This window comes from Mesoplodon mirus (genome assembly GCF_964341445.2).
Source record: "Mesoplodon mirus genome assembly, chromosome: 2".
NCBI classification, from domain to species: domain Eukaryota; kingdom Metazoa; phylum Chordata; class Mammalia; order Artiodactyla; family Ziphiidae; genus Mesoplodon; species Mesoplodon mirus.
This window is the reverse complement of record NC_138977.1, coordinates 94,758,494-94,830,582: the sequence shown is the minus strand read 5'-3', so window position 1 is coordinate 94,830,582 and position 72,089 is coordinate 94,758,494.

Below are 72,089 nucleotides of genomic sequence, written 5' to 3'. Positions count from 1 at the left end.
CAAGACACTCAGAAAATACCTGGAAGCTCAGTCCCCACTCTCTCAACCTCGTTCCTTGGTGGGAATGTTATGTTGAAGAGGTACCAACCCCAGGGAAGGAGTTCCCCCAAGGCCTCTTGAGCACATCCAATTAACTAGGGTGCAGAGAAAATGAGGAAATACTTGAAAGTATAAAACCCAATCCCCAAAAGCATTAGGCAGCTCTAAGAATTATTCCCTATCAGCACTAGAGCAAATGACGTAAGTAATTCACAAGTGTTCCCCTTGCTTAGTATTCACTTCCTAATCAAACAAGTGGATGGAGGGAAGACTTATTACAATGGGGTATGACCCTACCTCTTCAGCTTCATCTCTTTTGAGGAATGCAGGCTTATTCCTAAACATTCTAACATACTGGGATAGGAACAACTTGAAAAGTATGGACACAGTACATTGAGCTGAAATATTTGAACCATGTCAAACCACATTCAAATAAAGTTATGGGATAAAAATGGAATTCCATATTCCAAACCAGTCTAATTAGTTTCATCATAACCTCATTCAAACTGTTCCCCACCTAAAATGCCCTCCATAGGGATCTCCACATATGGAAATCCTATTCACTCCCATTAAAGTCCAACTAAAAATGTCATTTTCTCCACCATTTCTTTACCATTTAATGAAGGTATTCAACTATTGAACAAGTAAGTATTGAGTTTCTACTGTGTTTTGGAATGATCAATTATTCCTATAGGCTTCAGTTTGTTATTGGTTAGTCAGCAAACATTTAATTCACAACTATCATGTACAGCCACTGCAGTAAACATAGGAGGTACAAATATGTTATATGCCAAGAACTCAAGGTTTTAAATTTTAAGAGGATCAAGTAGATTCTTAACTCTTTATACCATATGAGCTGAATGAATTTACAGAGAGATACATGCACTTCTAGAGCACATTATATAACTCATTGGTGGGGCACTAGTTTGGCCTCAAGATGTAAGGTCTAGAGAATCTTATTTAATTGACGGGCTGCCTCACTTTGCATTTACATGGTAATTTAAACTGCTAGTTCTGTTTTCATACATGGTTTCCTATTTCTCAACAAGCTGAAAGTTTAATGTGGGCCAAAACATGCCATTGATTTCTACAGGTTCTCCTAAGTATCCTGAATAATATTTCACACACACACACACACACACACACACACAAACAAATTACTCCAAAATTATTGTTGGTGCATTGATTAGTTTGTATATCTAGTAACTAAAAGTAAGTATCTGGAATTTTTGAAGCCAGAAGTTGCAAACTACCAGGACTTCAGGCAGTCTGCAGGAGTGTTTTGCCTGTTTGCATATTTGCTGCACAAAGTTTTCCATTTTTAAAGCTATGACCATTGTGAAGATTTGACATGTTTCACATAAAAATCCAGATTTCTGCACTGCCTTGGAGAATCAGACAACCTGGTAGAATCCATAAAATTCTCTCATGGCAACAAATGGCTGGAGTTGAGAAAGAGCTGTCGTGTCAGCTCTTATTCACTGTCTAAGTCACTAGACTCTACCAAGCCGACATTATTCATTTGTATTACCTGCAAGGCCTCTGTACGTATGAAGTTTGCAACTGGTTTTAAGCATCAAGATATTAGTAAAGGATTTGTCATCTCCAAATTCCCACCTGCCCCTGATTGGACAGATAATTTGTATTCTGCATGGCCTCCAACCTTCAACCCAAATTTAAAGGCACGAGATAGGCTTTACCATTATTTATGGGAGAAAAGGAAAGAGAAGGGATGGCCTGTAAAGACAGGGGTGTGTACTGAAGGCACCCATGACTTAGGAAGAAGAAATAATTTCTTATTTTATTCTCCAGCTGAGAACTGGTCAGTTGAACCTATGCTCTGTTCTCAGGAAAAACAAACAAATAAAAACATACTTAATTTAGTTAGCAGCTGCTATTACATTGAATGCATGACCTAATCTTGAGGCTCAAACATTTTATAGAACTTTCTGGTCTTTCTCACGGCCCTGGCCTTCTGTTATTAAAGAAAGGGGGTATTAATAAACACACTCATCCTTTAATCCTCAAAGAATCATGTCACCCATTAAACAATAATAATAGGAGGATGTTCATCTAACAAAGCCATAGTTATCTAATTGATCATCATTGACCACAAAAATACTCATCTTGTTGGATAATTGAAAGAATAATAAACTGGCAGTGAGAGATCTAGGAAGGCACCCATTTCTCTGGGCCTCAAGTTCTTCATCCATCAAATGAAAAGGTTTGGATGGTCCCTGAGGTTCCTTCCAGCTCTAAGAGTATAATTTTTTCAAGGCACTGTCTTAGATGCTATAGATTTAAAGAAATATGGATATTTCCCTATCCTTCAAGAGTTCTGTAGGGGAAAGGAGACTCACAGAGAAAAGAAATAAATATACAAGCTGGATGTATTCTACACCCAACGAGAGAACAAACAAGAAGTATAGAATTTTAAAGGAAGACAAAATTTCTGGGAATGATGAGGAGAGGGTCCACAAAGGAGGTGGGATTTGGGCTGGGCATTAAAATATGGTTTTATATCAATAGGCACATGGGAGGAGGCTCATGGGCAGGCCTTCCACCAAGGAGAATCAGGTATGGGTCTCTTCCTTGCTATCACTGCCACCACAGAAGAGATAATGCATCTAATGAAAGTCCTGCTCTCTTTTCCATTCCCTGATACCCATTTCCCACATTGCTGATCCTTCTAAAAGATAAGAGCACTTGATTTACCAGTTTAAATCCTCAATGACTTTTACCTACAGGACATAGGCCAAACTCCCAAAAACGGCACGAGAGCCTCTGGGATCAGAACCCTGCTAAGTCCTCCAGCCCATGTCTTGCACCTCCCTGACTTGTTCTCACACTCCAGTGACATATAAAACACCAAATTCCCCAAAGGGATCACACATATGTTTGCTAAATAAATTCGGCATAAATTCACTTGCTAAAGATGCCTCCACCCCTTCAAATGCTTCCTCCACCCTCTTTGCCTGGCTAATTTCCCCTTCACCTGGCTAATTTCCACTCATTCATTAAGGCTCAACTCACCCGCTCTTGCTTCCCAAACTCTTCATTTACTGTACTGTACTTGTCATTACTTGCTCAGTGTCTGTTACCTCCACTAGATGGTAAAGATAGGGAATAAATCTATCCTATTTGCCCCTATATCTCCAGCACCTATTAAAATGCCTACACATGGGGCTTCCCTGGTGGCGCAGTGGTTGAGAGTCCGCCTGCCGATGCAGAGGACACGGGTTCGTGCCCCGGTCTGGGAAGATCCCACATGCCGTGGAGCGGCTGGGCCCGTGAGCCATGGCCGCTGAGCCTGCGCGGCTGGAGCCTGTGCTCCGCAAAGGGAGAGGCCACAACAGTGAGAGGCCAGCGTACCGCAAAAAAAAATAAAATAAAAAAATAAAAATAAAATGCCTACACATGTCTGTATCTCAAGAAATATTTGTCTAGTGAATGAATGAATGAGCTAGGAAATAGCAAAAGAAATAAAGTAAAAAAAAAAAAAACAGTACAAAGAGCACAAATGGCACTCAGCCTCAGAGGTCAGGATAAACATAAGCATCTTAAATTGTTATTACTTAACTTTAAAGAGTACACTGGCATAAGGCAACTATGCATACCTCCTTTGATAGTCCAAGGCATAGAAGTCAGGCAGGATCAAATGCTGCATAATTTCACACAGCATGCTCACTCTTCCACGGTATTAGAGTTACAGTGGTTGGGCATTTGAACATGAATGCCTTTAGGTTCAGATTTCACTGTAAAGCCCAAGCATGTTGCTATGGAAAAACAAGATCCACTTTTGCTCCCACCATGTAAAACCTGAATCTCTCATTATGATGGTTTTAGCTATAATGTAAAAATCAGGCTTAGACAGACAACTCTTAATTATGGCAGGGGCACTGACAATGAACTAAGAATTCAGTATTTTAAATGCCAATGTATCTTTTATCCTATCATAAATCATTGTCAGTTCTCTTTTTAAAGGAAAGTGAAAGCACATTCCAGGTGATGGCTACACATAGAGAGAATGCAGATGGCCTTAAATATTTTAGACTGGTTGGCTTAAAATGTTTTTGACTTCTGTTTGCTCCTTCCCTTGGTGGAACTGGAATATAGGCTTAAAATTCCCTTTAATGCCAAACAGCTGCTACTTTGCTTTGTTTCAATTAAAACTGAATGTAGCTGCCCCAGATGCCCTGCCCATGTGGAGTTGTATAAGATGTCACTGAACATCACCACCAAGCCCTGGAAAAGGGTGTTATGCATGTATATTAATGAGCCATGGGGTATTTGGGGAGGAGGAGGGAGAAGAGAGGGGATTCTGACATTTATTATACTGCAACACCAATGCAAAGCTATCAGCACATTAAATTCTTTCCAGTATGTCTTGGAATCAAATATTTAAAGTTAAGATATTCAATACCTTAGAAAACATCTAGTCAGACATCCTTTTATGATTAGAAAACTGGGACCCAGAGAATCTTAGTGACTTGCCAAAGTCACACATCTGATCTGTGTCAAGGCCTCACTCTTCTCCCTTGACAATGCAGACTGTCCGCAGTATCATGAAAGCCCCTTTTTAACACTTTAACTTTTATTCAGTTGTCACTACCTTAGCATGTAGTCAATATCCAGTGAACTCCCACTTGCTCTTTCTCGCTCCCTTTCTCTGCATTGCTTTTAACCCTCAGCCAGAGATTCTGCTTTGATCTTGGTAACTGTCCTTTATGTCCTAAAAAACAGGCAGAAGCAACCACAGTGATAATTTTCACTCATGTGAATAATTTGGTTAGTTTCATGCCAGGCACAAAGGGAACAATCTCCATGAACTTGAAAAGAAATTTTAACACTAACATTAACATTCAGCGGAGGAAACATGGTTATGAAATACCTTAAATATACTTTTACTGCCTCTTTTTGCCTTTCCTCCATTTTGATTTATTCATGAAACCCAGTGGGTATTGTTACTGACAAAGGCATAATATTTGGATAGATAAAACTTAGAGACATTCCCATGAAAATTCCAGTCCATGGTAATAGAATATGTGTAATAATTAGAGTAGGCTAGCTGTTGTAAAAAATATGCCCCAGGGCTTCCCTGGTGGCACAGTGGTTGAGAGTCCGCCTGCCGATGCAGAGGACACGGGTTCGTGCCCCGGTCTGGGAAGATCCCACATGCCGCGGAGTGGCTGGGCCCGTGAGCCATGGCCGCTGAGCCTGCGCGTCCAAAGCCTGTGCTCCGCAATGAGAGAGGCCACAACAGTGAGAGGCCCGCATACCGAAAAAAAAAAAAATATATGCCCCAAAATATATAATGGCTCTACAACAACAGAAGTTTATTTCTTACTTAATAGTACTGAGCAATTAAATAAATGAGTAAGCTGGACTTCTAAATAGTTATTCAGAGAGCAGGCTAATGGAGGCAACAGAGAGGCCTTGCCATCTTCCACATGAGCTGCATGTAGATTCAGCCTGAATATTGAGAGATTCTGAAAATGAGCTCAAAAGTGTTTGCCCAGACTTAAAGTAAATAGCACTGTTATGACCTGACAGGATGCATGACCTCCCTCTATGCCCACCCACAACTCAGCAACAAGAGGAACGACTAAGGCACAGCGGGAAATCTTACTTAATGTGTTACTCCTAGCAGTCCACTTTTTCACCCAGTTTTAGGCCTCTCCAGCCTCTGCTTTTGGGGAAATGCAGACCAGGAAGGCAGGATCAATCCTACTCAGAAATACAAGTTGAGGTATTATCCTAGAAACTCCCTAAAGCAACGGTAAACACTGTTTGCCTGAGCCTTAAGTGCTGCTGCCTGGCAGTGAACAATGCAAGTTCAAAGGCTTGCTCCTTACCATAATGGGATATAAGACTTTGCTGTTGGCTGTGGAATAAGGAAGATAGTTCTTGTGGATTGTTCCTTCAATCTGTGTTTATTTAGGTTAAAGAAGTTTGTTGTGTAGCTGTTTTCTTTTTCTTTCTTTTTTAATTTCTCTGGAAAACCTGTCCTTTTCATAATCAGTTCTAAGACAATATTCAACAAGATCCTTCATAAAGGGCAGAAGATTATAAATTGAGTTTTGTCCCCCACAAAACACCTTATCCTTTAACTTTTCATGGTCAATAAATAACACATTACTTTAGTATTTCTGTATTTGCCAATAATGAGAGACTTAGCCTGACAAAGGCAGATTTAATGAAAACACACACACACACACACACACACACAAATAAATGTGTTCACAATATTGCAAAAAATCTGGCAGGAAACAAATGAGAACAAATTGAAAAAATAGAACATCTCTTTCTCCTACATGATAACTTTAGCTACAACCATGATATCAAACACACAAAGCAAAATAAAATAAGGATTTTTCCATCAGCACATTTTTAAGGTTAACTTTTGAACATAAATTAGCTTCCTCTGCTCGACATGCTCCTATACACTCAGACTCAAAGCCAGACTCAAAACTTATAAAGCATTTAATATTTTTAATTATTTGTGCCACACACTCATTCCAGAGACTCACATTCCAAAAGGGGCAAGGTCTCTGCTTTGGGAACACTTACCTAAAGAGAAATTGGGGAATTTAATTACATTATCCCTTGTGCTTTTGAATATCTGGGGCCACTGCCAGGTAATAGCCCTCTTATGCTAACAGCAAGGACTTGGTCCAGAAACTGTTTTGAGTCTACAATGAAATAAGAAACTTGAGCTATTATCTAATAGAACTTCTCCTAGGAATTCCCAGATTTGGGGGCTGGGGGCTGGGGGGCGTGGAATAAGAGCAGGGCAAGAGAGTGTGGATGCAGTCTGTCCTTCAGCCCTGCTCCTCCTGACCTCCAACAAAATGACTGGCAAGCATTACCGTGGTGACACCTTGCTGAGCCCCTCACACCCCACCTAACTCACATTCACCTGACTCTGATACTGATACTGTGGAGATACACAGTATCCATATCTAATGGTCAAGGAACTCTCCAAAATGCAAGATGATCTGAGAGGACCATCTTTCCTTTGTCTTAGCTTTCCTTTGTGCCTCGAGAAACAGGGCTTTCAGTCTCTGACTCCTGAAAAAAGACTATAGTACATGGATGTTCACCATCTCTCAACCTCCTCTTCCTTCCTCCAAATAATGCCTCCCTTCATCAAACCAACATGTTGATCTTGCTCCTTCCCTTGGGAGACTCCACTACCTCTCTGGAAAAAGGAGAAATCTTGGTAGTTCCCTGTGTGGCTTAAACACTAGGGTCCTCTGGCTTTAGCTAGGTATTTAATGAGGTGCTCAGTTGCAAACTCCAGAAGGGAGGAGAAAGGGAAAAGGTGAGATCAAGCACCATGAGTAAAAGCCAAGATTGTTTCTCCAATTGTTTCCTTCATTGTGTCAGGGAGGGCTACATCACTGCTTTTCTCACTGTTTAAGACACAAGCATATGACAAGGGAAGCACTAAGTTTTCCCTGAGGACAATCAAGTCAATTATTTGTGAAGAAAAGATATCCTTCCTATCAACATGACTTGGGATGCTGCCCTTCGTGAAGCAAGAATCCTGCTGTTTCAGGACTAGATGTTTTTGGCTCTTTCTTGAGCCAAGCTTCCCTTACAGGAGCCACCACAGTAAATGGTACAAGCTCTTTCTTTGCAATCCAGGAGGAGTGGTACTAATTCCAGTAAGACCTTTTTTATTCCAAATCCTCCTCACTCATACCACAGACCCGAGAGAGGGCATATCTTCCTGCCCTGATACAAAACATCTTGCTTGATGATGCAGATGAAAGACAAAGAAGAAAGAGACTTGGTCCCAAGCAATTTACAGTCTAGTAGGACCACACTGGTTACAATGATGTTTAATAAATTTCTCCAAAACATATTTATTGTATCACCATTTCTTTGGGTCAGGATCAGGATACAGCTACCTGGCTACCTCTGCCTCAAGATCTTTAGTAAGGTTGCAGTCAAGCTGTCAGCTGGGGCTGCAGTCTCCTCTGAAAGCTCAGCTGAAGGGAATTCACTTCCACACTCACTCACATGGACCTTGATCCCTTGCCACATGGACCTCTCTACATGGCAGCTTGTTTTCTCCAGAGCAAGAGATCCAGGAGGGAGTAAAAGACAGTGTTTAGGGGCCTCCCTGGTGGCGCAGTGGTTGAGAGTCCGCCTGCCGATGCAGGGGATACGGGTTCGTGCCCCGGTCTGGGAGGATCCCATATGCCGCGGAGCGGCTGGGCCCGTGAGCCATGGCCGCTGAGCCTGCGCATCCGGAGCCTGTGCTCCGCAACGGGAGAGACCACAACAGCTGAGCCTGCGCATCCGGAGCCTGTGCTCCGCAACGGGAGAGACCACAACAGTGAGAGGCCCGCGTACGGGAAAAAAAAAAAAAAAAAAAAAAGACAGTGTTTAGGACAGAAGCCAAAATCTTTTTTATCAGCTAGTATCAGCGTGACATCCCAGCACTTCTGCCATATTCTATTCGTTAGAAGAGAATCAATAAATCCAGAGATTACACAAGGGTATGAATACTAGGAGGTGGAGGTAACTGGGGACTGTCTTAGAGGCTGCCTATCACAAAGACACTAAGACAAGCACAGAAACAACTAGACAGTTTACCTTAAGTGAGGAGTACAGTTTCTAAGAGGGAGAAATCACTCGTTAGAAAAATGAGTTAAGGTTTCATCCTCACAAAAGAGATGGCATTTAAGCTGGCCCTTAAAAATGGGTAGTGCTGTAATAAATGGAGATAATTGGAGGGTGTTTTAAGCTAAAATAAAGGCATGAGCAGAGGTAGAGAAGCAAGAGAGTGTGGAATGCTCAGGGTGACAGCCTGGTTTTACTAACATGTACATCTAAGGAGATGAGTAATGGACTTGGTTTGTTAATTTTATTTTTATAGGTATAAGATTAGCTCCTTGAAACCAAAAGTCAGAATGATGTAGAAGATGGACTTTGACCCCATGAAATCTGAGTTCAAATCCCAGCTCCTCCATTTAACTTCAGCACATTATACAAATTCTCTGAGCTTCCTTACCTGAGAAATTATGAGAATCTTGCCTTGCAAGGTGTGTGTGGGAATTAAGTGCATAGGACACATCTAGCATGGCCCTTGGCACATGGTGGGCATTCAATTGTCAGGTACTTCGTAAAGGAAAGAGTTGTCTTTTATTCTCTGTATCTCTTCTAGCACCTCTCACACAATAAGGCCTCAATAAACATTTAATAAAATAATTAATTAATGCAAGCATGCCTTAATGAATAAATCCACCTCTCAGCCAAATGGTGAGTTTCATCATTATAGTGTTATTCCTTGGACATCCATCCCCTACTGGAATAACAATGCATATTTTATCTACCTGACCAAAAAAGAGTGGGGATTAATTAGATAAATGATGATCTTCAAATAGTAATCTGTACATATCAGTATTATTATTTGCTAAAAATATCTAATACTGAAAAATGGCAAGTAGTAATTAACTAGATTCCTAGGGCAAGTCTATTTTATTTAAATATCAATACTCTCACTTCAGACTTCAGAGGGATTACAAAATAAAAATAATACTTCAAGACTGCTCAAAGGATAAATAAATCAGGACTAAGCACAAACAGGTGTCAACGAAGGCAAGGTGAAAGAGTGTACAGAACCACAGGTCACAGGATCCTGTGTTATTAGGATGGTGTTCCATGACATTAAAATGTCTTGCATTGTACATCATCTTTATCCTTTCTCCCTTCTCCTCTCTCATCACCTTTTCCGTCCATTCATTTTCTGACTTTTCTCCTTCTTCTCACTTACCATTAATTTCTTCTTTCTCAAAGCCCCTCCCCTTCCACACAAAAATCTATTGCTTCTATTCTGTATCTTCTCATCCTAATCATACCCTTGCCATCAGCAAGAGGGACAAAAAGCCATAATCTTCTCAGATCAATGAAAGACAGTAAGGACAGTGGTTAACCTGGATTGAAAGGTTACTGCTTGGCCAGTCTGAATCAGACCTGCTATGCTTACTGTCTCCCAATAAGAGAACTAGATGTGCCAGAGCCAATACGTCTGGGATACTCTCCTAAAATATCCTCCATTCTCCTGACTCCTGGGACCAGTTTGGATGAGGAAATGTGTGAAACCTTGTCTTATCCCTAGAAAAAGTCCACTTTGTCAAAGTAGACAGGAACCCTGTAAAAATAATGGGAGACACTGAGAGTTTGAAGCAGGAGACACCACTATCCATGATTAGCAAGGTTTTAAGAATTGTCTCGAGTCCCAGGAAAGAGAGAGAGTTCATCAATCATTAGAATTTTGCACTGGCACTACCACTTGAAGCGTATTACTGCAAATGTGCTTGGTTATAAACAGAAGAGATGTGGTAGGGATTCTAGCTGCTCACCAAAATCCTTCGTCTCTCCTACCTGAGTACAACTGGACGACACTTCCCAGCTTCTGCTGTAAACATCACCTTTAAGTGAATGAGCTCAATTGAATGTCAGAGGAAATAGTATGTACCATTTTCTGGTCCAGTCCTTAAAAGCCTCCTTCATGCACTGGCACTCTTCCCTTCCTGGCTGACTGTGATGTTCACCCCTAAGGGTGACACTGAAAGCCTTACATTGAGGATGGCAGAGACACAGAAGTCCTGGTCCCTCAAAGACTGCCACTAACTAGGGACTGCCTTGGATATTTATTTGAGCAAGAGATAAACTTCTATTATATATGACATTTACTGGACCTGACATACCTTTTAAAGGTCCACTTGTTACAGTAACTGGTGCTATCCTAACACAGGAAATAGTTGTCTGGTGAGGGACCTGGAAATTTCATGGAGTTTTGATCATAGCAGTTGAAAAGCTTTAGCCAAACAGTGGCTCAGTGGTTTAGGGGCCACTTGGCTCTTTGAAAAATCTGACAAAAGCAAAAATCCCTCTTCCCTAAAAAATTCACATGAGCCCCAAACCCTCCCATCCCCCTGCCACACACACGCACACACACACACGCACACACACACACACCACACACACAACTGAAAATTCTTCCATGGATGGTAAGATCCTCGACTGAAAGTGATTGAAATATCTGTCAATCACTTACCATATATGTCTGACTAGTTACTATGTGGCAGGGTCACAACAGTGACCTAGGCCAGCAGTACTTGCCCTCATGGAGCTCAGAGCCTACCGGATCTAGACAATGAGATCTCTTTGTTTACACTCTGTCCAAGGCACTTTATTGAAGAACTACAAGGAACTTAACCGCAAGTCCCCATCAAGCCCCACCATCCTCCAAAAGCACTATGGAGATCCCCCTTCTCCCACAGATCTCGTCTTTCCACCTTCAACCCTGGCACACTCCTCCCACTATGACCACTGCCCTCCCTTTCCCCACCCCAATTCCAGGCTTCTTTTCTGAATTACTGCCCCAGGACCCTGAGGAGGAAGACACTGAGGCTGGTCCTCTCCTGCCATCTGGTGGTCACACTTGGTATCGGCCTGAAAAGCACACCATCCTGGAGGCCCTACAACCTCCATACCTGCATCACATTAATCCTTCGGAGTCCCGTACTGCTCCGAAAGAAGACGGGAGGGGAATATGAGCAATGTTGCAGAGTATGGACAGACCAGGAAACACTGTGACATGTTCCTGCTCTGCATAGTTCTGCATCCTTTGCTCATACCCGTTCCTACATATTTTCCTCCTTCCTACTCCTTCTTTAATCATTTCCGTTTCCGCATACCCCTGTCTACTACGTCTTGGGCCTACCCCTGAGGTTTCTATCAGCATTGTTTAAAGACACATATTCAGTTTTATCTGTAAGTAGAGTGACCCACTGCCTAAGGTGTGTGATTTCAGGGGTTCTGGGGAACAACACGCCACTGTTCTGCATTCCTGCATTCCGCCACCCCCAAAATTTCTCCCAAACTGTCTTTGATGACTGACATTGCTTTAATCTATTCAGTAAACATACTGATTATCTACTATGTAACAGGCACAGTTCTAGGCACTGGGGATAGAGCAATGAACAAAACATAAAAATATGAGACAAATATTTTTATTTCACAATTAGGTCTCCCTTTTAATGCAAATATTGCTGAGAAGTAATGCACAGATTTACATAAACACTGAATTATTCATGCATGTTACCAAAATTCTCTGTGAAAGTTATGTATCACTAGGTAGAGGTTGGTAACTATTTTAAAGGGGCAATGGCCCCTTTTTGGTTTTCCTATGATCAAATCACAAAAGTTATCATGACCACATAATTTTGTAGAAAGAATACATACTTTAAGTTTGTATAGACATGGATTTAAATCTTGGCTCCATTACTTGGAAGCTGTGTGTTCTTTAGCCAGATAATTAACCTCTCTGAATCTCTGTGCTTTCATCTACATAAATAGAGAAATTGATGTCAATTTATCACGGTTGTGGTGTAAGATGATATGTGTAATCCCCAGAGCAAGATCTGGCACAGAATGGACATCATAAACATTAGCTTCCTTGCCATTCCCAAAATAGCTTGGTTTATAGTCAGAGACCAGAGAGCTAGGGTGACTCTAATGACAAAGACACATAATGACTGAAATTGCTTTAATAAGGGATCAAGATTTTGATTTCACAGTTAGAGCTGTTTCCATAATTAGCAAAATTGCTACTCCTAGTTTGCAGCCTGACAGAACCTACTCCTTTTTTTGGGCATAGCCTGCCCTGGCAACTCATGATGCCAAACCCAGAACCTGAATCTCTCCAGAAGCCCTGCAACCAAGGTATTGGTCCTTTCTTTTTTTCTTTTTTTTTTTTTAATAGATCTTCATTGGAGTATAATTGCTTCACAATACTGTGTTAGTTTCTGTTGCACAACAAAGTGAATCAGCCATATGCATACACATGTCCCCATATCCCCTCCCTCTTGAGCCTCCCTCCCACCCTCCCTATCCCACCCCTCTAGGTCATCCCAAAGCACTGAGCCGATCTCCTTGTGCTATTCTGCTGCTTCCCACCGCCAACTATTTTACATTCGGTAGTGTATATATGTTGATGCTACTCTCACTTTGCCCCAGCTTCCCCCTCCCAACAAATGTCCTCAAGTCCATTTTCTGTCTACCTCTTTATTCCTGCCCTGCAAGTAGGTTCAGCAGTACCTTTTTTTTTTTTTGATTCCATATTTGTGTGTTAACATACAGTTTTTTCTCCTTCTGACTTACTTCACTCTGTATGACAGACTCTAGGTCCATCCACCTCACTATAAATAACTCAGTTTCATTTCTTTTTATGGCTGAGTAATATTCCATTGCATATATGTGCCATATCTTCTTTATCCATTCATCTGTCAATGGACATTTAGGTTGGTTCCATGTCCTGGCTATTGTAAACAGTGCTGCAATGAACATTGGGGTACATGTCTCTTTTTGAATTATGGTTTTCTCAGAGTATATGCCCAATAGTGGGATTGCTGGGTCATATGGTAGTTCTATGTTTTGTTTTTTAAGGAACCTCCATACTGTTTTCCATAGTGGTTGTATCAATTTACATTCCCACCAACAGTGCAGGATGGTTCCTTTACCACACCCTTTCCAGCATTTATTGTTTCTAGATTTTTTGATAATGGCCATTCTGACTGGCATGAGGTGACACCTCATTGTAGTTTAGATTTGCATTTCTCTAATAATTAGTGATGTTGAAAACCTTTTCATGTGCCTCTTGGCCATCTGTATGTCTTCTTGGTGAAATGTCTATTTAGGTCTTCAACCATTTTTTAATTGGATTGTTTGTTTTTTTTGATATTGAGCTCTATGAGCTGTTTGTATATTTTGGAGATTAATCCTTTGTCTGTTGTTTGATTTGAAAATATTTTCTCCCATTGTGAGGGTTGTCATTTTGTCTTGTTTATGATTTCCTTTGCTGTGCAAAAGCTTTTAAGTTTAATTACATTTGTTTATTTTTGTTTTTATTTCCATTACTCTAGGAGATGGGTCAAAAAAGATCTTGCTGTGGTTTATGTCAAAGAGTGTTTTTCCTATGTTTCCCTCTAAGACTTGTATAGTGTCTGGTCTTACACTTATGTCTTTAATCCATTTGGAGTTTACTTCTGCGTATGGTGTTAGGGAGTGTTCTAATTTCCTTCTTTTACATGTAGCTGTCCAGTTTTCCCAGCATCACTCATTGAAGAGGTTGTCTTTTCTCCATTGTATGTTCTTGCCTCCTTTGTCGTAAATTAGGTGCCCATATGTGTGTGGGTTTATCTCTGGTCATTCTAACCTGTACCATTGATCTATATTTCTGTTTTTGTGCCAGTACCATACTGTCTTGATTACTGTAGCTTTGTGGTTTAGTTTGAAGTCAGGGAGCCTGAGTCCTCCAACTCTGTTTTTCTTTCTTAAGATTGCTTTGGCTATTCGGGGTCTTTTGTGTTTCCATATGAATTGTAAAATTTTTTGTTCTAATTCTGTGAAGAATGCCCTTGGTAGTTTGATAGGGATTGCACTGAATCTGTAGATTGCTTTGTGTAGTATAGTCATTTTCACAACATTGATTCTTCCAATCCAAGAACATGGTATATTTCTCCATCTGTTTATGTCATCTTTGATTTCTTTCATCAGTGTTTTATAGTTTTCTGAGTACAAGTCTTTTGCCGCCTTAGGCAGGTTTATTCCTAGGTATTTTATTCTTTTTGTTGCAGTGGTAAATGGGAGTGTTTCCTTAATTTCTCTTTCTGATTTTTCATTGTTGGTGTATAGGAATGCCAGAGATTTCAGTGCATTAATTTTGTATCCTAAAACCTTACCAAATTCATTGATTAGCTCTAGTAGTTTTCTGGTAGCATCTTTAGGATTCTCTATGTATAGTATCATGTCATCAGCAACAGTGACAGTTTTACTTCTTCTTTTCCAATTTGTATTCCTTTTATTTCTTTTTCTTCTCTGATTGCTGTGGCTAGGACTTCCAAAACTATGTTGAATAAGAGTGGCGAGGGTGGACATCCTTGTCTTGTTCCTGATCCTAGTGGAAGTGCCTTCAGTTTTTCACCACCGAGTATGATGCTTGCTGTGGGTTTGTCATATATGGCCTTTATTATGTTGAAGTAGTTTCCCTCTATGCCCATTTTCTGGCAAGTTTTTATCATAAATGGTGTTGAATTTTGTCAAAAGCTTTCTCTGCATCTATTGAGATGATCACATGGTTTTTATTCCTTAATTTGTTAATATGGTGCATCACATTGATTGATTTGTGTATACTGAAGAATCCTTGCATCCCAGGGATAAATCTCACTTGATCATGGTGTATGATCCTTTTCATGTGCTGTTCAATTCTGTTTGCTAGCATTTTGTTCAGGATTTTTACATCTATGTTCATCAGTGATATTCATGTATAATTTTCTTTTTTTGTGATATCTTTTTTGGGTTTTGGTATCAGGGTAATGGTGGCTTCATAGAATGAATTTGGGAGTGTTTCTCCCTCTGCAATTTTTTGGAAGAGTTTGAGAAGGACTGGTGTTAACTCTTCTCTAAATGTTTGATAGAATTCTCCTGTGAAGCCATCTGGTCCTGGGCTTTTGTTTGCTGAAGATTTTTAATTATGGTTTCAATTTCATTACTTGTAATAGGTCTGTTTATATTTTCTAATTCTTCCTGGTTCAGTCTTGGAAATTGTACCTTTTGAAGAATTTGTCCATTTCTTCATGGCTGTCCATTTTATCAGCATAGAGTTGTTTGTACTAGTCTCTTATAATGCTTTGTATTTCTGCAGTGTCAGTTGTGATTTCTCCTTTTTCATTTCTAATTTATTGATTTGCATCCACTACCTTTTTTTCCTGATGAGTCTGGCTAAAGGTTTATCAATTTTGTTTATCTTCTCAGAAAACCAGCTTTTAGCTTTATTGATCTTTGCTATTGTTTTCTTTGTTTCCATTTCATTTATTTCTGCTCTGACCTTTATGAATTCTTTCCTTCTACTGACTTTGGATTTTCTTTGTTCTTCTTTCTCTAGTTGCTTTAAGTGTAGGGTTAGATTGTTTGAGATTTTTCTTGTTTCTTGTGGTGAGATTCTATTGCTATAAACTTCCCTCTTAGAACTGCTTTTGCTGCATCCCATAGGTTTTGGGTCGTCATGTTTTGTCATTTCTTTCTATGTATTTTTTTATTTCTTTGGTTTCTTCAGTGATCTCTTGGTTATTTAGTAGTGCACTGTTTAGCCTTCATGTATTTGTGTTTTTTACAGTTTTTTTTTTCCTGTAACTGATTTCCAATCTTATAGCGCTGTGGTCAGAAAAGATGCTTGATACAATTTCAATTTTCATACATTTTCCGAAGCTTGATTTGTGACCCAAGATGTGATCTATACTGGAGAATGTTCCATGTGCACTTGAGAAGAAAGTGTATTCTGCCACTTTTGGGTGGAATGTTCTATAAATATCAATTAAATCTGTCTGGTCTATTGTGTCATTTAAAGCTTGTGTTTCCTTATTTATTTTCTGTTTGGATGATCTGTCCATTAGTGTAAGTGGGGTGTTAAAGACCCCTACCATTATTGTGTTAATGTCGATTTCCCCTTTTATGGGTGTTAGTATCTGCCTTATGTACTGAGGTGCTCCTATGTTGGGTGCATAAATATTTACAATTGTTATATCTTCTTCTTGGATTGAACCCTTGATCATTATGTAGTGTCCTTCTTTGTCTCTTGTAATTGTCTTTATTTTAAAGTCTATTTTGTCTGATATGAGAATTGATACTCCAGCTTTCTTTTAATTTCCATTTGCATGGAATAACTTTTTCCATCCCTTCACTTTCAGTCTCTATGTGTCCCTAGGTCTGAAGTGGGTCTCTTGTAGAGAGCATATATATGGGTCTTGATTTTGTATCCATTCAGCCAGTCTGTGTCTTTTGGTTGGGGCATTTAATCCATTTACATTCAAGGTAATTATCAATACATATGTTCCTATTACCATTTTCTTAATTGTTTTGGGTTTGTTTGTTTGTTTGTTTTGAAGCACCCACAGCGCCTTTAATAAGTCAGCACAATAAAGAGTGAACAGAGGGGCTTCCCTGGTGGTGCAGTGGTTGAGAGTCTGCCTGCCGATGCAGGGGACACGGGTTCGTGCCCCGGTCCAGGAAGATCCCACATGCCACGGAGCAGCTAGGCCCGTGCACCATGGCCGCTGAGCCTGCGTGTCCAGAGCCTGTGCTCCACAACAGGAGAGGCCACAACAGTGAGAGGCCCGTGTACAGCAAAAAAAAAAAAAAAAAAGAATGAACAGAAAAACAACAAAAAAGAAAATTGCATAAAATTGTCTCATTCTCACTTCAAAAGAATTCTGCATCTTGACAATTCTTATTGTCAAGGCACTGACTTTCTAGGGCATTCAACCTGAAAACCATGTGCCCTTCTGCATAATGACTCCACCCAACCTCTGCCTAGTGTTGCTGGGGTTACAGTCATGGAAGACTTTAATTCTCTTCCTTCCTCTGTCCTGGGCCTTTTTTTTTTTTTTTTAACATCTTTATTGGAGTATAATTGCTTTACAATGGTGTGTTAGTTTCTGCTTTATAACGAAGTGACTCAGTTATACATATACATATATCCCCATATCTCTTCCCTCTGCATCTCCCTCCCTCCCACCCTCCCTATCTCACCCCTCTAGGTGGTCACAAAGCACCAAGCTGATCTCCTTGTGCTATCCGGCTGCTTCCCACTAGCTGTCTATTTTACATATGGTATTTGGGTTTGTTTTTGTGAGTCTTTTTCTTCTCTTGTGTTTCCCTCTTAGAGAAGTTTCTTTAGCACTTGTTGTAAAGCTGGTTTGGTGATGCTGAATTCTCTTAGCTTTTGCTCGTCTGAAAAGCTTTTGACTTCTCCATCAAATCTGAATGAGATCCTTGCTGGGTAGAGTAATCTTGGTTGTAGGTTTTCCTCTTTCATCACTTTAAATATATCCTGCCACTCCCTTCTGGCCTGCAGAGTTTCCACTGAAAAAACAGCTGATAACCTTAGAGGGATTCCTTTGTATGTTATTTTTTGGTTTTCCCTTGCTGCTTTTAATATTTTTTCATTGAATTTAATTTTTGGTAGTTTGATTAATATGTGTCCTTGTGTGTTTTTCCTAGGGTTTATCCTTTATGGGACTCTCTGTGCTTCCTGGACTTGGGTGACTATTTCCTTTTCCATGTTAGGGAAGTTTTCCACTATAATCTCTTCAAATATTTTCTCAGACCCTTTCTTTTTCTGTTCTTCTTCTGGGACCCCTATAATTCGAGTATTGGTGCATTTAGTGTTGTCCCAGAGGTCTGTGAGATTGTCTTCTTTTCATTCTTTTTTCTTTATTCTGCTCCTCGGCAGTTATTTCCACCACTTTGTCTTCCAGCTCACTTATTCATTCTTCTGCCTCCATTATTCTGTTATTGATTCCTTCTAGTGTATTTTTCATTTCAGTTATTGTGTTGTTCATCTCTGTTTGTTTGTTCTTTACTTCTTCTAGATCTTTGGTAAACATTTCTTGTATTTTCTCAATTCGTGCCTCCATTCTATTTCCGAGATTCTGGATCATCTTTTCTATCTTTACTCTGAATTCTTTTTCAGGTAGATTGCCTATTTCATCTTAATTTATTTGGTCTTGTAGGTTTTTACCATGCTCCGTCATCTGTGATATATTTTTTTGCCATCTCATTTTTTCTTTTTCTTTTATGAGTGGGATTGTGTTCCTGTCTTACTGGTTGTTTGGCCTGAAGTTCCCACGACTGGAGTTTGTAGGCCGGGTAGAGCTGGGTCTTGGTGCTGAGGTGAGGAACTCTGTGAGACCTCACTCTGATGAATATTCCCTGAGGTCTGAGGTTCTCTGTTAGTCCAGTGGTTCAGACTTGGAGCTCCAACTGCAGGAGCTTCGGCCAGACCCCAGGCTCATGAACCAAGATCCCGCAAGCCACTTGGGGTGGCAAAAAAAAAAAAAGAATAACAAAGTAAAAAATAAAATTAGACTAGGAAACTAACAGATATGTTAGGAAGAATATAAAAAATATATACATAGATGAATCAACAACCAGAAGGTACATGAGTACCACAATAGTAAAAAAGACAGGAGGAGGGAAAAGAAGAAAAAAAAAAAAGTGGGGGGGAAGGCCTTGGCTGTGGAGGGCAGGGCCTAAGCAAAGATGAGGTTTGGGCAGTGGGGGGGCCAATGCTCAGACCCACAGGGCTGGAAAAGGCCCTGGGGCTCTGGGGGGTGGGGCTTAGGCTCAAGGAACACAGGGGCCCAGGTGTGCCCCCCACCCCTGGTCTCAGAGGGCAGGGGACCTCACCTGGGAGCCCAGCAGGCTTCCTGGGCTCAAGTGGGCAGGGCAAACGCCCTCCTCTCCTGCTCCTCTGGTCTGGGAGGACCCCTCCCACCTGCCTCTCCTGTTCTCCCCAGCCTCCCTCCTATGCCCCCAAGGACCCACACAACCTGGATGGGGCTTTGGGGCGGGGGGTACTGGCTTGGGAGCTCAGCAGTCTCCCCGGCCCGAGTGGGCCAGGTGATCGCCCTGCGTTTCTCTCCCACTCTTCCCAGAGAGTCCCTCCCGCCTGCCTGTCCTGATCTCCCCAGCCTCAGGGGTGCCGATCCTGTCTGGCCTCCAGTGCTCCTCTCCCCTCAGTCCCCCTACATCCTACCAGTTCACTCTGGGGTTCCTCCCAATTCCTTGGGCATCAGAGTCCCCCACCAGCAGCTGGCAGGTGCCCTAGTTGTGGGGAGATGCTAACTCGGTGTCTTCCCACACTGCCATCTTGACTCTGCCTCTGTATTGGTCTTTTCTTGAATGGGTTGGAACAAATGGCCTGTCACAGGGGAGAGTGTTGTCAGACTTCAGGGGATGCAGGGATGGGAAGAAGAAAAACACCTACCAACTGTCATTTCTCCCTTTTAATGTCACTTCATGTCATTTTATTTACTGCCTCTAGGGAATCAATTAAAACAGCACTAATTTATGGGTATTATGCAAACTGTTTGTAAGCATGGCAGGATTCTTGAATGGAGAACACTCAAAAGCACGATTACCTGACAAGACATTTCCTTACAGCCAACCTTTCCAGATTCCAAAATGGCACAGGAATAAACATAAGTGTGTGTGTGTGTGTGTGTGTGTGTGTGTGTGTTTGTAGGATGCATATCGCATATAGTCTACGCCTCCTCCTGCCCCACTTCTCTCCTCTCTAAGAACAGCAGGACAGAATATTTACCCCAAAATATGAGATTATCTTTGTAATCCACATGGTTGTATGCTTTACTTAACCACTTCTTGGACTAACCAGCGAACCTATTCCTTAATCGTTAATTCACGTAATAAACATTTTGAAGTCCCTAATGCTAGACAGACACCATCCCAGGCTCTGGAAATGTTAAGGTGAATAAAATACAGTTACCTGCTTTAGAATTCACAGGTTAGCTGAGGAGACAGACACCTAGACAAAAACTGCATGGCACTTGGTCGAATTTGAAGTTGAACATTGAAACAACAGACTAAATTATTATTTGCTGCCTACAGAGAACAAAAGAAACAGGCCCTACTGAGTAGAATATTTCATGTCACTGTACAGAGTAATTTTTTCCCTTGGGTGGTGTGTGATTAGGACCCCAGACTCTGCAGCAGCACTTTGGGTTCAAGTCCTAGATCTGCTACTTGCTTATCATGTGTCTCAGGAAAAATTACTTAGCTGCTCTGTGCCTCAGTTTGCTCATCTATGAAGTGAGGATAATAAGAGTCCCTCCCTTCCATGCTTGCTGTGAATGGTAGAACATGAGGCCATCAGAGCAGTGTCAGGACCAGAGTCAGAACCACGTGAGTGTTTCCCATCATGGCTCCAACTGGCCTTGCCCGCCCTTCCTTCTGGCATTTTTCCTTTGGTGGCTCCTCCTTCTCTTCCCTCTTCCTCATTTCCAACTCCAGGTTCAAATCCAGCAGTATTGTCTTCTCTTCTTCTCTTCCTTCTTGGTGGCACACGTGAGCTATGATAGGTCAATGAGGTGCACATGCCTCAAAATGTCAAGATTCCAAACCATGCAACCGACTGCTATTTACAAGATTGACCTAATGAAGCCTTAGTGTAGCAGAAATGTTCTGTGGAGATATATACTTTCCAGGTGGTGTGGATAAATGAGCAGTAGATTATGCTTTAAATTAAAGCTTCACCTGTCCACCCCATATGTGGGTCATAAGTCACTCTCCCTGCTCTGTCAGGAGTTTACAGAAGGGTGTAGTTTGCTATGTCCCAGGACAGCTTCCTTAACAGAGATGGTAGTTCCTCCAGTCCAGGACTTACAGTCCTGTTTACTAATATTCTGGGTCACACCCATTTACAAGAACCCTGCAGAGGGGCTTTGCATCCACCTCCAGGAGTGCAGCCGTGGAGTGCAGAGGCAGGCTTTCTGGCACTGCTGACTTATCTGTCCCCTCATCCAGACCACAAGGTGCTAGATGGCAAGATTGTGTCTTATGAATCTCCATATCCCCGGAACTGAGCTTAGTGCTGACAGTCTCTGTTTACTTAATTAACTTAAAGGTAAGGACTTTGCTCTTTGAAGCACTTTAGCAGCCTCTAGGGATAGCTGAGGATGGGATTTTTTGTTTCTGATGATGAACCAATGATACAATGTGCACTGTGATCCACAGCACACGCTGAGACTGTCCTGGCAAGTCAAGTCGGGATGACCCTGCTGGAAGAAGCAGCCTATAACTCTGGTGCTTATGGCCATCAGTAACAATCAATCCATTTTGCCTCCCATGACAGATCACCTTGGAGAAACTGAGGCAGCACAACATTCTCATACTTTCTTAAAGGTAAACTTTCCTCTCTGCTCAGAGAAAGTGAGCTCACTGCTGTCTCTGGAAGTAACAGAGCATGGTGCTGAGAGGCAGGGAGGGGAGCCCCTCTGCCTGGGATGGAAGCTTAGCCTGGCTCTACCCATCACAAGGTATATACCTTTGAGCAAGGTATTTAACCTCTCTTGTGTTACCATTTCCTGATCTGAAAAGCAGGTTTGTAATAGTATCTCCCTCAAAGGAGTGTTGGGAGATGAGGAGTAGATGAAGCAATACATGTACAGCACGGAGGAAACACACGGCGCTTAGGACGTGTTAGCTGAGGGCTTGATAACAGTATTATCCGGGTGTGATGCTCGATGGGAAGAAAAACCAGCTGTGAACACCACTCCTGCTTATGAAGAAAGTTCCTCGTGCCTCTGGCCACTGTGGGTGAGGCCTGGCCAGGAGCAACAATGACTGTAACTAAAAGGAGAGACACAGGTAGAGTGGAACCACTTGTCAGTTCACGCCTTGAGAGAAAGCAGTGCTGCAACAGGCCATAAAATTGCTCTTCCTAGACTTTCACATGTCACCGGATGCCTTCCTGGCACCTGCCACTGCTGGTCACTTGGGAGCACTTTCACCAGCACCTCTTCGCGGCTGCATCTGTGCCAAGAACACCTTGAGGGGCTGATAAAGAGACCTAAGTTCCAGAGCACACAACCAGGGCAGAAAAGAGGGCAAGGGACAGGGATGGGGAAGTGGTGGGCCAGGGGCAAAGTTGAGTGAGAGGGAAGAAAAGAAAGCCAATCTGGCCGGGAGAGTGCCAATCTTGTCTGAATATCCCTCTAACCCAGGGAAGAGAAGTAACAGCGGAGAGCTTGTTAATAGCAACAGGACACAAAGCCAATCCTTTCTTTTCTCTACTTTCCACAAGACCCAGGTGACACAGAAACCTGATTTGTGTTCTCTGTGCTCCCTGGTATTTGGCTTACAGGTCTCAGCATTTTCTTTTCAACCTTTTAAAGCATAATAACTGCCCGTGCCTTCCTGCAGCATGTGTTGGAGACAAAGAACACAGGAATATGTCATTTCCTATAAAGGCCAGAAAGAGTGTTGTGACCAGCGAAGTGCTAAAATGACATTTGCACTTAGGTGACAAACAAGCCCATTCCATTCCAGGTAAAGGCCAGGAATTTTTCCAGTGACAGTAAAGCACGGGAAAGTAAAGGCTGCCCTCTGCAGGCCACTCTTGGCACGACAATTGGTGCTTCAGAAGGCAGCAAATGCACACGCAGGTTGGTGAAGGTTAAGAGCTAGAAAATCACATCTGCTTTCAGGTAGACACCACCTGAGAGCTTGTCCTTGACCAATATTCTCCCAGGCACCAGCACACTAGGAAAGAAGCAGCTAACTAGGAGAGAACATCCTTGTTTATGCTGGTCAACTCAGCTGCCTTCTCATGTAAACAGGCTTTTTAAAAATACGATTTCAAACAAATTGAGCTTGAGAGACAAACTTTTTAACACTAAAATAATTTTTAAATAGATGCAGTAGGTTGATGCACAAACTGTGGCTGCTTCCAATGCATTACAGCACTAGAGAGACAAACGGCTGTTCTTCATATTGCTAGAGAAGAAAAATATGAGACAGCCAAGAGGCATGAACACTCCTAACTCCATCACAAAATTACTGCCTGAAATTGGGCAGGACACTTCCCCACTATTGGACTCAGTTTCTCCATCAGTAAAATGAGCTGTCTGGGCTAAAGGATGCTTGAGATTCCTTCCAACTGAGACATGTTATGATCCATGACCTTTATTTCGTACACTCAGACAGCAGTGTAAGTGCTCCAAAAGAAATAAATGGAGCAAAAGAAAAAATAAAATATAATAAGAATGACACGCCAGCCCATCTATTTCCTACAGCCCATGGGCTCACTGCACCTGAGGGCCCTGGGAGTAAGGGCAAAAGAGTCTGCAGTCCTGTCTTATGCATCTCCACACCACTGTTTTTAATTGCTGGTATTATTATCTTTAATCCTTTACCAACATACTGAAGTAATGATACCATTTTGTATTTTCTTAATCAACAGATACCAGAAATGTGACAGTTACCAGGTAAAGGTTGAAGGAAAGTTTTGGTTTTAAAAAAATCCTCAACTAAACAAATTTGGAATCTCTGTTCTATAGTTCAAGGACTAATCCCAAAATTCCCTACCAATAAAGGTCTCAGATGAAAGCATTTCTCTCACACACACACACAACAACAACTCTCTCTGGAATTCAGTACAGAAGGCAATTAGCAAATAAATGTAGAGCAAAGAACCTCTACAATGGACTGCAGTGACAAGGCAGCTGAATCTTTGCAACATTTCTAATTGCTGAGGAGGGAAATCTATAACCATGATAAGCCAGTATCAGTGGATAAGCTCCTGAGACAGTGAAGTATGACTTAGAAGCTGTTGTTGTAGAGTCTGTGTCTTTGCCTGAACACCATGTAATGCCCTTCCCTCCCTCACACACTCCTCAAATGTGTGTGAAGTATATATTTAAAACAAAAGGAAAGCTCTCCTACTTTAATCAGCCCATAGTATGATACGTTCAGTCAACTCCAAAGCTCTTCTCTTGGCTTTTTTTTTCTGAGAGTGGTTGGGGAAAAGAATCATAGCTTCAGACTAGTTCTTGCTTTAAGAAAGTGTTGGGGCAGCAGCCCTCACTCTGGGCAACTACGACACGGAGTCAAAAAATCGTTAGGCGTGAGTTCTGTCAGTTGTGTAAAATTAGCCCTCTCCTGCAAGCAGGAAAGATTCACCAAGCAGCATGTTCCTGGGACCCAGCTCTGTTTCAGTCTTTTTTGCTTCCCTGCTCACCCCTACTGCAGGAGGGACAGGTAGGGATGGTCCTGCACAACCCCACCTCTCCACTCCGGGAGGTGCATTCACGAAGAACTCAGAGCTGCAGCCTGAAGCCCCTCACAACTGTTGGTCATATGTCTTTGCCAATTTTTCCCTTCACCCTTCCCATGGAGACATGAAGATATCTTGTCAGTGAGTGATAACACATAAAAGTATACTAATCTGAAACGTTGGGTGTTAGTGTCCCTGTTCTAGTCACATCAGTACTGGATCTACTCAAATAACCAAGGTGCATTTGAAGAGTCCTACCTTTTCCCAGAGTTCATTGCGCTCAGCCCCCCAAAACTGAAGCTCAAGCCAGTATCTCCTTGGTTGTACTAAAAAGTTCACAATATAAAGAAGTTCCTTAAGTGGTATGCCAGAAAGCAATTAGAGCCAAAACCAATGCTCTTTCTGTCAGAATCAATCGATCAATCAATCAATCACTCAGAAGAGGAAGGGTAGAGAAAGAGAGAGGGAGGAAGAGGAAGAGAGAAGCTGGTGAGTGTAAGGAAAAGGTGATGAGTTGTACTGTCCAGGGAAGTTCATGTTTGGAGGCACAGAGGCACTGTAGACTGAGGAGAACAGACTAGCACACTTACTGAATTGTGAGAGTTCTTTATGTATTCTAGATATAAGTCCTTTATTGGATACATACTTTGCAAATATTTTTTCCCTGTGGTTTGTCTTTTCATTTTCTTAAGAGTGTCTTTTGAAGAAGAGAAGATTTTAAGTTTGTGGAGTCTGATTTAGGACTTTTTTTTCTTTTACAGTACATGCTTTTTGTGTCCTATCTAAGAATACTTTATTTAACCCACAATCACAAACATGTTCTCCTATGTTTTCTTCTTGCATCGGTATAGTTTTGGTTTCACATTTAGGTCTGAGAACCATCTTAAACTAATTTTTGTATGTGGTGTTAGATATCAGTCTAAGTCTATTCTTTTGCATATTGATATCCAATTGTTTCAGCACCACTTGTTGAAAAAACTATTCTTTCTCCATTGAATTACCTTGGCACCTTTGTAGAAAATCAACTGACCATATAATTATGGGCTGTTTCTTGACTGGCTCTTCTGTTCCAGTAATTTATAAGCCTATTCTTTCACCAATGTCAGTCACTTCTCCAAAGAAAAAGTATGGATGGAAAATAGGCACATGAAAATATTCTCAACATCATTACTCACTAGGGAAACACAAATTAAATCCACTATGTGATACTACTACACACCTATAAGAACGACTAACATAAAAAATGTTGAAGAAAAAAGTGCTGGTGAGAATGTGGAGCAGCTGGAAATCTCATACATTGCTGGTGGGAATGCCAAAGGGGACTACCACTTTCAAAAAGAGTTTGGAAGTTTCTTTTAGAGTTTAACATACACTTACCATATGACCCAGCAATCCCACTTCTAGGTCATCAAGAGAAATGGATGCATAAGTCCACACAAAAACCTGTAGGTGAATTTTTAGATCAACTTTCATCATAAGAGCCAGATACTGGAAACAACCCAAATGTTCATTAAATGGTAACTGAATAAACAAATTCAAGCACATCCACACAATGGAAAACTACTGAGCAATAACAAGGAACAAAATGATACATTCAATACCATGGATGAGTCTGGAAAGCAGATTATGCTCAGTGAAGAAGCCACTCAAAAGACATTTAGGAAAAGGCAAAACTGTGGTAACAGGAATCAGTCGTTGCCAGAGGCTGGAGTGAGGGGAGGGGATTGGCTGTAAAGGGGCACAAGGGAATTTGGGGGCAGTGGAAATACTCTCCATCTTAACTGTGGTAATTACACAACTGTATACATTTGTCAAAAAATCACAGAACAGTACCCCTAAAAAGGGGAGATTTTACTATACGTAAATTATACCTCAACAAACCTGAGTTTAAAAAAACTCACTAGCTGGCAGATACTCACAAGATTGGCAATTTGGTAGTATGAGAGAAGGAAAAGCTCTTCAGCCTCAGTGCCAGCCATTGGATTAATGTGGTTTTATGTTAATTAAATGTATTAATATAACTCTGTGATAAGAGTACCTGTCTTCTAGTTTCGATATTCCCAAGAGTGATGAGAGCAAGGGAAATATGCCAACCTAGCAGTATTCTATGAAACTAATTACCTCAGGAATTTGAGTAAGAATGAACCAACACAGGTGTTACACTCAATAACAAATTAAAAATACCAGCCTACAGAGAGATTTTACAATATAACCACAAGAGTCTGTAGCTTTGCTTGAACCTCATAGATAAATTAGGCTTTGGGGTTATTCTGAGGTTTTGCCATCTCTATTCATTACCCAGTATGGAAACTGGAGCTCTTATTATTGGTTGCATTTCCTTTTTACTGAGCCTTCCTGTGTGTCTTTTGATCCTCTGGCCAACAGCTGCTGCTGCCCATGGTGTCTGAGTGGTGACTCGTGTGTCTCCTCAGCAGAATTGACAACGTCCAAGAGATGCAGTCAGTCTAATCCAATGGAGCCCATCAAAACAGTCACTAGAGCAGTACAGACCTGAAGATCCTAGTTTGACATGGCAGGTGCCAGAGAATCACAAGCTCTGAATCTTTTAATTATGCCCCAGTCACAGAGACAATGACATCTACCAAATCTAGACAATGTCAGAGCAGGTAGGCTGTGCTGGCCTTATTTTCAAATCTCCCTCACTCGCAGGCTCCAGCCTTCCTAACATTATCTCCTGATTGCCCCCTCCCCCATTCCATCTCACTCACCCCACCCTGTGGCCATTCTTCTTTCTCCACTAGAGATCACCTAGTAGCCTGTCTCTAGCTAGGCACGTCAGACTACTGCACTGGCCATAGACCCACTGGGCATTTCCTCATTTTTGCTCCTTTACCCACATTTCTTCAGCTCAGATGCCTTTCCCATGAAAAATCACCACCTATGGAAGCCTTTCTTCAAAGCCCAGCACAAAGACCGTCTCCTCTATGAAGCCCTCCTGGGTCCCCCAACCAAAACTATTCTCTGTGTCTTCTATCTCCTCATGGCATTCCTCCTCCCTTGATGCCCCTTCTCACCCTCAATGCCAGTCATGTGCCCTCCACAGAATAAAGGAGCAGTCGACCTTTGCTGAATTGTACTGGTCTTACCCCATCACATGGCATCCCTTGCTTAAACATTCCCTCAAATATTTCCAGATAGAATAATGCCTTAAATCTGGCTCATTATAAGACTATGGAAAGTCTCTGTGAGAAAATTTTCACTCTCATATTGAGATGATAAACATAGACTCCCAAAATAAAGGGCAAAAAAATTCACTCAATCCAAATATTTTCTTATTGAGCATTAAAATAATTGCCTTGCTGAATTCAACTGCTTAAAAAAAAAAAACTATATTCAGTACACGTTGATCTGTGTGTGTAGACATAGACTAACGTTGCCATTCGGCATTCCAGAACATGTTTTCCCATCTTTAATCCATCACGTCAATTTTGAGATAATTTCTTACACAGGATTTCTACGTTTCCTGGAAAACCATCAAGATATGAAAATGTTAAGAGACTTTTTTATCAGAGAAAATGTAGTGCCTTTATTTTGTCTATAATCTTGTCTTCTTCCAAACTTCCACCTGCTGGTTAGAGAAAAATAAATTAACTAAATGTCTAACCTGGTTTAAATTTAGTTTGATCCAATAATTTAAACAGCCGCTTTAGGGAATACCCAGTCACTCCTGAATAAAATTGCTCCATCTTTCAAGCAGCCTTCCCCGCCCGCTGCTTCTCTCCATTGGTGGCAACAAGTGGGGTGGGAGAGTAAGGCATCTTAAGTGTCCTACAGCTGCCGCATCAGCCCTATTGGCTATAGACTCAGCATCCTCATTAATAGGAAACAAGAGACCCTCAAGTATGCCAACTAGATCTGTCCCCACTCTTAATTATAGCTATCCCATGTTGGTGCTGGCTCCTCCCAGGGTCTCAAAACAAAACCCCAGTATTCTTATTGGGTGTCCTATATGCCTTCCTATTCCCAAGCCAAAGAGGGAGAGAGAAATACCTGACTGACCACCTCACTTCTTTCGCTCTTCTGTCCTACCTCTTCCTACTCTCTCTAGGAACAGAAAGCCTAAGTGAATTGCTATACCAGCTCCCAACTTTAACCCCTTCCCCAGACTACCATGCCTTTATTAACTTTGATTCCTCATCCTATTAATATATAAGCCATGTAATGATCCTGTGAAAATCTGGGACTTCATGACCCCTGTAAGCCTGTGGCCCACAATTCAGATCTCTGATTAGAAGCAGCTATTCCTTGAAAAAACTTATGCCAGCCTTGTTTTAGTTTGCCATTGGTTCAGGCTGATGGTGGGCAAACACCTCAGCCACGTCTACTGAATATGAATGAATCGTGCCACGTCTACTGAATATGAATGAATCGTGCCACAACAGAATTGCAATGTCTATTGACAAGCTGTCAAATTTCCTAAGACAAGCATCAGAGCTATATGGACAGTTTGTTAAAAGACATTTGAGTCAAAATGCACATCTGACCTTTCCACATCTGTCTATCACAAGTTCTAGCAGAACTCTCCCCAGTTTGGGCTTTCTCACCACTGCCTGGCTTCATCTGAGCATGATCCTTTTTGACCTTCACCTTTACCCTCTGCACTATCGCACTATAGCTCTTATAGCACTATCTTTTTAAAACATTCCTCTGTTACAATTCTTTTTTCTCCAAAACTGTCAAATCTCTTAGACTACTTTGAGGTGGCTCTAACATGAACACACATTCCAAACTCAGAAATTCATCTCAACCTTCCCTTCTCTAGTCCTTTGTGTCCCTTCTCAAATCAGCTGGAAGACCTCCTCCAGGACCATTTACTCTTCTGGAACCTGGAGGGCCCATTTAGATAGCACCTTGCAGCTCCTTCTGACATTAACTCTTGCAACCCAGAAAGAGGACTCTGAGCCGGCCTCCACTTTCTTAGGTCTCAGCGTGAGCCCTTCCATCTACTGCAACCAATATTCAAGTTCTTGAAATGGGAATTCGTCGCTTTTCTTTCAACTTTTAAAATTTGTACCTTACTCATTCATCTCTGACACACTCACGGGGACTATTCCCTAGCCTGATAGTCAGGAAATCTGGAAATTTCTTCTGCCTGAGTACAAACTAGCCACATGACTTTGAATGGGTCTTATGACCTTGAACGTGTCTTCTCACCCTCAGAAGCCTCAGTAGATTCATCTGTAAACTAAGAAGGGTTGGAGTGAGTGATTGCCAAGGCTCATTTCTACTCTGTGGTGCCAATAATTTCAATAAATTTCTATCTTCTTTAAGTATGATTCTTCTCATTCAATTGCGGCAAATAACAATGTGAACTTTCCTCTTTGCACACCTGATGCACCTTTAAATTAGGACAAATAAAAGCAAAGCTTCCTACAATATAACTTTCCTTTTTTTCCTTTCCAAATATTAATTGACTCTTTAATAGGTGTGTTTTACCCTGCTCTCCACTCCAACATTTTAAAGAATAACATTTTTCATCACATTAGCCAGAGCCTGCCAGCATTATTAAAAATGAAGCAATCAAAGTTAACAGAGGTAAATGAATACAAGAAACTATTTTTATTCAACGTTCAGTTATATTAGGACAGTGTACAATCCGTAAACTAGCCAAGAGCACACATTTTTTTCTTGAATTTCCTTTTTTCTTATTTCCACACCTGCTTACCAGATTCAACAATGACCATTCTAGCTCTCAGAACATGCTTCCAAACTCCTAATCTGCTCACTAGTTGCACTGTCTTCTAAAGCTTCCGTTGGTCTTTGTGCAAGTTTTGTTGTTATTGTTTTGTCGTCACTATTGTTGTCAATTTTTCTTTTTCTTTATGACATGTACACTGTGGTCATCTTATTCTGGTTGACGTCAGATCCCTTTGTGTCTGTGAATTTTTCAAAAAATAAGATGTCCTTTGCATTACTTGTCATTATCTTAAAAGAACTACCTACATTTCAATACAATTAAATATTTTGTTCAAGATAGCCGAAGTATGGAATAATCCTAATTTTTTACACAGGTACTATAAGTTGAATCTTTGCTTATATGTATTTTTAGGGCGAGTAGAAAGGTTGATATAGAAATGTTTTACAACATTCACATAAGGAGTTGGTCCACACTCTGGTTATACCAAACAACTGGTTAATTCAATGAAGTTGCCAAAAAATAGCAATCAATTCAGTGAAAAGAAAATCAATCACAGAGGTTGTTTGGTTGTTTTGTACACAAAACAATCAGTGGAGTGATTGAATTTTTCACTTTTCAATGAGTTGTTTTGGCCTTGTGTGGATGCAGCCATTAACTCATTAATCACCCAGAACTCCTGAGTGGCTGAGAGAGGAAATCATTACTTTCCAAGCATAGATTGCATATTAACAATATGCAAAAAGTCTGGCAGGGTGAATGTGCTCAATGACCCCATTTGAGAAAAATGAGTTTCACGAGTATTTTATAGCATATGGAGGTAAAATATACCTGATTTATCATTTCCCTTTCCAATTGCAAAACTCTGTGTCCTTTAGTGTGAGTTTACAGAGAATTTAATGCATTTGAAATATATTCATTGAATCCTTAAGTTAGAGTGAATTTTAATTCACAGAGCACTAAAAAATAATCCTTACAACATACTGGGTTTCCCCACATTGATTTTATGCCATACCAAAATGAAGGAATTTTGCACACATCATGACTAGCTCCCATCCATGCAGTATACATATATATGCCATTCGGATAAATATGTATATTTTCCCATATGGTGTTGAGTGTTAGCTTCTAATTTACCTCTTAACTTTTAATTAATTTTAAATTACATTCTAAATGAAGCCGACAAAAGTCTAATTTGCATGCTTATTTGCATATCTGTAAACACACTGCTTGCATTGTTTATCTAGTCCCTGTTCCCGTGACATACAGCAGTTTTTCTCACCCCGTGTGGTGAACTGGGGCCACCGAAACATCAAGGTGCCCTCTAAGACTTACAGAGAAGACTCTCATCCAGAATGGATGATACTGGCTCTCTTTTCTGCACAGTGGCCACAGAGGATTCTCAGAGGCCAAGGTCAATGATCATAGTTAAGTCCTCTGCTTTCTCAGAGGGCTAGCAGTATATGGGCTACATCTTGAGAAAATAAAGTTATATACTTTTGCACACTTTGGATTTTTAAAACATATAATGCCCAGAACTCCTGAATTATTAACACCAAATCAGAAAAAAAAAAAGTCACATCTTATCTATTTCTCTGGATTGATGGGTTCCTGACCCAACACAACTAGAAGAAGGCAGCACAGAGAGAAGGCAGTTTCCTCTGCGACAAAGAATGGATAATGATTTTTTTTTTTACATCTTTATTGGAGCATAATTGCTTTACAATGGTGTGTTATTTTCTGCTTTATAACAAAGTGAATCAGTTATACATATACATATGTTCCCATATCTCTTCCCTCTTGCGTCTCCCGCCCTCCCACCCTCCCTATCCCACCCCTCCAGGCGGTCACAAAGCACCCAGCTGATATCCCTGTGCTATGCGGCTGCTTCCCACTAGCTATCTACCTTATATTTGGTAGTGTATATATGTCCATGCCTCTCTCTCGCTATGATTTCTTTTGTCTGAAAAGGCTGTCCTCTGGCAGCACTAAGGGCAGCTGTGGTCTGTTGTGATCACAAAACACCATGCATGCAACTCCAGTCAATCAATATACAAGCCACCTCAATGGACCTAGAGTCTGTCATACAGAGTGAAGTAAGTCAAAAAGAGAAAAACAAATACCGTATGCTAACACATATATATGGAATCTAAAAAAAAATGGTTCTGATGAACCTAGGGGCAGGACAGGCATTAAGATGCAGACGTAGAGAATGGACTTGAGGACACAGGGAGGGGGAAGGGTAAGCTGGGACGAAGTGAGAGAGTGGCATGGACATATATACACTACCAAATGTAAAATAGATAGCTAGTGGGAAGCAGCTGCATAGCACAGGGAGATCAGCTCAATGCTTTGTGACCACCTAGAGGGGTGGGATAGGGAGGGTGGGAGGGAGACACAAGAGGGAGGGGATATGGGGATATAATATAGCTGATTCACTTTGTTATACAGCAGAAACTAACACAACAATGTAAAGCAGTTATACTCCAATAAAGATGTTTTATACATATATATACACACATATACACAAGCCACCTCAAAGACCCTTCACAGCCTGAGAAACAGTTTGGGATTCAGAGAGATTTGTTGCCTTCCTACACACAAACTACACCACCAGACAGGACTACAGAAGTACTTCTACCTCCTGGAAGTACTGCGATTTCCCTCTTTATTAGTGGCTTCAGTAAGCTAAGGTATCGCAGTTAAATCTTGTCCTGTGATTAGAAAAGCAACCACCCAACTGCATGCTGAAAGAGTTCGGTGATCATGTTTAGGGTCAAACCTGCCCAATTCCTAATCCCCGCCTTTTTACAGTCGAACTGTGTGACCTTGTGTAAGGTCCTGAACCTCGCTAAAGCTGTATTATCTCCATACGACAGATAAACATTTTAGAAATGGTTATCTTTTAGGGTTGTTGTAAAGACTAAACAAGATGGAAATCTCCTGGAACATTTTTCCTTATTTTCCTTTCCTCTCCAATAGATACAGATACCGAGTCCCATCCCTGGCAAATGTTAAATGTGGTACCTCATGGCACAAAAAGGGAACAGACTAGACCTATGGGAATTGTGTGCAGTTCTCTTGATCTTTACTCCACTAAGACCACCTGCTTTCCTGTTTCCATAAACTTCCACAGCCGCCCTATCAAGAGACAGACTTTCCGTTTCAACTAAGTGTTTATCAAAATCAAGCCAGCCCTCAGTGGATCAAATGTAATATTAAATATGTCAAGATGATGGTCTTTACAGCTGGACGGTCATCATACAATCAATCAATCAATCAGCCATAAGAACAGAAACACTTCTCCTGCAAAGAGCAGAAAAAATATTCTTCCTTCTGAAACAGCCAGGAGTCATACATCAAACGTTGACTGGGGCTCAAGTTACTGTGCTTGGTCATCCTGTACAGTGAACGGGGACTGCATATGGGGGCCTGCTTGATGCCCCTTTAAGGGGGAATAACTCCACACTCACTAATTCTACCCCATGACAAAAGATTGGAATCAACCAGCAAGAGTGCATGCAATTAGATGTAAAAATGTATATATTTAAAAGAAATCACAGGAAAGATAAAAGAAAGGAGGTACATGAGATCAGATGGAAAACCAGCTCACTGAAACACACACCATAAGATCACACACAATTATCAAAACTGGAACCCCAGTCCAGTTCTAAGTTTCTAAATATCCAAAACAAAAAGATAACTTTATCTACTAAAGAGATACATTCTGCATAAAATAAAGCAATACCTGTTGCCCAGAAAAGTAATATTTCCAGGTACTAAAGTCTTAGAGACATATCTCCCATTGGTCCCCATGAAGGGCAATCTATGAGCTTGAAACTATTTACCTACAAATTTATCTGATATCTCTGACTTTTAAATAGATAAAAGACTCAAAATTAATCTCAGTCCTCCTTGCTCCTCTGGCATTGTTTGCCCTCTATAATGGCACTTTCATAGACTGCCTTGTTTCAGGAAAAGTATCACTTCTTGGGTACCCTAGGTCTGCGATGTATAGCTGTCCAGGCTGTGCACCGCATTTACCTAGATAATGGTGAGTGACGCCCCCTGAGGCTGTACGATGCAGCCTGCGGCACCCAGCACGGTGCCTTGCCTATAGAAAGCACTCAGTCAATAATTTCTTTTTTTTTTAAATAAATTTATTTATTTGTTTTTATTTTTGGCTGTGTTGGGTCTTCATTGTTGTGAGCGGGCTTTCTCTGGTTGCGGCGAGCAGGGGCTGCTCTTCGTTGTGGTGCATGGGCTCCTCATTGTCGTGGCTTCTCTTGTTGCCGAGCACAGGCTCTAGACACACGGGTTTCAGTAGTTGTGGCCCATAGGCTCTAGAGCGCAGGCTCAGTAGTTGTGGCTCACGGGCTTAGTTGCTCCGCAGCATGTGGGATCTTCTCGGGCCAGGGATAGAACCCCTGTCCCCTGCATTGCCAGGCAGATTCTTAACCACTGCACCACCAGGGAAGCCCAATCAATGCTTTCTTTATTACCTGAACATACCTGATACAAAGCAGCAGTAAATATACTGGTTAAGCACATGGTCACTGCTCAGATGTGAATTCTGACTTCCACTTGCTAACTATGTGACCTTGGTTGAGTTACCTAACCTCCTGGCACCTCTGTTCCTCTCCTATAAAATGGAGATAGTGAAAGTAAATATCTAATAAGATTAAATACATTGCACAGGGCTTCCCTGGTGGCGCAGTGGTTGAGAGTCCGCCTGCCGATGCAGGGGACACGGGTTCGTGCCCCTGTCCGGGAAGATCCCACATGCCGCGGCGTGGCTGGGCTCGTGAGCCATGGCCACTGAGCCTGCGTGTCCGGAGCCTGTGCTCCGCAACGGGAGAGGCCACAACAGTGAGAGGCCCGCGTACCGCAAAAAACAAAAACAAAACAAAACAAAAATACATTTGCACATATAAAGAAATTAGAACAGTCTCAGTACAAACATTTGGTACTGGTATTTTATTTTAATGCTCTTAATAGGATATTCAAATTATTACACTCTTCCTAAAAAGTGCCTTTAAATAGGAACACTGCAATGACACAGTGCCTTTGGCAGTCTAAGGGAATACAATAAGGGCAGGGGAGGAGACAGACCATGCTGATCACCTACTCTATGCCAGGCATTGAGCAGGTATTTCACATGTGTGGTCTCATTCAGTCCTCACGATTGTCCTGTAAGACAGGAGTATTCTTTTTTTTTTTTTTTTAACATTTTTATTGGAGTATAATTGCTTTACAATGGTGTTAGTTTCTGCTTTATAACAAAGTGAATCAGTTATACATATACATATGTTCCCATATCTCTTCCCTCTTGCGCCTCCCTCCGTCCCACCCTCCCTATCCCACCCCTCTAGGTGGTCACAAAGCACAGAGCTGATCTCCCTGTGCTATGCGGCTGCTTCCCACTAGCTATCTATTTTACATTTGGTAGTGTATATATGTCCATGCCACTCTCACTTTGTCCCAGCTTACCCATCCCCCTCCCCGTGTCCTCAAATCCATTCTCTAGTAGGTCTGAGTCTTTATTCCCGTCTTGCCCCTAGGTTCTCCATGACCTTTTTTTTTTTTTTAGATTCCATATATATGTGTTAGCATATGGTATTTGTTTTTCTCTTTCTGACGTACTTCACTCTGTATGACAGACTCTAGGTCCATCCACCTCACTACAAATAACTCAATTTCGTTTCTTTTTATGGCTGAGTAATATTCCTTTGTATATATGTGCCACATCTTCTTTATCCATTCATCTGTCGATGGACACTTAGGTTGCTTCCATGTCCTGGCTATTGTAAATAGAGCTGCAGTGAACACTGTGGTACATGACTCTTTTTGAATTATGGTTTTCTCAGGGTATATGCCCAGTAGTGGGATTGCTGGGTCATAGGGTAGTTGTATTTTTAGTTTTTTAAGGGACCTCCATATTGTTCTCCATAGTGGCTGTATCAATTTACATTCGCACCAACTGATAGACAGGAGTATTCTTCATGTCTTAGAACAAGCTGTGTCACATCATCAGTAATCATCTGGTTGCCATCAGTTAATACAGGATACGGTCCCCGTAAAGTTCCTCCACATATCTCTCTCTGTCTCCAAGGGTGTCATACATGGTTCATGCACAAAACTAGTTGGTCAGATACCTCTTGGCATCTGCCAGATATCACTCATCCTTCTGCCCGGCATGGATCACTGAGGAATGGCTGCCAGTTCTGCCCAGTACTGCTACCTTTGCTGAGCACAGGCCTTTCTGCTGTGTGCTGAGCACAGGCACCACCACCACTGGTAGGCTCCCTTGGCATCTCCCCCTGGGCACCAGTTGCCCACCAACTAGCAGTGCTGCTCCCCCTGCGTTGCTGTATTGCTGAAGTTCTAGTAGGGGAATGTAGGAGGAATGTCTCTCTCCACTTGGGGTCATTACCCTCCTTCAGAAGAATAGCCAAACAGGAATGCTTGTGCCTTCATGTCGCCCATTTCTTAAGAAAACACATTTTTAGATTCTTTACATTCAGCCTTCTCTGTTTCCATAACCCAGATAAATGGGAGATAGGTCAGGGATGGATGTGCCTGAAGTTGTGGGCTATAAAAAGAATTGCCCCTCCCACTGGTCTAGCCTACAAGGTACTTTACAGTTTGAAAAATCTTTGAGGGCATCATGGTTGCTGTATTAATTAAAAAAAATTATCTCCCTAATATATCTGTGTCTTAGTAAGGGTAGAAAATATGCAACTACATGCTACATTTACCTGTGTGTCACTCTACCCCCATGTTCTAAAGAATAATACCATCTTCAGGATCAGGAGAAATGTAAAGATTGTATGATAAAGACAAAGTCTGGAATAATAGATTAAGTATCAACTCTGAAACCAAATATATGTGGGTTTTATTTCAGCTCTGTGTGATTTTGGGTCTATCACTTCACCTCACCTTCATCACCTATAAAATTGAAATAACACTATCAACCTTGCAAAATCCAAGATATAGAATTATTGTGCCTGAAATGCCTGGCATATAGTAGGTGCTCAATAAATGGTCATTTTTTTCCATTGTGAACCCTTTGTAATTTTCTTTGGCTGTGGACATTACTTTGGCTGTGTTAACTCATGGAGATACAGTGGAGAAGAAGATCAATAAGGTTCCTGTTCACAGAGCCTCCATTCTAGGTGGGAAGATATAAAATAAACAATTAAACTAATGAGTGATATTATTACAAATTGTTATTAGTGCTCTGAAGACAATGAATAAAGATGTTAGGAAGAGAGAACAGGAAGTCTATGAAGAGTTTTAACCACAGGCGTGAGATTACCTAATTGATATTTCTAACAGATCATTGTGACAGTTTGGGGCGCAGTGGATTGGAAGACAGCACCTGTGAAAATGGGCAAATACAAGTCACTCTGCTCTGCTACAAGGCGGCAACACATGACAGTCTTGATTGACTTCAAAATAGTTTTCAAAATGATAAGTTAACTATTTTTGTAAGGGCTGAGCCCTTCAGATTATTTAGGGGTAAAAGAAATTTTTTCTTATGGGAAATGGCAAGTTAATGAAACAGTTTCCATCTCCAGCCTGAATCATGGGGTGATACGTCACAAGACTCCAAAGTCGCAGATGAAGGAAGGCTGTACCAAACCTGGAACAGAGGTTTAGAAAGCTGCCAGCAGGCTCGGGGCACAGACTTCAGGGGGCACAGGAGGGGAAGACAGCCAGCCACGCCAGCTAGGCCCTCCTCTCGGGAAGGAGCCAAGGCCAGCTCTTACCAGGAAGCTGAGCTTGGCTATTTGATTTCCATTAGCACCATGTTAGTCTCTCCATCTCAGGAGCAATTTGACACAATCGGAGAAGTCTCCTGCTGTCTGCGAGTTGGGCTTTTGTGGGAGAGATGCGGCAGAGAGAAAAAGGATGTTACATCTGTGGATACGCATACACACACACACACACATATATATATGTGATATATATATAGGATCAACTAAGTTTAGTTCATTAGTTTTATTGCTCCCCAGTTTTAATGAGATATAACTGTCATTAACATTGTGTAAGTTTCAAGTGTACAGCATAATGATTCAATATGCACGTGTATTGTGAAATGATCACCACAATAAGCTTAGTTAACATCCATTACCTCACAAAGCTACAAATTTATTTTTCTTGTGATGAGAACTTCTAAGATCTACTCTCAGCAATTTTCAAATAAGTTCATTAGTTCTATAAATAATTTTTCTATAATACAAAGTTCTTACAAAAATAATATCATGGCCCATTAGGAAAAGTTAACAGAGTCTGCACAGAGAGCCCCGTTTCTCAGTTTCTGGGATTATCAGCTTTGAATACAAATTAAATGTGTTTCTTTGTGAGGAAAGCATCTCCGCACAATAATTCACTAGGAGACTGTATTTCAGTAAATTGGAAGGGCCCTGAGGGGTGAAACCTCAGAAGAATTAAGCTTTCATGAGGGACCAGTAAGGAGCAGGGCAGGGTGGGTACTAATGAGGCATGAGCATCATTGAGGTTGGGGCAGCACAGGCCCAGGGGTGCCTAAGGTCATGGAGAAGAGGCTGTGACAGTGAGGGAAGGGGCAGGGGCACAAAATTCACCTCCATAACACTGTGTTCAGATAGAGTCCCACCAGTACTCTACCTCCAGTACATAAACAGCCTCTTGTTTTCTGTGGGTCTGTTTGTTAATTGTCCGTTTTCCATAGTCGATCTAGAGAGGCAGGAGACAGACTCTATCTCACTTCTCACTCTGCCACCATCCTTCAGATGTAAGGAGCCATAGACAAAATGTGTTCTTGAAAGGTCAAATTTAGACTGGAATAAAATACTTGGAACAAAAAGCTAAAGTGGCTTTTGCTTTCATGTAGTTCCTATGAAATCAAAAGCAAGAACTAGCGACATGTACTTGACAGAACATGGAGTCCTGTGCTCTGTGTTCTCTGCAGGGAGAGATGAGGTGACTCTTTGGATGCTAATCAAAATTGCCTGCCTCCCTTTGAGTAGCTGAATGTTGGAATGGCAGGAGTGCTGCACCATTGTGGGAAGATACGTGGCATCAGCATTCATTTGCAGAGGCTTTTTTTTTCTTTACACACACACACACACACACACACACACACACTTGCTTTTTTCAAGGAAGATTTGAGAACAAAACCCAAAGCTGAGTTGACAACTATAAAAGTACCATCAATTAAAGATATTCTTTAGAATGTTTCCCAACAAATTTATAAATGAAAAAAGACTAAAATATAATACATCTTTAAATCCTTAATTTTTCAGAAAGAAGTATAATAATAATATCTGATAGTTACTGAACGTGTACTATGTGCCAGATAACTACTGGTCCAGGTATTTTACATGTATTAATATATACCATCCTCACAACCACCTTATGAGATATGCCTATTATCATCCCATTTTACAGATGAAGAAACTGAAACAGAGATTCAATAACCTGCCCAAAGTCACATAGCCGGTAGGTGGCAGAGCAGGAATATAACCATGATCTTGAGCTCTTAAGCACTATGTTAGGCTGCTTCTCTGATATATACAATGTAGCACAGTGAGATTGGATGTCCTTAAGCCATTAAGCAGGGTCAGAGGACATAAGACTTTGAAAAGCATGTTTCTAGAGCATAAGACTCTGATTTTAAATTACTTCCCTAAGTAGAAAAATATAACGCTCTGAGCTTCCTATGATGCAGAACCTTTACAAAAACGTCTTGAAAATCGCTTTTTATAAAGTTCCCTTTCCAGGATGCTCAATATTACTAATCATTAGAGAAATGCAAATCAAAACTACAATGACGTATCACCTCACACCGGTCAGAATGGCCATCATCAAACAATCTACAAACAGTAAATGCTGGAGAGGGTATGGAGAAAAGGGAACCCTCTTACACTGTTGGTGGGAATGTAAATTGATAGAGCCACTATGGAGAATAGTATGGAGGTTCCTTAAAAAACTAAAAATAGAACTACCATACGACCCAGCAATCCCACTACTGGGCATATACCCTGAGAAAACCATAATTCAAAAAGAGAAATGTACCACAATGTTCATTGCAGCACTATTTAAAATAGCCAGGACATGGAAGCAACCTAAGTGTCCATCGACAGATGAATGGATAAAGATGTGGCACATATATACAATGGAATATTACTCAGCCATAAAAGGAAATGAAATTGAGTTATTTGTAGTGAGGTAGATGGACCTAGAGTCTGTCATACAGGGTGAAGTAAGTCAGAAAGAGAAGAACAAATACTGTATGCTAACACATATATATGGAATCTAAAAAAAAAAAAAAATAGTGGTCATGAAGAACCTAGGGGCAAGACAGGAATAAAGACGCAGACCTACTAGAGAATGGACTTGAGGACATGGGAAGGGGGAAGGGTAAGCTGGGACGAAGTGAGAGAGTAGGATGGACATATGTACACTACCAAATGTAAAATAGATAGCTAGTGGGAAGCAGCCGCATAGCACAGGGAGATCAGCTCGATGCTTTGTGACCACCTAGAGGGGTGGGATAGGGAGTGTGGGAGGGAGACACAAGAAGGAGGGGATATGGGGATATATGTATACATATAGCTGATTCACTTTGTTATACAGCAGAAACTAATACAACATTGTAAAGCAATTATACTCCAATAAAGATGTTAAAAAATAAAAAAATAAAGTTCCCTTTCCAGAATCAGAATTTGGAGCCAAGGGGAAAGATCCCTTGTTAATCATGATCATTGTATCAACATCATCCTCATCCTCATCATCAACATCATCACTGTTGCCATTGTCAAAATCATCATCATCATCATCACTAGCACTTATTGAGTGTTTACTGTGTGTCAAGCACTGTGGTCAGTGACTTGAGGTTATGTGGATATAGATTCTTATAGATTAGTAAACTGAGGCCCAGTGAACTTGGGAGCCTTGCCTAAGACTCCACTAATAGTCAGTGGTACAGCTCATTCTTAATCATGCACAGCCCAGTGCACTTCCCTCTATACCAAGTCACATCCCCCACTAGATAGAACAGTCATCAATAACCAACATTGGGAGAATAGTGGCATGCTTTTTCATCTCTAACCACCCTATTAACACTAAGTTTCTCCAAAAATGCTTTGTTATTCCTTTGAAAACCCATTATCTTCTTTCTTTTCCAGAGTGACATTGTCATTTCAGCTTGGTCACTTTTAATGCAATTTAATCTGATTTTGCTTGAAACCAGCTATTCTTCTTATATCTGTTTGACCATTCAGCAACTAATAGGCATTTTCCACAACTGCTGATATGAGAAAGACAAGAAAAAGTACAGCTCACCTTATATACCCTGATTCATCCGAGCTGGACATGAGTCACGTATCTTGAATTTGGAAAATGTGTATGTCTCCAGACTTCTCCCCTCTCTTTATGGGAGAGAGGCTGGAGACTCAGGCACCAGTAGGATAAGCCTGTACACAAAGCTGCTCATGGTAATGCCCAGACGGAACTGGTTGCACCACAGCACATGCCCTCCACACAACTTCCAAGGAAAAAAACGGACTCTACCTCTCAGTAAGCCAACTGTTCTATTAAGATACATGAAACACCTTAAATTGTGAAATTCAAGTCATGGTTTTCTTTGAACAGAAGTCAAAATCTTTTTATCCAGAGAGAAAATGAAAACCTTTCAAGATATATCTAGGTAATCTGTGTCCTTCCCGCCGCTAAACCCCGACATGTTAATCAGACTTGCAGTTCCAGCATCAGGACTATTTGGTCTGTGGTGAGGTCACCTTGGACAGACTCCCTTGAAGAGATAAGCTATCTGGAATGAGAAGAGAACTTGCTGAAAATGGGCAAATAAATAAAAGTAGATTGTAGCCTATCTGCCAGGAACCATACTTTTCCCCCAGTCATTTGCAGAAAAAGCTGAAGAAGTAGGTTGTGATGCCATTACAGGTCATTTTCTCTCCTGAGCTGCGCCACCCCATGCTCCTTTTTCATTGCAATTGCTGCATTTCTAGAGGATCATATTGTCATCTTTCTCCTCCCTGTCTAACACCAATCACACTTCTGGGCTGTTGTTCTCACCGTTGATGGTGTTAATCTCCATAGGAACCAATGCGACTCAGAGGGTCAATATGTGCTTGGCAAGTCTTGTTACAACCATTGCCAGCATGTTACCAGCAATGGCAGCATAATCCACGGTGATTAAATTTTTGTTTTGTGAATTTGCAGGAGAGTCATGCAGCTTAAAGGTAACAAGCTCAAAGGAAATCTTAGCTTAGCACTTTGGAGTAAAACTTATCACAGTGACCTTCTACACAAGCTGCATTCCAGCATCCCTCATTTCAGAAGTCATGGAGTCCACTACTTGCTAAGGAACAAGGCTTTCTTGTGTTTTTCTGTATATCCATTATCCTGGTCTGGGGTCATACATTCTATCCATAGATATTAAGAGCTACTTAATGGGGGTAGCAATGGTGATGGAAATAACGGCTCTCCTTTTCATCAAAACAACCTCATTTTTCTACTGTTGCTGTTGTTGCTTTTGTTGTTTTCATTTGATAACACAAAATCTGCCCTGTGGTTTCCTACAAGATGATTCCAATGAAAGAAAGCTGTTTGGACAGTTGAGAGGGGTCTCACAAAGTCTGAGGAGCTAAAGGCAAGTTAGAGACCCCTCAACCCCCAACCTGGGGCAGGCATCCAATAGATGTGTCCAGAATCTTTTTGATTAGTACTGTCCTTCCTGGGGTGCACCATCTGCTGGTAGACTGCTTTAATTATTAGAAAGCCCTCACTTATATTGAGCCAAATGCCCTCTGTAACTTTGACTCACATGTTATTATTCTGCTCTCTGGGAAAACACTAAAACATACTCTTCCCTTTGTACTTCCATTTTTTCTCTACCAGGGTCCTTTAATATCCAGCGCTTCCTACCTCTGCATGAGGACTCATCACGTGTTTTTCATGCATCTGTCTCCTCTACCAAGTGACTTTCTGGAGGACAAAAATCATGTTTCCTTCTTTATGAAGTGAGTACCTACATTTGATGACACCCATTCAAATACTTCACACTGGTTTTTATTTCTCCCAAGGCTATGCTAGTCCAGGCTAAACATTTCTGATGCCTTCAACTATTCCTCAAGTCAGGAAGCAGATATTGGCTTCTCCTTGCTTCCTCCCTCCCTCCAACAGGAGCACTAATGGGGTGAAAGAAGGCATATAATGTCGCTGTGACAAAAACTATACTTTCAAATATCATGCCGTGTGGTGAGGGTAATGAAGTAGCTCAAAACTTCTATAAAGGATGCTCTGGGTCCTTCAAACAGCCTTGACATTCTACAATAAATGCAAATTTTATAACAGGAGGAGACTGTAGACATCATCTCATCCAATCAGTACCAAGGAAGATATGGGGACCCAAGAATCAAACTGAATTGCCCAAGATCACAGAGCTTGTTACTGGCAGAGCTAAGACTGGAAACTGTCTTCCTTTCCTCTAAATTATGTTCTTTACAACACACCACAATAACTCAAAGGGAGTATTATGTCAAGCACTTTGTATCTCCTGAATAGTTAACTGGTCATTTTAAACATGGAGAGTGCCTTCTTAAATCTTGGGGGCCTAAATTTTAGTACTCTCTCTCCTCCTGATAGCATTTACATGGAGATTGCTACTTCCTGTAGCATTTAAATATTCCAGCAGGGTTTTAAGGCTTACAGCTACTGTCCCTGGCAATCTTAGTTTTGATCTCAGAAGACAGAGATCATGCCAATATAGAATCTCCAGAATGTGAAGGAGTCTTTCTTCTTCATACTTATCATATGCCAGCACTTAGCACAGTGCCTGGCAAATGCTAGACATTTAAACAATACTTGCTGACTGATTAATAACTTTGTAATTATTCATTGATGAATTCAAGACAAAAGTTCAAACCCAGGTTAAATTCCCCTACCATTTGACCTGTTCCCTGTTTCTAGTCCACATGCCCAATTATCAATCGATTTATGTTCAGGGAACTTAAATATTAATGTTTATCCAAACAAAATATAACTTGAAACTTAAATATGCTAAAAAGTATACATACAAGACTATTCCAACTTGCAAATGTGTGGTGTTCTGAAAGATCATATGTAAAGTAGGGATCAGAACCTGAAACATATATTCTCAAGAAGTAAAAGGAGAGAGAAAGCAGAAAAAAATAAAATAAAATACTGTTTTCACTAAAAAGTGTCTGGCATAATATTCTCTTTGTGTTTGTGAGGCACATTATAAAGAATATGATATAGAGTAAAAGAAGAACCTGTTTCCATTTCTGGCTCTATTAGTAATGGCACTGTGACCTTGAGTCAAACATTCCCAGGGCTGAGAAATAAGACACCACTTATGATATTGTTTACATAGTGAACATCATTCCCACTTGAGAATGCAGGGCATCACCAGGAACCCCAATCCCATTTCTTAAAACAGCCACTTGCCAGGTGAGAAGGAAATTTGCTCCCTACTCATTGTGATTGAAAAAAAGCTTTCATTAACCCTGAAACCAGCACCTGCTAACATTCCTACCCAGTAACTTTACCAATGTACAACAGATAATTTCTCATTCAATGCAATCAGGAAAATTAAGTATAAAAGTTGGTTCCAACAGAAAACCATACAAAAAATTACTTAAGTATTTTACTTAAACTTCAAACATGCAAGTATACATTAATGTGTCAAACTCTGGTATAAAACCAAGCAGCCACTGACTGAATTTCCTCATAGTTCTTTTTGTATAAACCATTCCCAAAACGCTTCCTTTACAATTGGTAGTTTTGGTGTCTTTAACACGCAGAACATTAAGACTCTTGAAAAGCAATCTAACTACATAGCCTTCTTGATTATTACAATACTTTTTTTTGGCCACACCACATGGCTTGTGGGATCCTAGTTCCCTGACCAGGGATCAAACCCGGGTCTGAGCAGTGAAAGCACTGAGCCCTAATCACTGGACAGCCAGGGAATTCCCTTGAATCATACTCCATTCTTTCCAAAACATATAATTATTTTCAAAGACACAACTCTCATAATTTATCATAACATATATATTATAATAATATTGCATAATTAAAAGAACAGTGGACAGAAATGGATTTGGTAAGCATACACCTCAACTCTTGAGATCAAAAGGACTTGGGAAAACTATAGAGTAACCTACTAACCAAAATTATCCAACCAAGCATCCTGTACAAAGGGCATAGAGAGTTCTGTTTCATCTAGCAAATCAGTTTTCAAAAGTTCCTACTGCATTTATATCAATGATGCCTTCATAGGCTGCATAAGATAGCATTACTGATTGCTAATCCCTTTTTCCCAACTCTCCATTGACTGTACTTTGATAAGACCACCTGTGTTAGTTTCCTAGGGCTGCCATAACAATTTATCAAATTATCACAAATTATCACAAACTAGGCTACTTAAGCCAACAGAAACTTATTCTCTCACAGTTCTGAAGGCCAGAAGTCCAAAATCAAGGAGTCAACAGGGCCATGCTCTCTCTGAAGGCTCTAGAAAAGGATCCCTCCTTGCCTCCTCTAATTTCTTGGTTCCCAGCAACCCTTGGAGTTCCTTAGCTTATGGCACCATAACTCCAAACTCTGCCTCTGTCTTCATATGGCTGTCTTCCCTCCATGTTTGTCTGTGTATCTTCTCATGGCCTTCTTATTAGGACATCAGTCAGTGAATTCAGGCTTCATTTTTTTTTTTTTAATGCGGTATGCGGGCCTCTCACTGCTGTGGCCTCTCCCGTTGTGGAGCACAGGCTCCGGATGCGCAGGCTCAGTGGCCATGGCTCACAGGCCCAGCCACTCCGCGGCATGTGGGATCTTCCCGGACCGGGGCACGAACCCTCATCCCCTGCATCGGCAGGCAGACTCTCAACCACTGCACCACCAGGGAAGCCCCAGGCTTCATTTTAACCTAACCCAATTACATCTGCAAAGAAACTATTTTCAAGAAAGTTAATGTTCTTAGGCTCCTGGTGGACATGAATTTTTGGTGGACACTATTCAATCTGTTACACCATACTCTGACAAGTCCTCTCACCTCTAGGCCTCAAACATGCCATTCTGTCTTCTAGAAATCCACTTCCCCCATTTTTTTCTTTTTTAAATTTTTTTACACAGCAGGTTCTTATTAGTTATCCATTTTATACACATCAGTGTATACATGTCAATCCCAATCTCCAAGCTCATCCCACCACCACCACCACACATATGTGTGTTAATATACGATATTTGTTTTTCTCTTCCTGACTTACTTCACCCTGTATGACAGACTCTAGATCCATACACGTCACTACAAATGACCCAATTTCATTCCTTTTTATGGCTGAGTAATACTCCATTGTATATATGTGCCACATCTTCTTTATCCGTTCATCTGTCAATGGGCATTTAAGTTGCTTCCAAGAACTGGCTATTCTAAACAGTGCTGCTATGAACATTGGGGTGCATGTGTCTTTTTGAATTATGGTTTTCTCAGGGTATATGCCCAGTAGTGGGATTGCTGGGTCGTATGGTAGTTCTAATTTTAGTTCTTTAAGGAACCTCCATACTGTTCTCCATAGTGGCTGTATCAATTTACATTCCCACCAGCAGTGGGAGGTAGGTTCCCTCTATGCCCACTTTCTGGAGAGTTTTTATCATAAATGGGTGTTGAATTTTGTTCAAAAGCTTTTTCTGCATATATTGAGATGATCATACGGTTTTTATTCTTCAGTTTGTTAATATGGTGTATCACATTGATTGATTTGCATATATTGAAGAATCCTTGCATCCCTGGGATAAATCCCACTTGATCATGGTGTATGATCCTTTTAATGTGCTTCTGGATTCTGTTTGCTAGTATTCTGTTGAGGATTTTTGCATCTATATTCATCAGTGATATTGGTCTGTAATTTTCTTTTTTTTTTAATTTTTTTTGTTTGTTTTTTGCTCTTTTGTAATTTTCTATTTTTGTAGTATCTTTGTCTGGTTTTGGTATCAGGGTGATGGTGGCTTCATAGAATGAGTTTGGGAGTGTTCCTCCCTCTGCAATTTTTTGGAAGAGTTTGAGAAGGATGGGTGTTAGCTCGTTTCTAAATGTTTGATAGAATTCACCTGTGAAGCCATCGCGTCCTGGATATTTGTTTGTTGGAAGATTTTTAATCACAGTTTCAATTTCATTACTTGTGATTGGTCTGTTCATATTATCTATTTCTTCCTGGTTCAGTCTTGGAAGGTTATACCTCTCCAAGAATTTGTCCATTTCTTCCAGGTTGTCCATTTTACTGGCATACAGTTGCTTATAGTAGTCTCTTAGGATGCTTTGTATTTCTGCAGTGTCTGTTCTAAATTCTCCTTTTTCATTTCTAATTTTATTGATTTGAGTCCTCTCCCTCTTTTTCTTGATGAGTCTGGCTAATGGTTTATCAATTTTGCTTATCTTCTCAAAGAACCAGCTTTTAGTTTTACTGTTCTTTGCTATTGTTTTCTTTGCTTCTATTTCATTTATATCTACTCTGATCTTTCTGATTTCTTTCCTTCTGCTAACTTTGGGATTTGTTTGTTCTTCTTTCTCTAGTTCCTTTGGGTGTAAGGTTAGATTGTTTATTTGAGATTTTTCTTGTTTTTTGAGGTAGGCTTGTATAGCTATAAACTTCCCTCTTAGAACTGCTTTTGCTGTTTTGGATTGTCATGTTTTCATTGTCAGTTCTCTCTAGGTATTTTTTGATTTCCTCTTTGATTTCTTCAGTGACCTCTTGGTTATTTAGTAACGTACTGTTTAGCCTCCATGTGTTGTGCTTTTTACGTTTTTTTCCCTGTAATTCATTTCTAATCTCATAGCATTGTGGGCAGAAAAGATGCTTGATATGATTTCAATTTTCTTAAATTTACTGAGGCTTGATTTGTGACCCAAGATGTGATCTATCCTGGAGAATGTTCTGTGCGCACTTCAGAAGAAAGTGTAATGTGCTGTTTTTGGATGGAATGTCCTATAAATATCAATTAAATCTATCTGGTCTATTGTATCATTTAAAGCGTGTTTTTCCTTAATAATTTTCTGTTTGGATGATCTGTCCATTGGTGTAAGTGAGGTGTTAAAGTCCCCCACTATTACTGTGTTACTGTCGATTTCCTCTTTTATAGCTGTTAGCAGTTGCCTTATGTATTGAGGTGCTCCTATGTTGGGTGCTCCTATGTTGTTATATCTTCTTCTTGGATTGATCCCTTGATCATTATGTAGTGTCCTTCCTTTTGTCTTGTAACATTCTTTATTTTAAAGTATATTTTATCTGATATGAGTATTACTACTCCACCTTTCTTTTGATTTCCATTTGCATGGAATATCCTTTTCCATCCTCTCACTTTCAGTCTGTCTGTGTCCCTAGGTATGAAGTGGGTCTCTTGTAGACAGCATATATATGGTTTTTGTTTTTGTATCCATTCAGCCAGTGTGTGTCTTTTGGCTGGAGCATTTAATCCATTCACGTTTAAGGTAATTATCGATATGTATGTTCCTATGACCATTTTCTTAATTGTTTTGGGTTTGTTTTTGTAGGTCCTTTTCTTCTCTTGTGTTTCTCACTTAGAGAAGTTCCTTTAGCATTTGCTGTAGAGCTGGTTTGGTGGTGCTGAATTCTCTTAGCTTTTACTTGTCTGTAAAGCTTTTGATTTCTCCATCAAATCTGAATGAGATCCTTGCCGGGTAGAGTAATCTTGGTTGTTCGTTCTTCCCTTTCATCACTTTAAGTGTATCATGCCACTCCCTTCTGGCTTGTAGAGTTTCTGCTGAGAAATCAGCTGTTAACCTTATGGGAGTTCCCTTGTATGTTATTTGTTGTTTTTCCCTTGCTGCTTTCAATAATTTTTCTTTGTCTTTAATTTTTGCCAATTTGATTACTATGTGTCTCGGTGTGTTTCTCCTTGGGTTTATCCTGCCTGGGACTCTCTGTGCTTCCTGGACTTTGGTGGCTATTTCCTTTCCCACGTTAGGGAAGTTTTCGACTATAATCTCTTCAAATATTTTCTCAGGTGTTTTCTCTTTCTCTTCTCCTTCTGGGACCCTTATAATGTGAATGTTGTTGCGTTTAATGTTGTCCCAGAGGTCTCTCAGGCTGTCTTCATTTCTTTTCATTCTTTTTTCTTTATTCTGTTCTGCAGCAGTGAATTCCACCATTCTGTCTTCCAGGTCACTTATCCGTTCTTGTGCCTCAGTTATTCTGCTACTGATTCCTTCTAGTGTATTTTTCATTTCAATTATTGTACTGTTCATCTCTGTTTGTTTGTTCTTTAATTCTTCTAGATCTTTGTTAAACATTTCTTGCATCTTCTCTATCTTTGCCTCCATTCTTTTTCCGAGGTCCTGGATCATCTTCACTATCATTTTTCTGAGTTCTTTTTCTGGAAGGTTGCTGATCTCCACTTCATTTAGTTGTTTTTTGGAGGTTTTATCTTGTTCCTTCATCTGGTACATCGCCCTCTGCCTTTTCATCTTGTCTGTCTTTCTGTGAATGTGGTTTTTGTTCCACAGGCTGCAGGATTGTAGTTCTTCTTGCTTGTACTGTCTGCCCTCTTGTGGATCTTCCCCCATTCTTTAACATGTTAAATTCTCACATCCTTCAGTATGCAGCTCAGATGTCACCTCCTCCTCACTGCATTCCCCAGCTGGGTTGGGCGCCCTTCCTGACCACTCTATCAGAGACCAGTCATTGCCTCCTAATACCACTCGGTTCACTATATTGGCACCACCTGTTTCCCTTCTGTCTCCACCATCATAGCCACTTATTCTGACACTACTGACTGTACCTGCACTATGCTAGGGTCTGGGGAAAAAATAAGGGCTAAGAAGTCCCTACTTTTTGAATGGTAGAATGTTTTAAGTCTTTCAAGGCAAGGAGCATACATTTGATTTTGAATATCCAGAGCCCAGCACACTATCAGCTGCTCTCAATGATCTATCTGTTCAATGAATTAATGAGTAAAAACTTCAGAGGGCAAAGCAAATACTAATGCATAGGATGGGACAGTTGGAGGATATAAATTTTCGCCTGGAATGAAAATTTTCAGGTAGCTCAAGATACAATAAGGAAATGTACTGCCTCCTTTTTCTTTAAGCATTCAAGCAAAAATCTATTCATAGGAGGTTGGTCTACATGGTTTCTAAGGTATTTTCCAACTCTAAGATTTCTTTTATTCTCCAATAGATTAAATGATAGAAAGATGATTTATTTCTTAATTTTTTCTCTTTTCCTAATGGGATTCAAAAAACCTTAAATGCTTACGATGTACTAGACATGACATTAAGCACTTTAACTCTATTAAGCGTCAATTAAATCTTCACAACAATTCATACAAAGCAAATAAAATAACAGAAGAGAACATTAGCTTATTCATCAAATACCTGCTTTTCTTTTTCCTGGACGTATAGCTAGATTACATTTCCCAGTGTCCCTGTGGTTAGGAGTGACCATATGACTGAGTTCTAGCCAGTGGACTATAAATGGAAATGATGTGTGACACTTCCAGGCCTGATCTATTAATATCTCCCAGGTTTGCTCCTACATTCTCCTTTCCCCTTCTAGCATGCTAGAATGGAGGTACTTCTAACACATGCATTCTCAATGGGAGTAATAATGCTCCCCAAAAGTGGCAATATTTGCTTGAGGGAGCAAAAAAATCTTAGATATTACAATAGCTGGTGGCTCTTCAAAGCTCAACCTGCCTGATAAAATCTTATTTCTTAATTTTAATTTCTCTCATTAGAGAGAATTTAAATATGATTAAGTTACTTAATTTTAATTAATTGGGTTTAATTAATTTACTTTTTCTCCTTAAGGGGGAAAAAATGAAAAAACATTTGAGAAACATTTGCTCTAAAGTAACCTTGGAACCTGCATACTGGAGATGGTAGAACTTCTGTCAGCCTGGGTCTCTGAATGACTAAATGGAGGAGAGGCTCCTTGGTCACTACCAAGTACCATTAGTGAATAAAACAAATTTCTATTGTATTTGAACCATTATAAATTTGGGAGTCTGACACAGCAGTTAGTTCATCCTAAACGTTATAAATACTATCTTACCCATTTTACACATGAGCAAAACTGAGCTCAAAGAGCATAAGCGTAAGGTCAGGATTACTGGTAAATGTTAGAGCATAGATTTGAAACTTCTCTGATTCCAAAGTCTGAGCTATTGATCCTTTCACTCTGTTGCTTCCCCAGCTGTCAAAAGCTATATATTTCCACTGAATGAGGTGATTTCCAGTCTGACCTACTGGAGAATACTGAATGCAACTTCTAGTTTGAGGATTAAAGTTATACTGTTTTTAGTTATAATTAGTTTGGTTTTTATGCATCCAAAGTTGATAAACACTTTCAGAAATCAGAAGTTTAATTCAGGGTGACAAAGTTGTACTGCAGCAAGTTCCTTGAAATCAAATGTGCATAGTCATGAGATATGAAAAGTAGCATGGAAATAAATTAATATCTCTTTTGACAGACACAAAAACAAGTTGCATCCGTTCTGGGTGAAACCCATAAAAAATTCAAGTACAGATGAGCAATTGTCAAAGGGCTGTAGAATTTGGTTTCACATGCGCTAGAAAAAAATCAGAGTTTTCCCAACTGAAAATGCAAAGTCAGGATGAAGATTTCATGAGAAATCTTATTAGAAATTATTTCAGAGATTTTGCTTTTCTAAGCATCTTAAAATGTAAGATCATATTTCATACAATGATGGGCTTTGTCTTAAATTTGTGACTATGGTTTTCCCACAGAAATTGCATATGATGTGTCCATGTGGAAACTATTTAATTTGCATTGTCTGCAAAAAAAGTATTATCAATTCATATAGAGGGCTTAAGAAGACTTTCATTACCTGTGTAAGTTCACACATCTTTAATGTAGTGTAAGTCTTAGAATTGCTGAATTTTAAAAAAGACAGTAATAAAAAAAATGTTGGCTAACAAAGCCTACTGTGGTGATAGATGGGAAGAGCACTGCTCAAATCTTTTAAATTCTCTACATGAGCTTTATTGTGTGCCCATTTCTGATGGTCTTTAGATATACAATTGAACAGTGCTCTTCAGAGAATTTTCCTCTTTTTTGCTTCATTTTATTCCACTGCTTCTTAAATAAGTTAAATTACTGCTCTGAGACTTATATGCATCACATTCCAACCTGAAATGCAGTAAATGTGAAAAAATGGAACTATTGAATAGTAGATGAAGATTATAGGTTCTTTTAGGTGAAGGTTGGGAAAGGAATTGTCTTGTATTCTTATATATTTAAAAGGGTGCTACAGCTTTGGAACACATTTCCAGATGCAAAATTAACATCATAAAGAAACACCAGGTTCACACATTTTATGTTTAATGCCAACTCTTCTGTATGCTCTGAGTAGCCCTACCTTTTAGCATTTAAGAGATAAAGCTCTGCGTTAAATTTTCCAATTATTACCTGTCTGGTACAGTTGCAACAGGACCATATCAAGTATTTGAGTTTTACTAGGGAAACGTAATTACAGTTTGAAAAATAGTAGAAAATGCATTCCTATCACATCCTTAGTGGCAGTTGATATGCTAAAAAGAAAAACGCTTAGAGCCTAATTCATAAGAGCTTTATGCTTCATTTACATTTTTCTGTGCAGTTTACTTGGAAAAGAGCATAATGCATGTTTTTCAAGTAAAATATGCCATTTTGGGATTCATTCAACTTGCTTTTCATTGTCCTCACTGAGGGCCAACTGTTCTTTTCTACAATCCTAAAGGGCACCAGTAAATGGAGTGGGTGGAAAGCCCTCAATATTAACTAGAAGAAATGCGTAAAACTGTTGTACAGATTATTTAGAAAATTTACAGCAGTCTCCAGCAGTCAAATCTTAGAAAGCCTATTGTGCTTTTACTATGCAGACTGTTTTCCAAGCCCTTTGTATAGGATATTGAACAAATTACATGACAATACAGATTTTTGAGGGCTGCTTAGAATTCACAAAAAGACTGACCATTTCCTAGCAAATCTAGGTTCTTTTACTTACTTCAGTGTTTCTCAAAACATGGCCTGTAGGTTAGCAAGTATGAGAATCAGCTGAGACTCTTGTTAAAAATATGATTTCTTAGCGATTCTAAATTTTTGAGGGTGGAGGCTTGGAATTTGAATTTTACAAGTTATTCAGGTGATTCTTACACAAATCTCATGATAAGCACCAGATTTAAAACCCCATCACTGTGTTTTGGACTAAGGCAATCACAACAGAGTTTTCTTTTAGGTAGGGCCACACACTCTCATTTAGTGATCAACAATTTGTTAAACCAAATTTATTAGCTGGTGTAAGATCAACAAACATGCAGGAGGCCAAAATCACATTTGCAAGAGACAACAATTTGGTACCAAGCACAAAGTCATAACCCATGAGGGTCTAATCTATGACCCTCAGTCTTTCTTGCTTCTATGTTTTCTAGGCTCTCCAAAACTGCACAAAGAAAAAGCCAGGCAAAAGGCATTTATAACATTGTTCACTGATGCACTAGAAAATGAATATTGCAGATAATCAACCAGTTATTTATTCTACACACTATCAAAACTGCCAGGCCAATTTTCTTTCCCCACTGAATTCACTGAACTTACTGGGTGGTTTTGGCATCATGCTGAAACCACCATAGCCTGATAGCAGAGAAACTTTGGGACCCAACATAGTTGTTCTAAAAAGGAGTTGTCTCTGCCATTTTAGAGTAACAATTTTAACATATTTAATGGAAAAAAGCCACAGACCTTGACAGATTTAGCTAAGTCTACTCCAAGTTAAAGCTGCGCACTTGACACTTACTCATTGATTGATAAAAGAAAAACCTTACGTAGTAGGAGTTCCTAAGTGTCACCCGCATCTGATTTTCCTCTCCTTCCTGACACGTAGGAAGATGCTACTTCCATGCCCAAGTAAGCAGAAATGATATGTGTCACTTCCTGGACAAAACATTTAATTGTATGAACTTCCCAGCACAGTCCCTCCCTGCTGCAATAACCAAGCAGGTACATGTTCCCAAGGGTACAGTCACAGGATAGTGAGCATTCATCATCCTGGACCACTGAGTTACCCCAGAGAGTCACCTGGATTTGCAGTCATCTTTGTAAGCAAGAAGCAAACCTTTCTTCTGGTAAGCCACTGGGATATGGGGGTTGTTTGTTACCACAGCATAACTTATCCTACCCTGGTTAATATAACACAGTGTGGTATATTAAGGCTAATATAGCTACATATTAGCCTTAGCAAAAAGAACACTCTAGACTGATACTTGGCAGAAAAGTCATGATGACCAAATAGCTCCTTCTCAAAGAACATTTCATCTTCATGTTCATTGGAATAGTATCAGTCTCTGGGTGGCAATGAAATACTTTGAAACATTTTCTGGCTCTAAGAAGGCTTTTGGGATTCAACTCAGAAGAGATTATTTTGAGGATCAAATGAGATAATGTATGCCAAAGTGTTCTGTTTACTGCACAGAGCCATACAAAGAGGAGTCAGCTTGACAAAGAGCCCATTTATATTGTTCTGAAGTTCACACATTCTAAAGTGAGTACTCCATCATTTTGCTTTCCATTGGAGGGTTTTTTGTTTTGATATTTAAAAGAGAATAAAATTTGTTGGATAAAAGGGGATCCACATGTTATGAAATCAGAGTTACATTTCCTGTCTTGCCACTATTATCTACATTTATAGTCATGCCTTTTTTTCAAGATAAGTCTATTAAGCACTTGCTGGGAGCATAATGGGAAATGCTGTGAGAGGTAGAAAAGCAGAGGAAGTATATTTTACAGGCCTCCAATTTCATTGTTAATTGCAATACAATTAACAGCTTCTAATCTCCCTCATGTTTCCACCCAAAAATACTCTAAGTAAAAGTGCTATCATTTCTGTTAAGTGCTATCTTTAGAAAAAGGTCTCATAACAATGGGGTTTGGTCAGTATCTGTAAAATTCAATTTTTATCCATGTAAATTTTTTTGAATGATGTTGTTTTTCTTTTGAAAAGTGGTAGGGCTTAGTTAAGCATAGATATCTGGATAAGAAAAGGTTAACAGAAATATTAAAATCCTTAACTCACTACTAAAGCTCTAAAAAAAAGAAAGAAAAGACCTTTTTAGGCTATTCTAAGTGAGAGAGAACATTATACTGTTTTCCTCTGTGTCAATTTGCCCTAAAGGGATGCTGTTTCCTGAGCTCAATAAAGGCCCTGTTTCTTCTTAGCCCTTACAGTCTATTAATTACTGTGGTGGGTGCTTTGAGACATCGCAGCAATCATTTGTAAGATGATAGGAGCTCTCCTCACTCAGAGATATGGGTTTTAGCCATCTAAAGTTACCCAAATGATACAGATGTTGCAAATGTGAGTCTTTATTAGAATGTTTTCTTCTCATTACCCAGCAGAAAGCTGTGTTCCTCACATTCCAGCCACACATAGAAGGGCTGCCTTAAAAAGCTTGGGCTGAGCCTGTTGCCTCTGTCTCTTTCCATAGAACCTCTGGGCATCCAAAGATATCTGGTTTGCCTCACTGACACAATACAAAGAGCCAGACCGGAAGAAGTCAACCAAGACCCAAGAACAGAATTTCCAGGTCCACTCAGTACCCAGCCCCAGCTCCTACACATTACTCAAAGTAAATTTGCAACCTTTGCAACCAGCAGGCTAGTGATACACGAAGCTGTTTAACGAAGAACTGGGGGAAATTGACCCTTTAGCATACTGTTAGCACTATATGACTGGTGTTCATTTAGTGGAACTTTCTTCTGTCTGTGGTGAGTAGATGTCTTTATAATACAAAAAAAGGGGAAAGAAAAAAAAAAGCTATCTGGAGACAGATCCTGATAAACAATCCATACTATTTCCCTTCCTCCTATCTCTATTCCCCTGGCATGTATGCTTCATATTCCAGAATTAATTCACTCAATAAATACTGAATGCCTTCTGTGTGCCAGACATTATTCTGGTTACTGAGGAAACAGCAATGGAAAAGACAAAGTCCCAGTTCCCACTGCACTAATATTGTAATTGGAGACAGAAAATTGTAAAAACAGATATATAATATAATGTTGGGGATACACACGCTTAGAAGAAAATAAAGCAGGATAAAGGGAAAGAGAATAAAAGTGGCTCCAATTATCAATCGGATAATCAGGAAAAGCCTCACTAAAGAGATGATCTGAAAGATGACGTGAGGCAATGAGCCATGGGAAAACCCAGGACAAGAGTTCCAGGCAGTAGGAAGAGCAGGTATAAGGACCCGAGTGTGGGAGCTTGGTGTGTTTGAGGGATAGCACAGGTATGAAAGCTGCTGGAGAAGAAGGACAAGGAGAGTTACAGGAGATGAAGCCAGAGAGGTCTTTCCACATTGGCTTTCCACATAGGCCACTAGGAGGACTTTGAATTTTGTTCCACCTGTGATGGGAAACTACTAGAAGGTTTGAGCAGGTGAATTTATGATCTGAATTTTTTTAAGATCATTCTGGTTGCTATTTGGGAATAGTCTGATGGGGCAAAGCTAAGGAGTCTAACTGGGAAAGAGGAAAGAAATCAGAGTTCTATTATGCACCGCATATGGGATCACATATCTTGCACACCTTCTCCAATTCCCATGATTGCCTATTTCTTTCTTTCTATAGGTTGGTACCCACCTGTGCCAGCTTGCCCCTCCACTTTAGAACTTAGAGAAATTGAGGAGGTATGTTTGTCTAGGTCCTTCACGAATTATACTCCAAGCCTGGATTAAACATGTAAAGATTTTATTAGGGGTAATGCCTATGTGAAAGGAGACAGAGAGGGAGCTAGAGCTGGTGGGGAGAGCTGTCAGACAACAATGCAAGTCTGACACTGAATGAAGGAGAGAGAAGAGAGAGTTGAGTGAAAGGCTCCTAGGTAGCCATGCAGTCCACCAGAAGTTCAACAAAGCCATCAGTTCTTGAGCCAGAAGTGGCCAGCAAAGGAGTCCTGTGTCTACCAGGAAGGGATCTATATTAGCATCCCTGCCAAACTCAGTCATTGGCGGGGAGCAGTCTACAGGAAGCGCTGACTCACTGCAAAGGTAGAATAGATTCCAAAGCTCAGCAGCTGGGGCCCTCTGTCAAGAACATTCCCTTTAGTAGGACTTCTGCCAGCACATTCTAAGGCTGCCACAAAAGGTTAATGGAGAAAATGAAGGGTCATGGGAGAACTTATTTTTTAGGATGGCAGATGACCCAGTAGAGAAGATCATAATCAAGAAGAAGAGAGAAGAGCAAATGGCAGAAGTAAATCTTTGAAAAGAGGGAAGGAAGGCAGGATCAGCTACATGAGTGGGAGTATGACCTGAGCTGGGACTGTGCCACAGGAAGGGAAACAGAGTCTACAGCAGAGATTCAGTGGATTGGTAAGAGAGAATGAGGATGTCCTTTCTTGATCCCTTATACTTTCTTGGGGAAGTAGGGAGCAAGGCCATCAGCTAAGAGTGAGGAGTAGGGAGGGAGTAATGAAAGTATGAGGATAAAAGAAACGTGAAGTACCCATCAGGAGCTGTGGAGAGTGACTCAACTAGGGGAATGTGGTAGAACTGTGTGGTTCACTGCCTGTACATGAGTAAGAAAACACAAAAGGGTTTATTGCAGTGTAAAAAAAAGTGTTACCAAACAATAAAATAATTGTAAACTTATGAGTTACAGTTAGTGAACCACAGAACCACTGTAGCAAGAGATTTCCAACTAATCTGCATAGGCTCTGCAGCAGGATTGCTCAGGCTTGATTTTCCACAAACATGTCATATATGTCTACCCATAATTTCATGTACCTCACAGATCATGACATAAGCACATTCACCTGACTGGTACAGCAGTGGCAGGTAGGGGCAGCTGCATCAAAGATTTCTCTGACCTCCACTATTGAGCTGTACCCCACAGGCCTACAAGACCTGTACTTGCCCAGCTTCAAGACCAAAGAAATATCCCGGAGTCAGCAACAGAGACATCAATGGTTTAATGAATAGGGGGACCTTGTCTGAAGCAAGGTCCTGGAGTGACACCCCACCGCGTGTGGCAGACAGCAGGCAGGACCTGGCGGTAGTCTTCACTCCCAGAGGCAAGGGGTGGTTACCAGTTATGGAGGGAATTTTGTCAGGTTGGCTCATTGGCTACCGGGGATACCAGCTGAGGGGCACGCCCCTCACTGCTCCCTGGATAAGAACAATCACTAGCTGAGGCCTGCAGCAAGTATGTAGAAAGGTCAATCATGTGAGTAGGGTACAGGGGAGGCAGACACTGGTCATGCAGGGGATGTACAGAGATCAAGAGAACAGCCACCTTGAGTGCCCTGACCATACAACCACTTGACCCAAGGGAGTGAGCTGCCCCCATTCACTCACATCCAAACTCACTTTGATATATCAGCAGGTGCCTTCATGTTGCCCTTGAAAGGAGATACTACCCAATCCTGTCTAGAAAGGATTGGGTAAAGAGTAAAATGTCATTGCTGGTCATTGTTCAGATTTAAAGTGAGAATTTGGTGCACAGAAATGTAGGTAAGGAGGTTTGACTCAAGCATCAGTATTTTTTTTTTAATCCTCCAGTAGATCCTAATGTATAGCCAGGATCAAGAACCAGTGTGCTAAAAGAGTGAAGGAAAGAAAACAATTCATTCCAAGTAGAGAAGTGAATCATATTTTTTTGTGATACACTTGAGTTGGGTCCTAAAGTAGGATTTCAGCATAGAAAATGGAGTAAAAGGGGGTTCTAAGGCTGAAGGGAAAACATGAAGATAAAAAAAAAAAACACTCCAAGAGAGGAACATGAATGGTAAGCTTAGCAAATGCTGAGTGTTCCTTGAGGTTATGATGCCAAGCACAAGAAGGAATTTGCAGCAACATGGATGGACTTAGTATTAACATACTAAGTGAGGTAAGTCAGACAGAGAAAGACAAATATCATATGATATCACTTATATGAGGAATCTAGACAAATGATACAAATGAACTTATTTACAAAACAGAAACAGACTCACAGACTTCAAAGACAAACTTATGGTTACCAAAGGGGAAACGTGAGGGGCAGGGATAAATTAGGAGTTTGGGATTAACATATACATACTACTATATATAAAATAATCAACAAGGACCTGCTGTATAGCATAGGGAACTCTACTCAATATTCTGTAATAACCTACATGGGAAAAGAATCTGAAAAAGAATGGATTTATGTATATGAATAACTGAATTACTTTGTTACACACCTAAAACAAACACAACATTGTAAATCAACTATAATCCAATATAAAATAAAAATTAAATTTAAAAAAGGAGTATAATGATAGGTAAGTTCAGAGAGACATCAGATTACCAGTCAGAGTTTCAACCTATTCCAGGCAACAGGGAGCTATTGCAAGTATTTGAGGATAGGAATGACAAGGTGATAAGGCCAAGTGATCTTTCATAAAGTCACAAAATTAAACACCAACTAGAATTCTGATCCTATAAAATCATGGGAAGTCTTGTCTAGATAATCTTTCATTTAATAAAAACACATCCTGTCTCACTGTCCCTATAATTCAGCATGTGAAGAGATTTTTTATTAGCTCTTCACTTTGAATCATTTTCCTAAATATTCCTAATTGAATTGAATTGGAGGAACACATTGGGAGTAAATGGGGTCAACAATCCTGTAGGCAAAGTGTCTGTAGGTGCAACAGACTTTATTAACTACTGTTAAAATGTGCGCTTCTAGCCTATCAATACGGACTCTCTTTAAGTCATCAAGGAAAAAACATGAAATAATCAATTTTAAAATATACATATTTCTGTGTCTTCATATGCTTTACAGCTCCAGTGAAGGGTAATCATGGTTCAGGTAATACCAACCTTGGAAAATCTACAATTTATATACATACTTCTAGAATGATTTTCAGTGTTTGCATAGAATTTATGTTCTTGTTTATAATTTTTCTTCAATTAATATTAAAGTCAGTTTGCATTTTTCTTAAATATATATCATAAATGGTACAGAGAATGTAGACTGGCAACACCCCTATGGCAAATGAAGGGCAATCTTTTTTTTTTTTCCATACAAATAACCCAAAGAAAGTTTAGTATTAGTTGTTTTGTTTGTTTGTTTGTTTAATTTTTGAATTTTATTTTATTCTTTATACAGCAGGTTCTTATTAGTCATCAATTTTATACACATCAGTGTATACATGTCAATCCCAATCGCCCAATCATCACACCACAATCCCCACCCCCCCGCGGCTTTCCCCCCTTGCTATTCCCACTTCCCCAGTGAATCCACAGTGATATTTCACAGGTGGATAAAATAGGAGCTGATCATATGTGATGGATCACAAGGACTGTGTTCTATCTTCATCTTCCAGAATAAGAAGAAAAAGAAAGGGTTCAGATTTCTTTGCAAAACATGCAGAGTTAAGAGAAACAAAAGAATTTTTTTAACATGCAGTACTGAGTATAGAAGGCACTTTACATCTCCACATCAGAGCTCTGGGCAGAATAAAAAAGAGTCGCACTCTGAGCTCAGTTATTCATGGATATTATGAAAACACGAGCTCAACTAATGAAGCCTACCTATTGTTAGTATCCTACTTTCATGATATATCTAAAAGCATTGTTATTGTTTTTAATGCTATTCATCAACCAGGAACACATGAAAAGTAGTAACGCAAAGGCCTGTCTTGGAAATGGACATGCTATCTGGAAGGGAATGGAAGCACACTCAGAAGAGACACTGACAGCTCAGGATTTGGTGGGAAGCAATAATGCCTGAAGGAAGAAAATCAGCTCCAGCTTTCGTGCTTTATTTTTGTCAAACAGGTTTCTGGTTGATGCTCCTGGACACTGACAGACCTCTCCTTCCTGTGCTTCCCACCTTTATCCCCAAGTATTTTCTGCCTCCTTCCCCTGGCTCTGAATCTAGCCTGTCTCTAGTTGAGACCAGGGCCACTGGACAGGGAATGGAACTAATTCTACCTCAATGTGTACCCAGAATGGCACTGGCATCTCCATATGGGACAAAGCATCAGAATTCCCAGAGAAAGAAGGCCAAGGAGGACAGACGTGTGCAAGCAACTCTGAGAAAACCATTTCTTTCTCTTTCCTTAACCTTTACACAACAGAGCCATTTATTCTGCAAAATTTGGAGCTATGTCTTATATTTTCTGTTGCTTGTGTTTCTCAAAAGGTGAATTTAGGCCTTTGTCTCTGGTTCCTTTCTACTCTCCTCTTCCAGATAAGATGAAGAGCAAGATCTTTCTTTCTTTCTCTCTTTTTTTTCTTTTTTAAACACAGAAAGATGAACCCAACAGGCTTAGAGGTCCATTAAAATCCCCAGTAGCCCATTGAGTCAATAACATACTAAGCAACTTTGATTTATTTATGTATGGCCCAAGATGTTGCATTGGGAAAACAATGTGTGTTTTCAAAATAAACACATTTACAAAAATATATACTGGCCGATATACGTTAACCATTTTTATTGAGGTCTGTAAACAACACACATGCCGAAAGAGACAATTTGAAAAGACCAACCAATTGGGAAGAGGTGCTTTGCAATTCTGGTATGGATGCAGGATTTAGCAACCAAACACTGTAATTTAGGCTTTATCACCAGTCCCTTGATTAGAATCTTTTCATATCAGATAAACAAATGTTTTGTCTCATATTAATCTTTTTATTTTTATTAATTTGAAACCATGTTTCAAAATCTTTGAATCCTGTAAATTTATCTTAGAAATTATTAGCCCTTTCATTAACCCTGAGCAAACTATTTTTTATATGTATTAGGCCATATGAGATGGCCCATTAGTTGTTCTGGGTCCCTTGGAACAGAGAGGGTGGAAAGATGGGGACTCTGGGAGGGCATGCATTAAGTGCACTGGAACATCAACTCACAGCACCCAGGTGACCCTAAAGAATACATTTGTCTACCAGAGATCCTACCGAATAATGCCCAAAGAATAGCTTACATGGCCCAGGATTTATTTTAGAAGAATCCTACAACCAAGTGCCTCTTCTCAAGAACTCCTCGGAATCCATGGATATGTTTTTGGGAAATCTTCAAGTATTATGATTACGCAGTGCATGTTTTCATTTCAATGATCTTTTTTTAAATTAATTAACTTATTTATTTATTTATTTATGGCTGCGTTGGGTCTTCTTTGCTGCACGCGGGCTTTCTCTAGTTGCGGCGACTGGGAGCTACTCTTCATTGCGGTGCAAGGGCTTCTCACTACGGTGGCTTTTCTTGTTGCGGAGCACAGGTTCTAGATGCACAGGCTCCAGTAGTTGTGGCACGTGGGCTCAGTAGTTGTGACTCACAGGCTTTAGAGCGCAGGCTCAGTAGTTGTGGCGCCCGGGCTTAGTTGCTCTGCGGCATGTGGGATCTTCCCATACCAGGGACTGAACCCGTGTCCCCTGAAATGGCAGGCGGATTCTTAACCACTGTGCCACCAGGGAAGTCCCTCAATGATCTTTCAAAAACAATGTAAGCATATTCTGGATTATCTGGGTGCCCCCTTACAATTGAGTATTTCTAAGTGGGGAGAACCTAAAGTGGCAGAAGTTAAGTTTTAATGCAGGGCTTCTCAAACCTGGGGTCCACATGTAGATGAAACTAAGAGAGCTCAGGTATGGGTGCCACTGCTGTGGTCAAAAGCTAAGGACTGACGGACAGCATTTATCTTCTTATTCTTCAATTTTGGTATGTTCCAAACTAATAGGGTTCCTCTTCAAAACATTCTTTCAAGGCCAGTTAAGAGTATCTCTTGTAGTCCATAATCAAAAGTCAAGGGGAATGTTCCTTAATTAATCTGCTTCCATACTGCACATTAAGCTCAGAACAAGATACCGTGGCATTTCATTCCTGGTTCTTCATTTTATCCCATTTCAGGTTTGCTCTGTCACCTGTACTGACTAGATCATAGCTCCCAAATTGGCATAACCATATCCTGTGACTCAGGAGGTACTGAGAAATCCTTGCTAGCACCTAGAACAAGCTCAGGAGTGCCTTGGGCTAACAGATAACATCCCAGCAACTTACTGGTCATCAGTATTCAGAGACTGTGGAATGGAATTCCAGTCAGAGCAAATTCATCCTGACTTATGAATTTTTTGGAGTTTATTAGGATGAACCAAACTGGGAAGATGTGATTGAAAAAAGCTTCTAATATCCCCCCACCAGAATAAAATGTGTAAGCTGGCTGAAAATAGGGAGTTGATTTCCCAAACGATTTCTTGAATTGATTTAAATGCAGCCATCTCAAATCTCATACAGTTCTGATTAATACCCACTTTATCTCCCTCTGTTGCTCACTTTCTCACAGATGAATTAAATAATGCCTACCTGTGCCACCCCAAGTCCTGCAGGAGCACAACCTGATTGCTCAGAAGTGGTCTATTATGGTGAGCATGAAAAGCAATCATAATAAATTATCACTTTTAACTCTCTCTCTCTCTCTCTCTCTCTCACTCACTCACACACACACACACACACACACACACACACACACACCATGCATCCTCCCCCCCCACCCCACTGCTGCCTCACCGCAGCCCTCATGCTTCAATAGGCCAATTAAGTAACATGATATACACATGCAGGTCGAAAATGAGCCCTCTTCACAGCTGCCTGCAAATCGAACAGAGCTTATTTCATTTGGTGTCAGGGGCAATTAACCCAGGTACTGTTGATATCTGACACATTTGCGACCTTCACACACTGCAGGTAAAACCACTCTTTCCTGACCCTTCTTGTTCCCTTTCTCCCCTCTGCCACCTCTTCCTGTCTTAGCTGTTGCACACTCCCGCTAGGTATTTCTCTTTAACCAAATCAACTCTTTGATGCATGTCTCTCTCTCGTTGCTTTCTTTGTTTCTGACTTTCATGAGACATTCAGAAGAAGAGCTGAGGCAATGCTGATTCCAAGAAAGTAAGAAAGAAAAAAGGAGGTGCTGCATTGTCTTCTAATCACCAGCTCAATTAGAAATTTGGCAGCCTGTAAATGTCATGCATAATATATGGAGCAAGCACTTTTAAAACTGGATTATCGGGACTTTTTTCTGATATAAAGCCAGGCAATTTTTTGCAGATGCCACTAAATGAAATAATCCTTTCTTTGGTCCTTCCCTGAGGGACATTTTCATATTATTTTATATGTTTTTTCTCTTCTTCATGAGTTTCTTTCTCCCATATCTAGTTAAAAGATACACACCCTCAAAACTTTTTTGTAATCTTTTGTACATTGTCTTGCCATTTTCATGAATACAATGAACATTCATTCATTTTCTTTCACCAGCTTCTGTTTTGGTGGACTAATAATGTTGCTATTAAAAATCACCCTGGATCAAAGAAGATATTCTGAGCCTTAGATACGGAAAGAATAAAGTTTAACTGCAGCTGATAAAACAGTTGAGTGCTGTTATATCTCAGGGAGCATGTAGTAAATGTGATTAAAATCACTGTGTTGGAGAAATAGACCTTAGATACCACTCAGTCCAACCCACTCTTTTGCACGCAAATCTGCTAAGTTTTAAGATCTTTGTACAATGGTCTAATATTCACCACACAGAGAATCCATCAACAAGGCTCCTCATGCTACCTTCAAAATATAACCCAAATCCAAATAATTCTCACCACCTCCACTGCTACCCACCCTGCCCAAGCCATCGCTGCAATAGCTTCATAATTAGTCTCCCTGCTTCCACATTTGCTCCCAAGTAACTATTCTCTTAGAGCAGCCATGGGGATCCCTTAAAGTGTGAGCCATATCATGTTCTTCTCCGACTCAAAACCCTCCAATGTCTTCCCATCACAAAATCCAAAGTCTTTTCCATTAACCAAAAGACCATACATCACCTGGCCCTGGCTGCCCCTCTGGTTTCATTACTTTCCTCTGCACCTTGCTCATTTCACTCCAAGCATGCTATTCCTTAAGCACTCAAAGCATACTCCGACTCAGGCTTTGACTTACACAGTTGTCATGTAGAAGGTTCTTTCCACAGATGGTCTTGTGCTTCACTCCCTTTTTTCATTCAAATCTCTGATCAAATGTCACCTGCTCCACAGAGGCCTTCTCTGATTCTCTTATGTTAATAGTCACCTCACTCACATCTTCCATCTTTCTTCCTCCTCCCAGTTCAATTGGTGTCACAGAACTTTTATCTCTAACCCACATTCAATTATATACTATTGTTTACTTACTTCTGTACTGACTGCATCCCTCACTGTAAAGTAGGTGAGTAGGGTCTTTGCCTCTTTCATGCAGTGTTTTATTTCCAGAAGAGCAGGATCAGGCAGGAAGTCCCAGCCCTCAGACCCGTGGCACGGTTACAGTTCTCTGTGCATAAGGATCTAGGAAAGAAAAGTAAAGAATGTCTGTTTTTCCTTTTGTGGTTTATGAAATATCCAATCTAGAATGTTTGAGGTTTGGTATGAGGCAACCAAGGATCTAGTTTTGGCCAATTTGAAATATTAAAGGACAAAACAATATGTCCTAGGAATAAGGTCAAACATTCTAGTAGCAAACTCTCACTCTTTGTAAGATCCCCCTAGCATCATGACATGTTGTTTGTGGGAAGAGGTTAGGTATTTGTAATTTTGAAAATTATAAAATCTTTGTTAAAGTCTGAACAGGGGCATTGCTTGACTTTCATGTTGAGTAGGTGACAGTAAGGATCTCTAAGGCCTTAGAGAGGTTAAAAGTAAAGGCCAAAAGTATGTGCTCTGGAGCCAAACTGCCTGGACCCAAATCCTGGCTCAGTCACTTACATGCTATGATGGTTAATTTTATGTGTCAACCTGACTGGGCCATGGGATACCCAGATATTTGGTCAAACATTATACTGGGTGTGTCTGTGAGGTGTTTTTGCATGAAACTGCCATTAGAATCAGTAGACCAAGTAAAGCAGATTGCTCTCCCTACTGTGGTGGGCCTCATTCAATCAGTTGAAGGCCTGAATAGAAAAAAACGCTGGCCCTCCCATGAGTAAGAGTAACATCTCCTGCCTGATGTTCTTCAAACTGGGATATTGTTTTTTTTCCAGACTATGGACTTGAACTGAAACATAAGCTCCTCCTGGGTCTTGGGCCTGCCAGCCTTCAGACTGGAACTTAACACCACTAGTTCCTCTGAGTCTCCAGCTTGCCAACTGAAGATCTTGAGACTTTTCAGCCTCCATAATCATGTGAGGCAACTCCTTACAATAAATTTCTTTATACATATATCCTATTGATTGTTTCTCTGAAAAACACTGACTAATACACATGCTGTTGGGATCCTTGACCATATTACTTAACTTTGCTATCTCTGTCTATAAATTGGCAATAATGAACAGCATCTATCACAGAAAATTGTTGTGAGGCATAAATAAGTTACTCTATATTAATTGTTTAAGTAGTCTCTAGCACATAGTAAGCATTATGTCAATGTTAGCTATTACAATAATTCTTCCAGCTAGGACATTTTTCTTTCGCGTTATGCGGGCCTCTCACTGTTGTGGCCTCTCCCGTTGCGGAGCACAGGCTCTGGACGTGCAGGCTCAGCGGCCATGGCTCACGGGCCCAGCTGCTCCACGGCATGTGGGATCTTCCTGGACCGGGGCACGAACCAGCGTCCCCTGAATCGGCAGGCGGACTCTCAACCACTGCGCCACCAAGGAAGCCCAGGACATTTTTTTAAGAATAGTAATTTGCATGAGCAGTTTGCTCTAAGTTTATGGAAGGGGTATAGTAACTTCCGTCTTAATGCACTTTAATTTACTTTACTCCAGGACCCTAGAAGATATGATGGAACATGGGATACCAATTAACAAAACAATCTCTTTCATCTTTACCTAATTATCTGCAACAGCAGAAATATCCCCCATATAGTTATTTAGACTTTGTAAACCAAAGAAAAAAATATTAGGGATCAAGGTTTAAAAAGTTGTTTTCTAGGGACTTCTCTGGCAGTCCAGTGGTTAAGACTCTGCGCTTCCACTGCAGGGGACGCGGGTTCGATCCCTGTTCAGGGAACTAAGATCCCACATCCTGTATGGCATAGCCAAAAAATAAAAAATAAATTAAAAAAATAAAAAGTTGTTTTCTAAGCAACAACAGAGTTTAAGGTTGGTATTCAAAGTCCACTTCACAGATAATGAAGCAGGAAGAAAGGACACTGCCATAACCAAGGTCACTCAAAAGGGAAGACTGCTAACTCTGCAGCCCATTGTTTAACTCACTGAATTCACACAAGCAGCGACAAGCCAAATCTCTCTTTTAATACACTTGGTCCCTGACACCTTGAGGCCACTAGAATCCCATGTTCACTCTGAACAAAGATTCATCTCGCACTACTTCAGCCTCCCCAGGCTAGTCTAGGACTTAAGGTTTAATTAAATCCTGTGGAGCTGCATTTTTGAAGCAGCTATTATCTTTAAGTGATTCTGGTTTATGAGTGTCTAGGAAAAGAGGAAGGAGATGGAAAGAAGACAGAGAGCAAGACGTGACAGAGATGAGAAAGGAAGAGTACAAATCAAGTATCTTTGATCTAAGTTGATTAGTTATGCATTTTTGCCAGCAGTAATTGAAAGACACAAGGAGAATGTGAATTACCCACGGAAAGCAATAGTGTGTGGTAGATAGCCTCTCTCCATTACCTATGTCAATGGTAGAACCAAAGTGCTGACACTGCATCATGGTTTTCAAAAGGCAGTTTTGGACATCACATAAAACAGTGCTTCATCCTTACGATTTACACTTAGATGCTGCAGAAATAAGTTATGGAAGCAAATCTAAGTTGAGTTTACAGTTTTAATCAAAATTTCTCTTTTCTGTGATGTTTATTATTCATTGTATACAATGCCACTACACAATGAGGAGATTTTCAAGAATAGTGTTTTTGCTTTGCCCAGTTTGCCCTAGGCATGGTAAAACAGAGGTATAGCTCCTTCTGCAAAGTAAAAATTAACTATTCTTTAGCTTTCAAAGAGTGATTCTGGATGAACAAATATCTAAGGGGTTCCGAAAATGGTCAAAGCTAGAAAATGTCTTCTCCTTCCCAGACATTTTTATTCCTGAAGCATAAAAACAAGGAAATGGCACCTTTACATGCAAATAGAATGGCCCCAGGCTTTTCTTTGCAATATTTATGATTAAATTATACTTTTTAATGTCTTTGGAACAGGAGAAACAATTGGAACCACATGATTAGCTGACAGTGCTATGTTTTTAGTATGCACAATAAACCTAGGTGTAAATTTAATTTCAAAATTATATCCTCTGAGGTTGTTAGCCATTTGATCTTTAAATTTCCACATTTGGGGACTGCCCTGGCAGTCCAGTGTTTAAGACTTCACCTTCCAATGCAGGGGGTGTGGGTTCGATCCCTGGTCGGGGAGCTAAGATCCCACATGCTTCACGGCCATAAAACCAAAATATAAAACAGAATCAACATTGTAACAAATTCAATAAAGACTTAAAAAATGGTCCACATCAAAAAAAAATCTTTAAAAAAATTCCACATTTGGTGCAAACTTATTCAACAAATGGTAATCGCCTGCTATAGATTGGGCACTGTGGTGGTTAAAAATGAGAACACAGGTTCCTGTGCCTAATGAACTCACAGTTTAGTAAAGAGATGGGGCTTCTAAAAGAGACAGAAAAAAGGCACAGACTAAATCAAAATGTAGAAGAAGATAGCATCATGAAGATATATTCAAGGTGTTATGTGAGGTTCAGATGTTTCTCCCTCAATGCCATAAATCCCAACTCCTTCAAAGTCATGCTACCATTCTTCTATCATCTTGTTCATCCTCCCTGTTGTATTTACCTGCAGATCCACAGGTTAATTCTCTTCATCTCTTAAACATGCAGCACCTGACTCACAGTGACTCTCCACCACTGCTCGTGGTGAGTTCAGTGTCCACTTGGAATTCCTTCCAATATCTTGGCTTTTTAGTTTCATTGCCTTCTCAGCTACAACGATCTGATCTTCCACCCCATTTCAGCTTCCTTCTTTTCTATACATACTGTCATTTCAAATGACTGCACTGCTTCCATTGGCTCAGTTTCGAGTATCCCATTCTCTGAGCTCCATCTGCTAAACTTCTGGCTTACTCCCTCTAGCACCCCAACTCCAACAATCTATTTGAACCCATCCATGTTTTCACTTGCCCTCCTCACCCTAGCCTAGACTCCACAACCTATCATTATTATCATTATATTGCACATGCCCTAACCTCCCTGACCCCAACCCTGATAATTGCAAACACCACTCTGAACCTGCACCTGAATCACAGGTACCAAAGCCACTGCACTGGGTAGGTGAACACATAATTATGCTGATTCATCTTGCTTCAAATTTATGACTACAATCTCTACTGCTTCTTGACATGCATATTATATTTCCCCAACCCATTCTCAGTCTCCCACTCACCAGAGGAATATTCCATATCCTCTTTTCTCTCTCAAACTTCCAACACCTCTTCTGCTATCCTTTCTCTCAGCTATGACCTGACTTCTATTCACTGAGAAAATGGAGGTAGTCAGAAGAGATGGAGGTAGTCAGAAGAGATCCACATCTTCCTACAGCCATAAACCAGCCTGCATCTATACCCATATACTCCTCCTTCCCTCCTGTGAAAACGGATGAACCATATACACCCCTTTCAGAGGCCAACCCCTTGATTTGTACTTTGGGTTTCTTCTGCTCTTGCTTTTAACCAAGGATTTTGTACCCCCTCTCTCCTACATCGTTGAATTTTTTCCTCTGGATTACTCCCATCAGTAAACAAACATATGATAATATCACCTATCTTTCATAAAATCCCTTCCAGATTTGAAATTCCTCTCTAAGTACCATTCCTTTGCTCTCCTTTATAGCAAATCTCGTTTTTTTAAAAGTTATTTATACCTGCAGTGTCAAATTCCTCCCTGTCAATGCTCTCTTGACCCAGACTTTTGTCTCCACCATTTCACTGTACCTGCTCTTAATCTCCATCCTAACAATGGTCATATCTCAACCCTCACCTAACCTCATATAGTAGCAGCATATAACAGGACTTATTATTCCTTATTCATTGAAATGCTTTCTTCACTTGGCCCCCAGGATGAGGATCCAGCTATAAATTGGAAACTTCACAGTCAATATTTCCAGACATGACCTTTTCTCAAGTTCTACCTGTGTCTCCAACTGCCAAGTAGACACTGCCACTTGGATAGCTAACAGGCATCTCAAATTTAACATATACAGAAGTTACACTAAATTTTTCCCCTCTTAACTGTTTCTCCTAGTTAACCCTCTCTCCAAAATATATATATATATATATATATATATATATATATATATAGCTCAATTCCATCTGTCCAGTTGCTCATGCCAAAAAGTTTGAAATTATCTGACTCTCTTGTTCTTTCCTCCTATATCCAGCAAATTTGTTGGTGCCACCTTCAAAATATAGCCAAATCCAGCCACTTCCTATCACCTCCACTGTTAACCTAGTCTAAGCATCATCCAGATTTTTGCAATCATCTTCTAATCAGACTGCCCATTTTTACCCTTAACCCCTGTATTCCCCTCCTCACAGAACCACCAGAGTAATTTTGTGTGTGTGTGTGTGTGTGGTCCATGGGCCTCTCACTGCTGTGGCCTCTCCGGTTGCGGAGCACAGGCTCCAGACGCGCAGGCTCAGCGGCCATGGCTCATGGGCCTAGCCGCTCCGCGGAATGTGGGATCTTCCCGGACGGGGGCACGAACCCGTGTCCCCTGCATCGGCAGGCAGACTCTCAACCACTGCGCCACCAGGGAAGCCCCCAGAGTAATTTTCTTAATGTTAGTCATTTCAGGTCATTTCTCTACTCAAAACATTCCAGAAGATCCATATTTCATTCAGAATAAAAATTACAGTTTTTTCAAGACCCACCAGGCTCACATGAACTGGTCTTCACAGTCTCTCTGAGATCACCTCCTACCACTCTTCCCCGGCCCGCTCTGCTCCCACCACACTGTCTTCCTTGCTATACCCCAAACCTCTTCCCAAGCATAACCTTGCTTTAGGGCCTTTGCCACTGCTGTTTTTTGGCTTGGAACACTCTTTCCCCAGGTGCACTCTCTACCACATCTGAAGTCTCTGCTCGAATAGTCAGTGTCATATTTCCTTGAATACCTTATGTTATCTCTTGTCATACTCTGTCACTTGACTGTGTTTAAATTCCCAAGTTAGTACTTACCATCACCTGAAATGTTGTATATGTATTTGTTTGTCTGTAATGATGAGGAGTACCTAGAGAATAAGGATTTTATTTTACTCCCTGCTATATGCCCCATGTCTAGAGGAGTGCCTGGTACATTATAGGTACTGAATAAATATGTATTAAGGGAATGAGGAAACTTCTGCAGTACTTCCTTCATAATGTGTCCCGCACCTAGCAGTAGCAACAAGAGAAATGGGAGCGAGAGATAAGCTCTTCCCCATGATTTTCATCAATTCCCTCAACTCTGACATACAAAGTCAAGAAAAACAGTTTTCTCTGCAGATGCAATCAAGATAAGACCACCAGGCTCTCTTCCAACCATATTGCAGCCCCTAAGCCTTGCTTATTCAGGAACTTGAGAGCAACCACTGTTTGTACTGTCCCTCCCTTTCCACCTCTCCAAACTCATACCACTCTATCTAATACTCCTGTTACGTCTCTGGCCACTCCATTTTTGTATGTGTGGGTTTCTCTTTCTC